This window comes from Chrysemys picta, chromosome 1, assembly GCF_011386835.1.
Source record: "Chrysemys picta bellii isolate R12L10 chromosome 1, ASM1138683v2, whole genome shotgun sequence".
In the NCBI taxonomy this organism is placed as follows: Eukaryota; Metazoa; Chordata; order Testudines; family Emydidae; genus Chrysemys; species Chrysemys picta.
In genome coordinates, this window is record NC_088791.1 from 199,207,971 (window position 1) to 199,268,918 (window position 60,948).

At 44.5% G+C, this 60,948-nt stretch overlaps 1 protein-coding gene and 1 long non-coding RNA gene across 5 annotated transcripts; one reads left to right on the plus strand and one right to left on the minus strand.

Annotated features, from left to right (window-relative positions):
- Window positions 1-8,604: 8,604 nt before the first annotated feature.
- On the minus strand, window positions 8,605-23,429 carry SIK1 (salt inducible kinase 1). 4 transcript variants are annotated; one of them, XM_065578218.1, is made up of 14 exons: window positions 23,336-23,429; window positions 21,892-22,115; window positions 20,912-21,028; window positions 18,221-18,284; window positions 17,830-17,991; window positions 17,227-17,351; window positions 16,987-17,110; window positions 15,795-16,018; window positions 15,314-15,463; window positions 14,436-14,558; window positions 13,926-14,148; window positions 12,953-13,228; window positions 12,157-12,388; window positions 8,605-11,461 (listed from the first exon to the last, which is right to left on the minus strand). In XM_065578218.1, exons 2-14 carry the CDS (start codon window positions 22,042-22,044, stop codon window positions 11,038-11,040), a joined length of 2,397 nt encoding a protein of 798 aa, XP_065434290.1. In that variant the 5' UTR covers window positions 22,045-22,115; window positions 23,336-23,429; the 3' UTR covers window positions 8,605-11,037. The 4 variants fall into 4 exon arrangements, with proteins under 4 accessions (XP_065434290.1, XP_005311021.2, XP_065434293.1 ...); XM_005310964.5 differs by lacking the exon at window positions 23,336-23,429 and adding an exon at window positions 23,185-23,325; XM_065578221.1 differs by lacking the exons at window positions 20,912-21,028; window positions 23,336-23,429 and adding an exon at window positions 23,185-23,325.
- Window positions 23,430-32,573: 9,144 nt separating this feature from the next.
- Window positions 32,574-46,780, plus strand: LOC135977407 (uncharacterized). Its single transcript, XR_010594888.1, has 4 exons — window positions 32,574-33,062; window positions 33,690-33,808; window positions 44,402-44,546; window positions 46,545-46,780. It is a non-coding gene; the product is annotated as an uncharacterized LOC135977407 (long non-coding RNA).
- The last annotated feature ends 14,168 nt before the right edge of the window (window positions 46,781-60,948 follow it).

Sequence of the window (60,948 nt, forward strand, 5' to 3'; positions counted from 1 at the left end):
TGTCTGGTGCTGCCTCTGTTAAGTGTTGCATTTTGCCTTTACAGATGCAACCTTGAGATCTCAGCCATCCATGTTATCACTGGCCGAAAGACACCAAAGAATTAGGAAGAGGCCACGTAGAAGCAAGGAAGACATGCTGCATGAAGTAATGCAGCAGTCCTTTAATGAGAATCTAAAAGCGCAGGAGTGGAGGGAGAGTGAAAGGAGGATCCGCCAACAGAATGCGGATCGCCAGCACAAAAGCGCAGAGCTCCGGCAGCAAAGCACAGATTGGCCGATAAGCATCATGGAGCGCCAAGCGGACTCGATCCAGGCGCTCATAGCCATGCCGTGCCCCCTCCCCCGCCCGTAGCCCTTGTCCCAAAACTCTGTCTTGTTCCCCCATGTCACCTCCAACCCACTTTCCCCAACATCCGGGTTCTTATCGCCATCAGCTGCCTCTAACACCTGTAGCTTCACCACCCAGCCCTGAAAACTACGACCCTTACCCACTGCACTCAACCCCCATCACCATGCACTATAGCCATCCTGAAGTGCAGCACTCATTGCACAGCACTCCAGACAGAAAGGCTGAGTATGATAACAGGACATAGGCAAATCTGTGATTGTACCATTCCCCAGCCACACCCCCTTGCCCTTTCCGTTTCCCAAGCAGTTGCGTTTCTTTTTACTAAATGAATTTTCTTTTCAATAAATGGATTTTTTGGTTTGAAAACATTCTTTATTATTGCATAAAGTAAAAGATACCTTAGCCGAGGAAAGCAACAGGCACTGCAAGTCAGTGTAGCAAACACAGATTCCTACTAACATTGGAACCACTGTACTTCACTCCCATGCAGGTGGCTTTCAGCCTCAAATTTCTCCCTCAAGGCATCCCTAATTCTTGCAGCCCTATGCTGGGCCCCTTATAGCCCTGCTCTCTGGCTGTGCAAATTCAGCCTCCAGGTGTTGAACCTCCAAGCTCCATGCCTGAATTAATCTTTCCCCCTTCCCTTCACAAATATTATGGAGAGTACAGCTCGCAGATATAACCGCGGGGATGTTGTCATCGGCCAGGTCCAGCTTCCCATACAGAGAGCGCCAGCAGCCCTTTAAATGAATAAAAGCACACTCCACAGTCATTCTGCACCAGCTCAGCCTATTGTTGAACCGCTCCTTTCTGCTGTCAAGGCTCCCTGTGTAGGGTTTCATGAGCCACGGCATTAAAGGTTAAGCGGGGTCTCCAAGGATCACAATGGGCATTTTAACTTCCCCTATGGTGATCTTCTTGTCTGGGAAAAAAGTCCCGGCTTGTACTTCCTGAACAGCCAAGTGTTCCGAAAGATACATGCGTCATTCACCTTTCCAGGCCAGCTTACGTTAATGTCAATGAAACGCCCACAGTGATCCACAAGCGCCTGGAGAACCATCGAGAAATACCCCTTCCAATTAATGTACTTGGAAGCTACGTGGGCTGGTGCCGGAACTGGAGTATGCGTCCCATCTATTGCCCCGCCGCAGTTAGGGAAACCCATTTGTGCAAAGCCATCCACTATTTCCTGCACGTTACCCAGAGTCACGGTTCTTCTGAGTAGGATGCGATTAATGGCCCTGCAAACTTGCATCAACACGATTCCAACGGTCGACTTTCCCACTCCAAACTGGTTTGTGACCGACCAGTAGCTGTCTGGAGTTGCCAGCTTCCAGATTGCAATAGCCACCTGCATCTCCACTGGCAGGGCAGCTCTCAATCTCGTGTCTTTGCGCCGCAGGGTGGGAGCGAGCTCCTCACACAGTCCCATGAAAGTGGCTTTTCTCATCTGAAAGTTCTGCAGCCACTGCTCGTCATCCCAGACTTGCGGGATGACGTGATCCCACCACTCGGTGCTTGTTTCCCAAGCCCAAAAGCGGCGTTCCACGGTGCTGAGCATGTCCGTGAATGCCACAAGCAATCTCATGTCGTATGCGTTACGCGACTTGCTATCATCGTTGGAATCCTCACTGTCAGTTTGGATCTTAAAGAGTAATTCGACTGCCAAATGTGACGTGCTGGCGAGACTCGTCAGCATATTCCTCAGCAGTTCAGATTCCATTCCCACAGATCGAAAGGGAAGACAGAGCGCGCAGTACAAAAAATGTTGAAAGATGGCGCCAAATGTGGACGGAAGCATAGGGATTGCTGGGATGCAAACTGATGCATCACGGGGCGTTGGGACAGGACCCAGAATGCCCCGCACTCTCCGCCCCCTTCCCACAAGCCACAGTGCCAGAATGGGAAGAGGTGCTCTGTGGGATAGCTGCCCATAGTGCACCACTCCCAATGCCGCTGAAAGTGCCACAAATGTGGCCAGGCCAGTGCGCTTGCAGCTGTCAGTGTGGACAGACTGCAGCACTTTCCCTACTGTGCTCTACGAAGGCTGGTTTAACTCAAAAAGTGCTCTACATTTGCAAGTGTAGCCATGCCCCCAGCTACCACTGACCAGAGGCAATAATCACTGAGTGCTTAGGACAAGGAAAGTGTATGGGTTTTGTCATTATTATTTCTGGGAAAATAATTATACTTAGTACTGCGAAATCTCTCCAATTTAGGCTCTAAATGCAGTATGTGAAGTTCAATGCTTGCAGCCCTCCTTAACATGGGGAAACAGCCAATGGAGACTACTTGACCTAACATGTATTATTCTATTTTGACAAGACTAGCCTCCCCTCTTTAGCGGCTGGTGCTATAATATATGATCTCTTGTTGTCTCACTGCCAGAAGCTGACAGGGAAGACAACACTGGTCCCCACTCAGACCATGACCCATTGAAAGCAATGGTACCTAATACCTCTGAGGATATGGGCCCATGATATTTAGAACAGCCTGATATGACAGCTCTCCTCTGGCTGCTGCAATGTTCAGCTCTAGCCACCATGACCCTCAAATTAATTTGCCCAGTCATCTCAACTGTGGCCCCTCCTGTCTTGGATTAAGACTCCAGAGGCAAGTTAGAGAAACAACAATTTGGCAATGAGTTCTTAATAACAACTTTTAGTCCAAACACTCAACCACTTGGTGATAAGGATAGGATTGATGGCACTTTAGAAAGGAAAAGAAAACACAGTAAAGTGTCTGAAGAAAAATAAAACTCCCTGCTTTAGAAATTAAACAGGATTACATTTTGATGATGCTACAGAGAGTTTTAGTATATTGGGAATGACTAAGAGTTTTTAGATACAGACAATACTGCGGAATGCTATCAAAAATTGTGTTCCTCTCATTTGCTCATCTAAAGGTCCATATGGCAGAGGGAACACCAGGTGAAATTAAATTTTTTTTATTAAAGAACTGAAATTTTTATTCAACTAAGAAAGCTAAACGAGATACTGTAGTCTCCAAGATCACAGATCACACACAGATGAAAGTTGCTTCATTTCATAGCAAGCTTTGTTTCCATGAGACCATTTGGGGCAATGTTAAAGTTAAGAGATTCATTTGTTCATAGACTTGTTAGCAGAGAGCTGTGGAGTAAGTAACTAAGTGCAATTTACAGGTAAAATTTGTCTTGGGGAAGAACTCTGTACATTGTAAAAAGTTTTGAAAGTACTGAACACTAATTGAAAATAATGTAACTGCCCTATACTGCCCACATGTAGTTACCCCCCATAGTGACCACATGGGCATATCAAGGATTTAATCACATGAAACGGGTTAACTCAAGCAGAGCATGAAATGTGCGAGCCAGCAAAACTAGTGAAAAGACTTCTTTTTGTTTGTGTTTACGGTTTGGGGACCAGCTATTTTGCCACATAAGTGCTGCAGGCTTCAGAAATTCCTCTACTGGAAAAGTTCACAATGGGGCATACATCAGGAAAGCATGAGAGAAGCCAGGATTGCCTTTTGACACAGGGAAGCAAGTTAACTGTGATGCCCATATCACCTGCTCAGAAGGCACATCCCTCTAGCTATTACCAAGCTCACATGGCCCAGCCCCAGCTGTTGAAAAACTCAATTCACTCTATTTAAATAAAGCAGCTCTAAGACAGCAATATACTCTGATCACCTGACTCTTATTACCTGGTTGCTATGATACTAGGATTACCCAGATTTAGTGCCACATTCTAGGCTGTGTAATCAGTTGCCATTCCCATTGCACCTGCTTACTCCAAATTGGCTGAATTTGGCCAATTACTTTATCATTCTAGTATTGAACTGGCACTGAATCACAACAGAGAATTCAGGCTGCTGGATCTCTGTACTTCTGGTATCACAAATGGATCTACCATTTCACCAAGAAGTTTGTAAGTTTGGAAATATTAATTTTAATTAAAAGATTTAGGACATTCTGTCACATACAATGGACCTGATGCTGCAATACATAAATTGGTGGTAGCCTAATGGACGTGGGATTGGTCCCACAGCAGTCCTAGTCAGATGGGCTAACAATTCTTCTGCTGAGCAAAATAAGTATTTTCCTTTAAAAGATGAACTGCAAAGTTGAAATCAAAACAGAGTTAAAGTCCAGAAATGCTAGCCAGCTTGCAGGAGTCCCATTCAATGTCTAAGTAACTGTAAATTATTTTACAAAAAACACTCTCCTCCATTGTAAAATCCCATGGAATTTCCTGGTTGCTAAGAAATCCCAGAATGCATCTGTCATTGACATCACTCATACCATTAATCTCATGCAGTTCATGATAGAGAGGACTGCAAATGATTAATTCGTTCTTAGAAATCGTGGCCTGGCACCTGTCTCCTGCACTAGCACAAAAACACACCAAGTGGAACTAGGGATCTCTCCATTCTTAATTTTCATCTCAGGCTTGAATTCCGCCCCACTTCCCTTTCTTCTTTTGGCAAAATGAGCGAAATAGTACCTGCATCCCTGTCGGCATGTCAGACACATTTAAAATAAACCACACTATTAGTAGATGCCAGTTTACATGAGCGAGCCCAATGGCTTGAGAAAATGGCATCTAATCCCATCAAGTAGGTTGTTTCTCACCCTCTGCTCTCACGTGAGCATTACTCATTAGTCCACATACCTTGGGTGCATCATAAACATCAGGAACATATCCAAATCATTCACAATAAAGATTGGGTAATTAAGAACTACAACTACAGACCACACCTCCCTGTGTCAAAGCCATTAGGAAGATGTTACTGAAACCCTCTAAAACCACTTGAGCATCAAGCCCAAAGAAGTGAGTTGGCAACTTTTTCTTCTCTGGGACAGTTAAAGATTTACCCGTTCACTTCCAGATTGAATTGAATTCATTCTGTTTAGTTCCCATTAAACCATTTCTAAAACTAAAGAAAGAATTGTAGGAAAGTACCCTACTGCATCACAGACACTTTCTCAAAAGGTAGAGTAAGGTGGATCATGCAAATAATTGTCTGAATGGTCATTCAGACTTCAGTTAATTTGGCTCACCCATGTTCTTGTGGTGTTCACTTTTCATGAACAGCAGAGGCCAAAAATGTTCATGGAAAATGAATTTTAAAGCCACATGTAGAGGCTTATACATTCATTCACTGGAATAGGAAAAATACCATGAGACCAAACTGATCAATCACAACGAGGCAACGAGGCTCAAATTTGGAATATTACCTCTCAATCCAGAGTAAAAAGTTCAAATACATTCCAATAAATACAAGAATAATGTTGTTTGCAGGGATTCTGCAGGCAGAAAAGGGAAGCTAAGATCAAACTGTTTCTTGCAATTTATACTTTTAGCTCTACCTGGTGCTTAATATTCTAATTTTTGCAAGATGTTGCTTACAAGTACGGGGCTTTTTTGCAAATATTGCAGGTATTTTGCAATAACAGAGACTGTAGATCTAAGCTCCCTTCCTCCCCTGGAGTAAGTAAATGATCTTACACAATGAGCTAGGTTATGTTTAGCTATTATAAAGGGGAATTTGAAAGAAGTCGTCAGCAGGATAGACAATAAGCACTTGGCTGGAATTTGTAAAATCCCTGCCAGCTCCTGACTGTGACAAATGTTCTCCTGAACACAAAATAAACACAGAAGTGGCAAAAACAATCGCAAGAGATCCATGGAAAGGGACATAAGATAAATGTAAAAAAATAAAGAGCCCAGTGCATGATAATAGCAAAGATCCATACATGTATCAAAATTCATTGACCCAAGGCTGAAGATGAAACAATCCACCTTTGGGAATCATTTCAAAGCAGGGTCTCAATGCACCGTAAATACTGCACATAAATTGCCAGATCCTCAATGGTCATAAAGCAGTGTCATTCCATTGATTAGAAATTCTCAGGACCAGTTCAAGTGATGAAATAGGCTTTTCCTCTTCACTACCATTAGATGCATACCAAGCTTAGGACCATTGGACCAGATCTCAATTGGTGTAAATTGGCGTTACTCTATCAAATCAATGCTAGATTGATGGCAATGAGAAATAGTGAATTTCTCTTTGCACTGACTAGATACAGCACAGAGAACAGCTTAAGCTAAGCTCCGCCTTTCACTGCCAACGTGTTATTAGCCGCGTTTTGGATCGAATCCCCACATGGATGAAAGGTAGTTTGATCCCCAAACCAATTCAATTCTTCTTCACTGGCAGCCTCAGCACAGTGAGTGATGCTTGTTAGTGCAATGAAGGTGGTTAGAGATAAGGCAGGACTTGTATATGAAGCTGTGCCAACAGAAGCCCTCTTCTGTGCACAGCTATGCCTACCCTAAGGGCTGCGTCAGCATAGTTATGTCTTTAGGGGTGTCATCCTCACACCCCTGACCGCCGTAGCTGCTGGTATAGATTTAAAGTGCAGGCCAGCCCTGAGAGTGAAATTTTATCTACATGGAAACTATGTCCAGGGAGCTAAGATTTTTTTTTTTTTTAAACTGTTATTTTACAGATATACCAAGTCATGGTGCTTTGGTCTCTACACACTCATGGACCAGATCCTCAGATGGCATAAATTGAAGTCAATGGAGCTACAGTGATTTATACCAGCTGAGGATCTAGTTCTCATGCTTTGCCGCATGTGAAGTATTCACCTGGATAATGTGACTATAAACATTGCATTCAGTTGCTGGACGATGACTCTTGGGATTTTTGTTTGACCAATTTACATTAAAAATACATTTAAAGGCCCAGTTTTTAAAAGGTTATATGGGGGCACAGGGCCTAAATTTGTATGCAGCCACATCAAAATTACAGCCAGGTGTACACATGAACAATATTTTTGGCAGTTTACTTATGCATGTGCACTGGACGAGGCAAATGCATATAGAAGGCTGCAGGTTTCCATTAAGTCCAAATGCATATGCAAATAAGCAACATATCAAGACTGGCAGCATCTCTCGCTGTCTGAAAACAGGAGACAAACCAAACTTTTCTCCAGCCGATATCCATCTTCTGGTCAATTTGGTAGTTGACCAGAAGATGGATCTCTGTAAGCTAAGCAGCTCTTCCTCCTCAGTTCCCAGGGCAGGAGAATAATCTTTTGCCAATCCAAGGCACGGTTTGTGGGACACCAAAAGCAAGATTCAATGCTGAGACCTTGCATTCCTGAAACAATCTCAAAACAAAACTTGAAACACCTGATGGACAGAACACCTCGATATGTAGCACAACTGGCAGTCTAGCCACTCCCTTCTTAACACCATTGTCTTGCCCCTCCCCAGCCCCACATTCCCTTGCCCTTCCTACTCCCTGCCCCCTAAAATTCCTGTCCTCCACATTCCTGTCTCCAGTCTGTTCCTGCACCCCCACATTCTCCAGCCTCTACTCCGTCCCATTTCCCATGTCTCCTACCTGGATCACACATGGCAAGTAGGTAAAGCCATCTTCACTAGCTTCAATCCCATTGGAAACAATGGTGGATGGTTGCACTATTTAGCGGGGGCAGTCTCATTTCCACCTGCGAATGCTGTCGGGAGAAGGCAGCCATCTCAGCGGAGAGGAGCCTGGCTTCAGTCCCACTACGAACTAAAGATGGTAGTTGCCTTTGCTAAGAAATGACCAGTTACAAGCAAAGGCCAGTTTTCTCCTGAACATCTTTAAATAAATAACTCCCAACTAGTCTTATTTATGACTTATTGTATTTAAAAACACTGCCTTAAAATTCAGAGGCAGCTGTTAAATTCTCTTACAACTGTTGGTGCCCTAGTTAAGCCTAAATCTTTTTGAAGATTATGATTTACATTCCTAAATTAATTTCTCAAATTAAAATTTAAAAAAAGTTAATATTGAAGGAAAAAATGGAACCTCTACAAATGCCAGAATCCTCTGTGCTCACTGTAGTGCCTTATTCGGCCTAGGGCCTCTCTTGGCTCAAGGAGACGTGGATGAAATTCTTGTCTACTAGGAACAGAACCAAGCTTAAACCATTTGCATTGCATAGACCACTGTACTGTCAGATACCATCACTCGATTACCACAGATGTGGGCTAGATTCTGACATTACCTACAGGTGAAAGGCTCAATGACCATCCCTCTAAGACAGCTATTCCTCTTCTTTAGTAATGTAATAAAAATGCCAGTAATATCCTATGGACTTAAGTTTTAAATGAAGTCTAAAATCCACAAATCATACAGAAATAAGTGAAGTTGATATGTCAGAGCTTCTCAGAAGAAAAAGCCCTGCAGAATCAAGTTACAATACACAAAAATATTTTAAAACAGTTTTATTTAAATATTAAATAACACATCAATCATTTTGGTGTCCATTTCTCATTTTAACATAAGAAATAAAATGATCTGTTCAGTCATGGTAAAAAATAAACTATACATCTTAATTAAACCAATCACATAGTGTCTTTAAATAGCCTATTGCATTGCAGTCTGCCGAACAGCACTGTCAAGATATCTACAAAACCCAAACATTAAAAGTGACCTCTTTCTGACCAGGAATAATTCCAAAGAGGCTCTACAGCAATTGGAAAAGGAAACACAAACAGAAAAACCTATGAAAGTAAAGTGCTTGTCATTGCTTAGAACAGGAAACAAAAGACTTTCTGTGGCCTTTGATCTATGGCATTAAAACAAATGTAGAAAAGAAAACAGTTCTGTGCATTAAGTATGTGTGCTAGCTCATGAGACAATGATGGCAAAGTTGCTGCTCTGTGATGAGCTAGCTTCTCCTCTCCCTCCTCCCTCTCCCCCTTTAAAAAAGAAAAACAAACACGTTGCAAATTAGCATGAGACTTTGGTGTTTTCTCTGCTGCAAGGCACCAGTCGAAGATTCAATCTAAGTAATTTCCCGACACCTTGAAGCTTCCAGACCACATAGCAGCAGCAAGCTAGGGATATATCAATACAGACACACAAATACTGTACACAGATAAAAAGGTAATTTATGAAAAGCCACAGACACTGAGCCACATAACACCTTTTCCCCTTCCCCCTCAAACCAAATTAACCTGGTTGATCTTTGGCTTTTTTTTTTTTTTTTTATATAAAGTAGGGTTTTTGTTTGTTTTTAAACGTATAATACTGCAGGTTGCACGAAGCCAAAGTAACTTGAAGGCACCCTGTGTCACACTAAAGAGCTGGGTCCTTTAAGCATTTAGATAGAATGAAACTATTTTTCTGACATTCGGATGGTAACTTTTGGCTAAGCTGGCTCACTGCTTGCTCACCTGCTACCACAGCTGAACCCTCACCCCACCAATTCTTGTAGGAGGCTGTGGTCTATTATCCCCTTTATACACACGAACTTCCATTGACACCAACATAAGTCACGCTCTGTGAGAGAGGGAGTTTACACCAGAAACACAATAAAAGAATATTACAAAGTATAAAAAAATAAGTAGTGTATATATTGTTTTCTGCTTCCTATTTATACACATATACAGTATTAAAAACCATACATAAACACCTAATCAAAAACCTCATTGATAATATGCCAAAAAAACCCAAACAAACCAAAAAACCAAAAACGAACACCTAAAGATTGTGCTGTTTCACTCAGTTTTGATAGTTTTGTTCAGAAATAGCTGTACTCCTTTAGAGTAGAATTCTGTTCTAGCCTATTCCTTTTGTCTTTGTACAATTATAACCTCGATATTGCACGTTTCCCAAGAGTCAGTTCTAGCTGGACCCTGATAATGAAATGCGTAAAAATGTAATTAGCAGCAGAAATAAAAATGTGCAGCACTAAGAAATATCCCTCAGGCAACTTCAAAGGCAACATCTGGGGGGCTTTTTGAAAGAAATAGTTCCACCCCACAGCCCAGTTTTACTAATTTCAATCCCAGTGCCTCTGCAGGAATACAGGGAAAACAACTTAGACAACATTATGAAAAGATTCCTAGAGATTTAGAACAAAAACAAAAAAGACATTACAATTTGGATCATGATATCAGGGGATAAAATTCCAAGAGAGATTAATTGCTTCTGTGCTAACAATTAGAACTTTTTTTTAAGCTGTTCTAGCTGATATATCAAGCAAGAAGTTCACAGTTTTCATTTAAAGCATAAGTGTTTTTAGGGAGGAGGTGTTGGTTCCTTTAAAGTGAGTATCAACTAAACAAAAACAAATGGCAATGCTTCCATTTTTAATTTTATCAATGCATAATGTTGCATGCCACTGGTTTTTTAAGAGGTAATCAGCTTCACAAGCCCATAAATGAATATTGTGAAAAAGGGAGGCTCTGGTCCCTTCTTTGAAAAGCCTCTCCCTGCTGTGTCACCACTACTGACAGCTGTTAAAAGTCTTGCGTAACAGCAGAGCTGTATTGGTCTGACTTGAGTACAGTACCAAAGTGTTCTACCCGGCCTCATCCATCCCTGCTCCCACCCCCTACCCACCCCTCATTTCACCCTTCATTATTTTTCTTCAAAAATGTTTTTCAGTTTCTATTCATATTTGTTCAGTGCAAGAATAATAGAAGCCAAAAGACATACATATTGCTTGTTTCAGTTCTATAAAGTTGTTAGCTTTCTGAACCAGACAGCCTCTTCACATACTTCAAAATTTATTGCTTCTGAGAGTCACTCATCCACACGCCACAAGCCATCCATGGAACTCTAATGCTGTGGAACGATGGTGGAAGTCCTTTGCAGAAATAAAAGAGGTGTGTGAACTACAACAGCAGGAGCTCTCATTTCACCAGGACAAATTTCCCTAGCTGGCTGGAAGTGAGGTCCTCCATTTCACAGTCCCCGTTCTGCAAAGTGACAGCATCGTAGCTCGGAGACTGCACAGAGAAATTCTGTTGCTGAGAGAAGTTGGTGTTGGTGATCGGAGAGACATTGCTACTGATGTACAGCTGGGTGTCTAGAAGATGAGCAGCTGAAGACGCTGGTGAGACACTGACTCCAAAGAGGTGAGGTTGGAGCAGCTGGGTGTTGCCACCAAATGCCAGCTCAAATGAGTTCTCCCTTCGTAGCTCTGACAGCAGAAGAGAGTTAGATGTTTTGTAAGTGTCTGTACTGTCAGGAGAGAGGATGCAGTGTGTTGCAGACACCCGAGAGGACTGGTGACATGTTGGCTGGATCAACTGGTGATGCTGTAACTGGAGCATTCTGAATAGGATTCAAGAGTGAAGGAAATTAATACTTCTTGATCACGCTGTTCTTCCCTGTAGCACTTCCCCAACAATTACTGACCTTAGTGGTGCATTTAAAGCAACAGTTTAGTAAAGCTAGATACAAATATGGTAATCTTTGGAAGTTACAACAGAATAATTAGGTCACAATTTGGTCTGCTATGAATATACATTTAAGTGACTAAGGACTGTGCTTCACTTGTGAGCTGTAACTCTACCAAATTACAAGGCCCTATATCCACGCCACAGGAAAGTTGCAGAAAGGGGAAAGAATCTTTCCCCCAAATTAAACAAAAATAAAGCTTTGACAGGCAGAAATAGTACGTATTGCCCTTCCAATACATATGGCTTTTGATGTGACTATCTTAAAATCTATGTGATGATCTTAAAACCTAATGACTGTGAAATATGTAGGTCAGCATCATACTCATTTCACAAATAACTTCTCTGTAACTCTGCTTATATAAGAGGCTTGTCTGCTGTCACATGACAAGAGCCAGGAAGAGAACCCAGTAGTCCTAACCCTCAACCTCGTTCCCTAACCAAAAACGAGGTATTATGAAAAAAGAACATCTCCTTGTAGAGGAAGCTCAACACAGAGTATAATGTCCTTACAAACAGATGGTATGTCCCTGCCTTGTTTGAGTCTCTATACTAAGCATGCTTTCTCACCTCTGCTGTTGCAGCACCTCCTCTAGCAGGCTTCGGCCCTCTCTGCTGCTTCCTCCATTGCTGTACATGCACGTGTTCTGCTGAGAATGCTGGAAAGGGCTCATGCCACTGCGTGCTGCCCGAGTGGATGAAGACTGGCACACCTGGCGAGCAAAGCCCTTGATTTTGTTCAGCCCAAGGAAACCTTTGGCTCTAGCATTCTTTCGTAACTGTTGTCTAAATGCCTTCAAGCCTAGAGGCAAGAAAAAAAAATTTTTTTTTTTTTAATTCATCATTAGCGTTTTGCCTGGATGCCCATCTGGGTGCTTCACTTCTTCATTGATCAGCAATTCCCAACCTCTCTGGGCAATTGCACTAGTTTACCAGAGTGAGACTTCAGGTGACCCAGACACTTCACATTCATCTGCATGCCCTATGGTCAGCAATGAAGCTTATGCACATGCAAGACTGTGGTTTGGGGCAGCTCAAGTGTGACTGTAGACTGGGGCATGTACAACTAAATTGAAAGTGGGCAGTAGTGGTGTACTGGACTCAATGTAAAAAAGAGTGGAATGCCTAGGATAGCAGTCAGAGAAATGGGAAATTCTATATTGGTACGTGGAGCCAGCATTTGGAAACCTCTGGTGTAGGTGACTTACATGAAGTCAAGTTATCCTTCATGTTCTATGGCACTATCATGATGGACACCACAGAAAGCCCTAAGATCGATAAGTCAGAGTAAGCTTCCCAAAATATTACTGTGTGTTGCTATTTAGAAAAAAGTGTACAACCAACTATACAGCAAGAAAGGAATTACCTTGAGTTAATGAGGTATCAGATGCACGTCTTCCTTCCTGGAAACTGACAGGCAGCAGAGAAGCACCTCCCATGCAGCCCTGGGCTTGCAGCCCTGGAGTGTCAGATTGGGAAGTCAGAAATGGTGATGTCATCCTGGCTGTGGCTGGGTTACCAGTCATTACTTGATCTGCCAAACAGCTGCTCAGAGCCACTGAGCTGGTGTTTGAAGATGAGGTGAGGCAGCTGTCTGAACTAGTTCCTTCTGTGGGGCTTGTTGAAGAGGAAATGACTATGCCTACAGATGAAGGGGAGAAGGAGAAGGTGAAGAGAGAACATTTCCAAAATGGAGTACAGAAAGAAAAAGTTGCCATCAGATTAGTCTGTCCACCTACACTGCAACTAAACATAACCTGCCAGCATCAAAAGTCTCAGACAACAACAGAACAGCAACTCATATTGTACTAGGACATGATTCCCTCAAGGGTTGCTGAGGTCAAAGAATCTGAATTCAGTGTTCACCTGCAACCTTGAGTGTGCACACTCAATATAGAATTTGGTTCCCTGAGATCAGCACTTACTATGTTCTATTTGGCGCTAGAGCCTTAACATAGATTTTTGGGTTTTTTTAATTGCACAAGGCTCTCTCCTGCTCCAGCTAAGTCAATGGCAACATTGCTATTGATTCCAATAGACAAGGGATCCTACTCACTTTAATCAGGTTTTACAGGGCTAGAGGGGTGCAGGAAGGAGTTTGGAGGGTATGATCTTAAGAACTTTTCTCTTTAAAAATATGTAGGTAACTATTGATAGCTGGGGTCTCTCCCGAGCAATACAACTGGGCAATATTATTTAATTTCTAGGAGAGTTTCAGAAACCATGTTATTTAAATTTAAAAAAATACCAATGAGTGAACATTGAAGACCATTTATTACTGACAGTAGTCCACCCCTCACAGCCCGTATTTCAGAGACCTTCCACCCTGCAGGACTTACATGGAGGGGTACACGGATAAAAATGAGTGGTGACTTCAGCCAGCGTATGCCTCCTGCTGGTGTTGCTGGGAAGGTGAAGAGGGTTGTAGGCCTTGATTTCCTCCTCCAGGTCTTTCTCCTGCCTCACCTCCTCGCTAATGGTGGTTTCTAGCAAACTGTTGGGAGAAATGGAGCGATTCCTGAAGAGACCATTGAAGTTGGGATCCACAGGAAAGAATACTGGCTGCAAAGACATTAGAATACAGGATATAAGTGAAAAGCTATTTATTTTTGCAAAAATATTCTCGTTTGTTAGGAGCTCTGCAAAGCCCTTAATTGTGCCTTTATTATGCACATTGTGATGAAAGGCACTGTGACACTGTATTTATATCTTAATGTTTAAATTTTGGGGAGGGAAGGGTGGAGAGGCAGAAGCAGGCAAGCACTATATATACACACTTTTAACCTTTGTCATGTCAAATTGACAGAACAATAAAAACCTGTGGGTGACATTTAGCTGAGAGCACCAACCTGTAATGGACTGTTCAGGTCACAATCCATTTCTGCTTGCAAGGATGACTGAATCAAGTTCTGAGGTTGATGGTAAAGCAGAGATGATCTCAGGGATTCACTTGAAAGGCTGTCTTGAGGCATCTGAAGGCAAAAATAGATTTAGAGAAGGCATCTTATAAACTGCCGTTCAAAACTTCAAATGTTTTTTGCATACTGAGTTTCTAAATCATCTTCCAGCCAAGCTTCTCAAAGCATTTGGCAAGAATTAACAAATTTACCCTCCTAACACACACATAAGTAGGAACCTATGAAACTCCCTTTCACAGATGGAAAAGCTGAAGTACAGAGAGGTTAAGACAACTGCCTGAGGTGACATAAGAAGTCTGTGGCGAACAGGGAATATAACCCAGATCTCCTGATGTCAGTTCTGTGTCTCAATCACCACCCCAACCATCTTTTCCTTTTAGTTAAAAAAAGAATGAAAGAAAAGAAAATCCAACTGACTCATGGAATCTCTCTGAGGTGGCTGTAACAAGGAATCAGAGGAAGTTTCATTGCTGGAAGGGTATATTTTAATGAGAAGTCTGATCACTTGGTGAATTACTGACCAGCACTGGAGAGAGAGTGTTCTTTGGACCACAAACTAGTGCCAGTTATTAGGAAATGGGCCATTAGTATTCAATCAAGCACCAAATTCAATCAGCAGCCTGCTGAAGAATGGAATATTGTACCCTCTAGCTTGAGGACAGAGATTAAGTTTGACTCAGAGGACCTCTCTATGGCTTTTCCAACATTATGGGCAGCAATGTCGGCTAAATAAAGTAAATGATACAGCAGAGGAACAAAATAAGAATACCAGCAGATGTGACTTTATATTAGATAATTCACCTTCTTACCTCAATGTTGCTGAGCTCAGAGCTCCTTGGTCTTTGCTGACGGCTGGTCACTGGACGATTGGACAACTGGTTGTTTCGGTACTCCTTGAGGCGCTCCAGGAGAAGATAATAAATTGCAGCAAAATGGTTGTAGCTGCTGTTTTGTAGAGACTAGAAGATATGAAAAGAATTAAGATACAGATGAATCAACTTAAAGAACTCAAAAAGCAGCAACAGGAGATCAGATTTTAACAGCTCTGTTCCAATAATTTGTGAATAAGTTTTACTGAACATTATACAGTTACACTGAATCAAAGTTAATTTTTGATCAGACACACACACATATATATATAAAAATAAAACTGAGTAGCTAACCTCTTGTTCTTTCCTAAGTAACTGATTTGCATGCAAGTGTTGTCTAACCATCGGCACTTTATTAGTCACTGAGCAAGTAACTAAGAAGTAAGCACCGCTCATACTAGCAGGGCAAGCCAGAGCTCACCTCAACTGTTCTCCGCCTATCAATGCCAAGAGTCTGCATGATCCCAAGGACTTGCTCATTGTAGTCACCCAGGTTAGAGTTGTAGTTCTGCATGGAGAAGGACAAAGATTGCTGCTGCTGGAGAGAAGGGTCTGCTTGCATCCACTTGTGCTGCTTTATCTGGGCAATGGTTATTCGTTTAGTTGGGTCCACAACTAGCATCCGTCGGATTAGTGTTTCACAGTCTAGACAAAACAGAAAATGCCTTTAACAAGTGGTAAAAATAAAAGCCAGCCACATACAAGAGACTAATTTGTTATTTTACTGCTGTATTTAGACAGCACTAGGAAGTCTCTTCAGCAACATTATAGCAGACCAGTTTTAGGTGGGTGCAATTCTACAGATGTTTCATCCACTTACAGTACATCTGAATTTGGCACATAGTTCGTTATTGACACACCCTGCTGTTCTGCGTACTAGCACTTACTTGTATGTAAGCAGCTTTGATTATTTTGTTAAGATTAAATTAGGTAAGGGATGCTATTAAGGCCTAGTCCTCAACACCAGGGAGAAATCAAGTTTACCTATTTTTAAACCCAAATGATCACAGTAGTAACAATATCCTTTAATTCCCCTTTTCACAAGGTTGTTCAAGAATGAGCTAGATTGCTAAACCTTATTGTTTTTACTGACCTTGATAGCATATTCTGAATTTTAAAATATATCACTTGTGTATAGTTAAAATATTTTAAAAGAACTACACCCACCTAAGAATTACAGCCTACTATCATTAAAATGTTATTTACCCCCCCCCCCCCAAAAAAAACCAACAAAAACAAAAAAACCCCACACTCTTGTTTCTCTAGCAAGGGCGTGAATTAGCCATTTTTAAAAAAAATCTATACTGAATTTAAGAAGGAAAAAGTGTAAACCCTTTAGATGTATTCAGATGTGTAACAGACCCCAGGAAAGAAAATGGGCTAGTTTATGCTGCAGGTACAACACTAAAGTAACTCTGCTGAAAACCTAAGAAAGGGAAAGCGCAATGTGTGATAGCAAAATATTCCCATCTGTCATTGCCCTGAAAAGATACAAAGGCAGAATCTAACAGATGGAGAGGCAGAAAACTGATTCCTTCACAAAAAGACCCAGATTACCAATCAGCCCCCTGTTGGTAGCCCCTTTTCTGGTGTTAAGGTTCCAGGAAACACACCTTGGGACATGAAGTAGGGGATGCGGAATCGTCCCTCCAGCACTCTTTGTCTCAGAGTTGGTAAATTGGGTCCATCAAAAGGCAGAGAGCCACAAACGAGGACATACAGCACCACACCAAGGCTCTGTCAACAGAAAATAGCACAGCATGTAAGGGACTGGAGTAGAGTTAGCAGTCATGAGAGCCCAGAAAGAGTTTGATGATGCATAAAATGTGAACACTACAGAACATAAAGCTTACCCATATATCAAGGTGAGGTCCTTCGTATTCCTTGCCTTCAAAAACCTCAGGGGCTGCATAAGGTGGGCTTCCGCACCAAGTGGAGAGGGGCTCCCCTGATTTGTAGAAATTTCCAAATCCAAAGTCTGAAGTAAAGAGAAAAGTTTGGAGTGAGACTTCATTAAATACCAGGTTAACATTTCAAAGTCAGAGAAAACGAAGGAAAAGCCGACTTGGGGCTTGTCTACATGGTGGGGTAATGCACAGTACAGTTCCCTAGTGCATTTATGGGAATTTTACCGTGCACCAGCAGAGTCTACATGGACCAATTAACGTGCAATACATTAGTGCACTTAAGAAATCACACTGCTGTAGTATGCCTTATCCACCATGTACACAAGCCCTTATTGCATAGAAGTTCTACACTTATTCATTTAGCCTAGGCTTTTTCAACAAGAGGATATATTCAGAAAAATAGTACTATCAGTATGTCCTATACAGCAGTTTTTAAAAGTTTTATTTTACCGTACATATTTATAGGAACACCTAGCTCTAAGACTGTGGAAATAGGATTTCATTTCCTGCTTTATATTTTAGCAAAAGTAACCATGTAAATATTCTCACCTGCTAACTTGATATTCATGCTAGCATCTAACAGAAGGTTCTCAGTTTTGAGATCCCTGTGCACTATGTGATGGCTGTGACAGTATTCCACTGCAGAAAGGATCTGCCAGAACTTCTTTCGAGCTTCACTCTCACTCAAGTGTCCATTGGAAGTTAAATGATCTGTAGCACACAAAAAATAAATATGAACAAGAATTAACACCTGGCAGTATGTTTTCATTATCCTGACGAAGCTGCATTCATCACTTGATATTTGTGACACCTGACTCTGACTTTTGGGAAACCTTCAACACTATGTCAAAAACATATCTTATTACCCTACATGAGTACTAACAATAAAGTAGGGTTTTCTAAATCCAGATAAGTGTTAGTTATTTCAGTGAGAACTTACCAAACATTTCTCCATTTTTTGCAAACTCAGTAACAATGTAAAGCATATCCTTTGTCTCCATAACCTGTCAAGACAAAAAATTAGGACACATTACAAATGTAGATCTCTGAAATTGTTTTTACGAAAAAAATGCATGTCCTAAATCTAGAACCTCTTAGTGCAATTATTTACAGTAACTGTAGGCAGCAAAGGCCTTCATTCCTGCACCGCAGTATTCCTTTCACATACAGAGCTATTCAGAAAGATAATGAATTAATGCTTGCATATCTAAAATACACAATTGCTTGCTTCCTCCATACTCTTTTCCCCTCCCGCCCATGCCCTCAAATGTCTATGAAATAGGCTTATAGAGTATTTCAGCAAGCTTTACTTCAATTGCAATACATTTTTTAATGAAAACAGAGTTCAGTAATCACTTTTGATCACTCAAGGACATTTTAAATTAAAAAAACAGGTTATCGAAATTCAAGGACTTTCTGCTAAAAAGGCTAGCAGATACTGAGATGATCAGAGCAGATATTTACAGCAAGAACACAGTGAAGAAGTGATACCATATACCCCAGTCCGACTTGGTATCAGATACGATACATTAGCCTGCAAGGTGACAGCTCTGCCGGGCAAGCAGCAAAAGCGTGCTGTTCGAGCAAACTCTATTGCTCCATGTCCGTCAACAGCAAGTGTCAATCCTAGCCAAAAGTTCGTTTATTAAGCTAGTACTGATTTATTTTTAAACATTTGTTACTGACTTCTATAAAATAGGTTATAAACTAGCCAATATACTTTCTTTTTTGGAAGAAAACAAAAAAAACCAAAACAACCCCGTACAGCATTTCACATATTTATTTTTAGTCACTGGGACATATTTTTCCTTTTTGTTTCAAATGTTAACGTGAGCCATTTACCGAGAAGGGCTCTTCAATGAGAACTGTATTTTTTGCTCCTAAGGCAGAGGCTTACAACAGGTTAACAACCAAACAGGTGTCAATGCTACTTCAGAGGCCATAATTTTCAACTTTCTTTGAAAAAGGATATATGTCAAAGAGAGAGAAGGGAGCGCTCTCACCTCCCCTGCCTTCTCCCTGCCATGCCATGCACAAATGAAAACAAATAAAAAAGAGAGGTTTCCAATTTTAAAAAATTGAAGGGAAGGAGTTTAAGTGTTCTGGGAAAGGTGCCAGCTGGATGAAAGTTAGATGCTGGTGTTGAAACTAAAACACAAAAAACCCAACATCAACACTGGTATGTCATCTAATTCCACCCCTACTTCTCAGTGGCCAACAAATAGGTACAGTATCAGTTACAACAACAAAGAAGAGAAAATTCAATTGGAAAGTTAAACTGTGATCTATTACCTGTGTCATTTGTTCAGTTAAATAATCTGGTTCAATAAGGTGGGATTTAAACTACTTTTTTAGAGCCTTTAAATACAATTTTCACCTGCATCATTCCACTGAAGTGCAATCAACAGAACTGTTACAATGTCTTTATGTATCCTATGTAGCCTTACAGGGAAGAGTGATGTCAATCAAACATTAATGCCAAATAATTTTTTCATGATTAATAATATAAATATCAAGTACTCAATGGATGTTAAGCGCTTTAATAATCAATGTCTTCACTTAAGCACTAGCTCTTCTACTCTACTTTGTGTTAACTGACCTCCACAACATAAAAACAAACAGCTAAAGCTCCAAACTGATGATAGTATTTACTACTTCACACTGCATTTCAGACCTGCGGCTAGATTTCTAAATCCATCTTTTACCCTTCCCCCTCTCACAGACAAATCGTGATACCACATCTTCTAAAATCCATATGGTACTGTTTAAGACGATTAGGGGGAACTTACACCAAATGCCAATTAGATCAAATATTTAGCATTTTCAAAGCAGGCCTTGCTCATCAGGCAGCAGTGATCCTATTTTCTGCACAGCACACTAGTCTGCCCTTACACTTAATACTTATTGGAACAAGAACTGAACTAAATTAAAATACCCACTCAAAAATAAAATGTGGAAGATGTTGGGTTGTTTTTTTGTTCGTTTTTTTTTTTTTTTTTTTTTTTTGTTAGTTTTGGAAACTAAAACATGATTAGTGTAAGGAGCAAACAAACACAAAATGGCCCATAGCTGTAAAGTCTTTACATAATGTAAAAATGAATTTTTTTTTAATTCATAAATTTTAAAACAGCTCAGTTTGACCTTGATTCATTATTTGAGAGGTTTCAACAAAAGTGACCTTCAAGTTTGGTTCTGTTTTATTTTACAAGAGCTTAAATTTTGCTAGTATAATTTGTAAGTAGGATATTTCTATAGCTCTTAAAAACTGAAAAAGCAGAAGCATCAGGGGAAAAATGAGTTCCTTAGAAATACAAATAGCCAATTCCATCAATTGCAAGATCAATTCCACTTGATCAAAAATTAACTTGAGTCAATTTTGACTCTTTCCACTAAAATTAAAAACACCCCACACACAGGTTAATCAAAAGGATAAACCTGCTAAAAGAGAACAATGAAAAAAAATCTTAAATACAATGCTTATTGTATTTGTTTAAATACTTCAAAAAGTACAATGTGAGTTCTCTCCCTGCACGTGTGATTTAAAACCATGTGCAAGATAAGATCATTAGCAACCAAACCCATGGGATGTAAGTACATCTAACATGAATGCAGTCATCAGAACAGATCTTACCTGATACAGCTTGATAATGTGGGGGTGGTTCAAAAGCTTCATTATCTGGACCTCTCTATAAATTTTCTCCAGGTTGCTTGGATCTAATCTTGTTTTGTCTATAATCTTTATTGCAACCTATAAATTTAAAACACAAACCCAGACATTTATAAAATATGTACTTATGCTGCTGAAATTCTGAATAGTTCAAAACAAAAACAACTCTAAAGTGTCTGAGTTCTGCCAAACTGATTCTTGTTTCCATTATTAAATGCAGGCTAAACAATATATTTTAAATTTCTCTATTTCACATAAAAAGGTTACACAAAGTAATGAATTGAACTATAGTTCTGATTTCTGCAAAAGACCTATTAAGTCACCTAATCCATACCCCCTTAATGCAGGATCATCCCCGATAAACTATTTTCTATTGCATTGCCTAGTCTGGTTTTAACACGCAGATTGCAAATTTACTTATTTTAATTTATAAACCAACCAATAAGAAAAAACTCTTTACTCGCATAGATTTAAAAATGCAAAATTCTTAGGTTTTTTTTCTGAATAACTTCCTCATTTAATGAAAAACAAATTAAGGAACTCTAAAGTCTAAATAACAAGATTTTATGCTTTCTTTCTACACAAATTACTTTAAATTTGCACAACCCTAGCTACTCTCTAAGAATCCACATAGCGCTAATTAAATTGCAGTGTTAAAACTGTTGGCAATATTTTCTTAAATCTATTTTTGTGTTTTTGTTTTACATCAGCTGTGTTTATTATACCATTAAGAAACAAACAAAAAAACCCTCACCTATAGTTTTATCAATTATTACTATCACACTTAATCTATAGCCATGATTATATTTTGTACAGTACCACAATCTTAGCGTATGTTAGTTTATTTCACCACATTTGTGGGGGGGCAGAATTTACCCAGAAAGTTTCATGCCCTTTAAAATTTGGTTTCCTATATGAAACTATAGAGTAGATTTCACACCCACCTGCGTTTTGGTTACTCTGTGCCTGGCCAGCTTTACCACTGCAAAATTTCCTTTTCCCAAGGTCCTCTCAATATCATAAAATCCAACCCGGAGAGGCCTTCGCTGGGCTTGATTTGGAGTGGGAACAGAGGTATAATCTGACATGATCACCATGGCTTAGATTTTGGTGGGCAACAAGCAATATTTAGAAGGTATGCATAAGCGCTCCTCTTTCAGCCTAGAACCTGCATGAAGATAAGACAGACACTGATAAATCAAAGGGAGCTTTTGCTTTCGCCTCCAGATGAAAACACTCAAATAACACTAATCAGATTTTAAAGGTTTCACCAAATCTTTAAATTGTGCAGGGTGGAAAGCTTTGAACTAGCCAGGCAGACTGCACAACCCAACTTCTTGGAGACATAGACCAACTTTCCCCTGTGCTTCGCTCAGAGCCCGAGATTAGTTATGAAACAGCCTGGGAGTCTCTTCCTAGCAAAAGCCTGGTATTAGCAATACACCGCAAAGAGCAGCTAATAGAGACATCCCACTCCCATTCATAGCCATGCACTTTTCAGATACCTGGGATCCAGCCCTATCCCTGGTTCCACTTGGAAGAGCTTCCCAATTATCAGAGTGGTAGCCCTGTTAGTCTGTATCAGCAAAAACAAGGAGGCGTCCTTGTGGCACCTTAGAGACTAACAAATTGATTTGAGCATAAGCTTTAGTGGGCTAAAAACCACTTCATCAGATGCATGCAAGTGGGTTCTAGCCCACAAAAGCTTATGCCCAAATCAATCTGTTAGTCTCTAAGGTGCCACAAGGACTCCTCCTTGTTGTTCCAAATTATAGCGACCAGATGCCCTGATATAGGAACACTCCCAATATTGGGGCTTTGTCTTATATGGGCGCCTATTACCCCGCACCTCCTCTCCTGATTTTTCACACTTGCTATCTGGTCACCAAGCCACTGCCAACCTAGTCCCCCAGCCCGAAGAGGCATCGCTAATAGCAGCCACCCCCCACCCTGCCGCAGCCCCGAGCACCCAGCAGGGACCGCAGCTCTCCCCGCGGAGCCCCCGCGACAGGCTTCCCTGCCGGGCGCGCTCTGGGCTGCGGCTCCCCGCCTGCGGAGAGGAGCCCGGCGCCCGAAGACGGAGGGCAGGGGAGATAAGACACTTCGGGGCGCTTCGCGCCTGTCCCCGCAGCGCCGCCTGCCCGCGGCTCTCCCCGGGCGCCCCCCGCGCCCCGCCCGGGCGCTCCCCAGCAGCTGCCCCGCGCGCTCCTCAGGCAGCGCCGCGCGGCTCCGGGTACCTGCGCGCGGGGCTCCCCAGTCCCCGGCTCTCGCCGCGCTACTGCTCCAGCGGCTGCCTCCGCGCGCTCTGGCGTGCTGCTGGGGGCAGAGGAGCACGCGGGATCCCCCTACTCCCGCCCACTGCCCCCCCCTCCGAAAACCGAGACAGACCCATTGACGTCACTTTGACGCCAGAGAGACGCGCGCCCAAGCGCGAGGCTGAATGAGAGCGAGACATCGGGCCGTTGCCAAGAGACGAGCTGTTCTGACGCGCGGGCTGATGGAGCCGTCGTCCCGGAGACCAATGGGCGGTGACGTCAGGGCAAAAGGGGGGGCAACCGGGCACCTGTCCCGGCGTCACGTGACCCGTTTGTTATCATTGCGGGGTCGCCCCCTGCCGGAGCCGCCGCGGCAGCCCGGATTAACCCCCAGCGGGCTGGAACCGGGCCCTGAATTAACCCCCCGCGCGCCAGAGCCGAAGTGACTAAGGAAGCCGCCCCAGACCAAATTAGCCCCTGACTACTAGGACCACCCAGGAGCCCTTAACCCCTGCGGTGCCGGGGCCCAGACAGGGACGTTAACCCCCGGATCGCCTGTCTGCACTAGGGGAAAAATGTGTTTTTACCATGGTGTTTCCTAGCCTGGGAGCACCGTGGCTGTGGTGTAGTGTAGCTGTCGCGCTTCGTGTGCACCAACTCCCTACAAACTAGAGCCAACATGGCCTGGGTGGATTAACCCTTTGTCTGGTGGAGCAGCAGTGGCACAGATTAGAAACTGGATGTTTAGAAGAGAACGAGGATGACGTGGGGATTAAACCCTGCAGGCAGGGAGTGAAGAGGGGATGGCACTTGTTGCCAGCTCTCACTATTATATTGCATGTTATGCAGTATTTGGTGTTTTTCTTAAAGCTCTAGCTCCCCGGGGTCATTTTAAGAAGTGGGCTGTAGTCCACGAAAGCTTATGCTCTAATAAATTTGTTAGTCTCTAAGGTGCCACAAGTCCTCCTGTTCTTCTTTTTGCGGATACAGACTAACACGGCTGCTACTCTGAAACTTTTTATTACAGGAGAATCTCAGCTTTCATTTAAAAGAAAAGTATGCGTCTAGCTTGCATAGTCATGGGGGGGGGGGGGAGAGAATGGGAAACCATGAATCCCACAGTCTCAAAAACCCATAAAACAAATAAGAACCATAAAATTATTATTTTTGAAAGTCCTATGGTTTTTAAGTCTATCTCATGATATGTTAGGGCCTGACTCATGATTTTTGAATATTTGGAGTTGGCGAGACTATTAACCCTATGCATGCAAGAGATGAGGCGCAAGAGATTAACCCCTTATATGTTAAAGGAAAAGGCATATCATTTGGGTTAAGCTCCAGCATGCTGGAAGCATTCAAAAGGTTGTTCTTAGGGCATATTTTCAAAGAGACATTGAAAGGTGCATTGGGACATGTATATATATTCAACTTTAACATAGTATGTGAACCAATAATCCACCTAGTGTCTAGGTCTAAACATCTGATTTAACCTTGAAAGTTTGTCCCGAATTCTGTGTCACCCTACCATGACTCCTGCCATGTCTGCTATTTAAATTGATCTGCTGCTGCCAGGGTCATGCACAGACTTTGCTCAGATGAATAGCTGGCACTTTGGCCACATGCCAGGATCCCAAAGGCTTAACCTAATTTGCATAAAATGGAACAATGCAGCAACCCTCATCTTTAATACAGAGCTTATTAGAAGACAGGTCCTAGCATGTAATGTTCAGCCTGACTGTTTGGATTAAGATGATGCCTTGGATGCAGGAGCTTTAGCCTTTGAGGTTTACTCTGTATAACTCAGTCAATTACACGGTTCATGAGCTGCACGCTGTCTACATAATTCTATGCCATATATACCTGTTTGTTCCATTGGGATGTTCAATAAATTGGATGGGATTTTTCTAATTTCTGGCTACAGCAAAATCATTCTTATAATTAAAAAATACATTACTGGGATCAGAGGTGAGACTTACATACAACACAGGAGAACTTTCAAGGCATATGTCTTTTCGTATGTTTAAATAACTTTGACACTGTCCCATTAAAAGAACAATGACATTTCAGATATTTTGCCCCCAATAATAGCGGATGGGTCACTGTTCAACCTTCAGACTTAAAATGAAGCTCTCAAGTTTTGTTTTGCTTTACGAATGTAGGCAGTTCGGTCATGCATATCACACTGGCCCTTCCACTCAGTTACTGTGAGCAGGCATGGTACAGAGATATCTGAGGATGAAATATAGGGGAGAGAACATAGTCTTGTAGCGCTGGGAATTGGGAGTCTGGAGTCAGATTCAATACAAGGGTATAACACTGACTTGCTGTGTGACCTTGATTTCTGTACCATTCTGTAAGATGGGGATGATAAAGCTCACAGAGTGGTGTGAGGATCAGTTAATGCTTGCAAAGTGCTCTGAGAACTTCACATGATAAACATTCTATTATTAATTATTATTATTATTAAGCTAACTCTCTTTTCTCAGTGGCGCTCATGAGGATGAGATGAAGCATAAACAGCATTTACAAAGCAACTATATGTGAACAGTGCCCCAGATATTAGAAAGAAAACATTACATTAACAACGGGTCGTTTGCTAGAGTGGATCTTTCCCTTCTTTATCTATATAGTTATTATAGTTGCTGTTTTCTTTCAATATTTTGAAGTTTCCAGACAGCAAACAGAACTGATATTTCCAAGGAACACTTTAGACTGATAAGCCCAAAGTTTAACATACCACAAAAATAACTTTTTTTAAAAGTACTTGTGAGTTATGATTTCCAAACAGAAGCAGAGAGCTGGAATTTACAAGAATTTGGTGCTATTGGTGCAAGGATCTGATTCATTTCTGCCTTGCATCTTGTGCAGACATTTACACCCATGGTAAGTGATTATGAAATGCTGCACAGAGTGCAAGGCACGGGAGAGTCAGGTCCTACATATCATGAAACTGCCTACGTTGGAGGAGGCAAGGAGAATGAGAGAGTGGTGGAGAGGTGAACATCTGCATCTGCCATCCCTAGCACAGCCAGCCAGACATGCCGAGCTCCTGCAACTGCAATGAAGGCATGTGGTTTGTAAGGGTCAGGTTGTTGTTTTTAATTGTATGGTAGGTTAAATAAATGAGTCCATACTGTGGCTGTCACTTGCAGCGTCCCTTTGAAAATTCTGTTCTGTTTGCAAATCTGTGGGTCATGATTGCTCCAGGCACAGCAATTTAGAGCTGGCCTACACACAGTTTTTGTACCACCATATCAGTTTACGGACAGATAGAGTGAAAGTGGTACAATGCCCTAGTGTGGATGCAGCTAAACTAGCTTATTCCTGTGCATTTACTGTTTTAACTGCTGCTGAGGAAGCCTCCAGGAGGAGGAATCCTAAGAAACAGCACTGGCCCTGTGAAGCATGGTTCCAGTGCAGGCTTGCTATCAGAGATTTGGGGAACAGGGCAGAGAGTCCGAGAATCAGTGCTGGGGCACAGGGTCTTAACAAGGATGCGCCTTCTGAGTTCCTTGAGGGCAGAACTATTAGCTCTTCTGCATTTGGGGGCACACACACTCTCCCCCTCCTTGGATGGAGAGAGATTTGGAGAATGCGCATAGAGTAGTCTTCCTTCCGGAGCTCACCCTGCAGGTATTTCCACAGGAAGGAAAGATTCAGTCCCTAGTTATTTATTTAAATGGTTCCAAGACAATTGCAATGATACTAACCATTCCCGCACAGAAAAAGGAAAAAAACTAAATCTATTTCCTCATTGTCATTTTGCCCTCCCTGGTTGGTGGAAGCCTAGTTTGTTATTGTAGGACTACTCAGTCACCGTTGGTATTCATAACTGCACTCCTTTAAAAAAAAAAAAAAAAAAGGACGCACCGGTGTGTTTGTGTTGGAAATAAGTAAGTTTGTTGGACCAGTTTCAGAGGTGGTGCAAGCGGGTGCAACCTTATTTAAGTCAACAGAGTTGTGCTCGCAAACATCAAGTCTGAAACTGGCCAGGGCAGTGTACAAATGATATGTATTTTGTCCCTAGACATGTAGATAACTTAATCATGTTAAAAGTAAAGTAAAACGAAGATGTCAGTTTTAAAGACCAAAACCTACTTTTGATTAGATCACTGAATAAGTATTGGTAACACAATGCAAGGGTAGATTTGACATCACACTGTAAAAGTTAGGGTCACCATCCCAACGTTTGAAAAAGCTTCCTGATTTCAGAGGGGGTCAGCTGCATACTGGTGCACCACACGGGTGTACTGAAACATAGGTCAGATGAGTGGCATGTCATTCAATCACAATGCTGCATCGCAGTTGCATAATTATCATCACCACAAAGATCTTTTGTTCCTGTTGCTTAATGATGTTTCATCAACATGTGAGGTCATTTCATTGGGATGTGCTGGTACAATGAAATGAATTTGTCTTGCAGGATAAACTGTTAAAATGGGCAACTCAGGGAGGCGCAGCAAGGGAGGCACACTGAACTGCTCTGCAAGCACTGGCTCAGCCCTTTGTACCTTCCTGTGCCTGCGCCTCTCTGTGCAGGACCTCTGCAACTGCAGGCTCTGCAGCTGGTCAGAACCAGCCCTACAAGGAAGGTTGGGAATCCAGTCAACATTCAACAAATTTCAGCAGCATGCAGCAAATCAGAGAGGAAACCTCCCCAGGGCAGGCCAGAAGGTGGAAGAGAATCTGAGCCACTGCAATATTTTATTTAGTAATGTTTAACATTTTCATGTGATTTTCATGCCCATGGGAGGCTTTGTCCTGGCCTCCCTGGAGACTGCGGTCCTCCATTTATCCCCAGATCAGTGACAGCACATACAGAACCAGAGCCCATTTTCCTCACTCCCAGCCATAACTATGCCTCAACCCTGAGGTGGAAGGATGGGAGAATAATTCAGGCTGCGTCCTCATTCAGACGTTGGCCTTCTGCTGGGACTGCCACTTACAACATGAGCCTGAAAAGGCTCCCATCGACTTCAGCGGGAGTTGGATTAAGCACTTTGTGCCGTTGTGGTGGAGTTCTTAGTGACGTGGCACATGGATGGGAAATGAACTGAGGCTACTTAGTTAATTGCAGCTATTTGTTATCTATAAGCCCCCCAAAGAGCCTTTAGATGGTAACAACTTTGGGTCCCTTTTGATCTGGATCTGAATTTGTGACCTACAGGTGACAGGTTTTATGTCCGACTATCTGAGCCATCCCCCTTTCTATAATTATGGTAGGTCACTTTTCATCCCTCCCTAGTAAAAATGAATGTGACACCCCTGCTTTATAATGTGTTTGGTTTTGAGATTTGTTTTGCTTTCCTGTTGTTAGAAACTCAATGGTTATTATTTCCTTGGTGTCCCAAGTAATCACTTAATCTGCTTGTGCCTGTCTGTACCTCTGCCTGGCAGGTTGGTATGTACAGCCTGTTTTGAACAGGGTATTAACAGCACTATTGTATACTGTATACTGAATTGCTAGTTTGGAAGAAAACAGAAACAAAATAAAAGTCACAAGTGCAGCAAGATGCCAGTAGTACTGGTAGCCCATGGGAAAACCAGATATATCCTCTTATTGTCTGAGCCGCTAATAAGAGACCTTAGCAAGTGAACAAGTTACGAAAACAGGTATCCTTCCTTAGAGAGTAATAGGATATTTGCATCTGATGTTTCCTGTAGCATAGCACAGATTGTTTTTGCTGATGGACAAGTGAGAAATATGGCATTTTTACAGAAAGTGGAGGTACTGTTAGAGCATGTCTTATTGTCCTTCTCTGGCAGAACATATTAAATTCATTTTCCATCCATCCCTGTAAATAATTTTCCTATAACTGCTACTATTTCAGATACACTGTAATCTGTCCTCTCCTACGTCAGCTGCATTGTTGTAATCCCCCTCCTCCTATGGCAGGAAAACTGTAATCCTCCTCTTACGTTAGATATGAGCTGCATCTCTGACCTTTTCAATTGCATTCACCCTAAGTCAAAGAGAGACAAAGGCATACACAGAGAGTGAGTACTAATTTCAAGACAGGGATTGTGTGGAATCGGTTGGGGGGGGGGGTTGTTTTGTTATTTTTGTTTTGTATTTTTAAGATAACTAATGAAAAAAGGTCAGATGTACTTTACCCTGTCAGCAGTCAGCTCTCTTCATTCACGGATTGGATGAATTGATTCACTACATCTGCAGAACACGAGGAGCTCAGCATAATTTCCTCATGGCATTGAGTCCTGCATCACGCATTATTACACACATTTTCAGCACATAGCCTGTGATCTCAGGAGGAGAAAATAACTCTTTAAAAAACAAGTCTCTACAGTCTCGCTCACCTAGGACCCAATCCTGCAATCCCATTGGTGTCAATGGCAGTACTCATGTAAGTAAGGCATTGCAAGATCAGGCCCATAATTTGTGACTGCAGGACTTTAATAATAATTTTTATTTTTTTGAATATGTATACGTGCATTGCATTACAATTCAAAGGCTTGATCCTGCCCACAGTTACACAGAGGAGTAAAACTACTCATGGGTATAAATGTTAGTATGATCAGACCCGAACTTTCTGAGAAAGCAAAGAATACAGTCATTGTGGTATTGTGATGGGGTATACATACGTATGGTGCGCAAGAGGTCACATTGTGAGGAGGATGCTATTTTGTAGAGCAAAATGATGTCTTCTGTGCATCGTGACCTCTCACATGCAATACATGCAAAGTGATGCTGTGAGAAGCAAAATGGCATCCTCTGCATGCTAGGGTATGGCTGCGGCCCCATCTGCTGATGGCATGGGGTTGTGACCCACCATTTGGGAACTGCTGCACGAGGTGCATCTACTGATTGCGGATTTGAGCCGCAAGGTACTACCACCAACCCAGAGACTTGAGCACAAGGGGTTATAGTGAGCTAGTGCTCTGACCATTAGGGGACCCCCCCCTTCCTCATCACACAAGCAACTAAATACAGTTATACACCAATGGGTGATCCAAGAAATATAAAGCTTCTTGCTCTGGCGATTTGGTAACATGTCTGAGACTGCTGTACCGCTACACACTGAAAAGGATACAAAACAGGCAGTGATTTTTTTTAAAAACAGGTGTTACTTTGGGTGAGGTAGAGGAGGGGGTATGCAGTGTTGTTGTAACAGTGTCAGTCCCAGGATATTAGAGAGAAAAGGGAGATGAGGTAATGTCTTGTTTTGGACCAGCTTCTGTTGGTGAGAGACAAGCTTTCAAGCTTACACAGAGCCTAACTGAAAAAATTGCATTTTACTTCTGAAGTGAGAGACCAGCCTTTTGTACTCCATTTAGCAATGCCCATACCATTGTTCCACAATGGAAATTTCCATGGATCACACAGCCTTGTGCAAACATCAAACAGGCCTTATTTCTTTCATGGGGTCTTCATTTTTCAGGGTACTACAAGTCAGAAGAAGGTTCAAAGTTGGTTCCTAATTTGTTTTTGTCATTGTTGGTAGTCAGAGCCTTTTAGATGATCAAAATTATGGTTTTATTTCCTTACTGGTTTTGCCCTTTTCCATTTGGCCATTGTAGCTAACCTTACTGTCCCTACTTGGGCCCATAGAAAGAAATGAGTAAGGGCCTAAATTTTCAAAAGTGACTAGTGATTTTGGATGGCCAAGTTTGAGACCACTTTCAGAGGGCAGGTGTCGATGCTTCTGAAAATCAGACCCCTTTAACAAGTCTCAAGTTGAGCCCCTCCAAAATCACTAGTCACTTTTGAAAATGTAAGCCCAGGATACCAGAGTTTGATCCATTGATTCTTTCCCCTCCCCACCAATGGTTGAAATGAAATTGAAATTATATAGCACAGCTTTTGTCTAACAAACCCCAGCTTCATCCTGTCTGATGTCTTATTCTGAGACATCTCAGTTTGTGAGCCAGTCCAGCATCATCCATTGAGAAATTGTATTGGTTAATCTTCAGGACTGCAAATATGAGCCAGAAGGGGGAGCACAGATTGTCTGTTGTGGTCCACACAAAAATAGCGGACCTTGCTTTGTATTTCAATTCAGCAGCAGCAAAGTGAGAGATTTAAAAAAAAGAAATCTCTCACAGAAGGGGGGGGGGGGGTTGTTTTGTATTTTGAGGGATATTCCCTCTCAAATTAAGACAATTTAAAGGTAGATCTTTTTTTTTTTTTTTTTTGGTTTGGGTTGGGTTGAGGTTTTTTTGGCCTAACTAGCCTGGTAGCTACCCTTAAGAGGGTTACCTTCCATTATGAAATACCATTAGGTGTGTTACAAAGCAGGTATCCATGAAAGTTATCTATTTCAGGAGCATTTTCACTCTTGGTGTCCTTGATGTTATTAATTTAACCAGGTCATTCCTTTAAGAGGTATTCATTTTAAGGGATTTCTCTGATGCACCTGGGTCAGATTTTCAAAGGAGCTCAGTACACAGCAGCCCCTGTTGAGAACAATGATGAGAACATTAGGAGTTGTTGGCTGCTGAGCTCTTTCGAAACTCTGGCCCCTTTTTCAGATGCCTAAATGGAAGATGAACTCGGGAAAATCTGGCTCATAGTTTTTTAACAGATGCAATCTCCCTTGTATAGGGCATTCTGAAAGAAATGCTTTAGTTCAAACAAGAATTAATTCAGGGAAGTCCTATGGCCTGTGTTATGCAGGAGGTCAGACTAGAAAATCAAAATGGTGCCTTCTGGCCTTAGAATCTATTCATTTCAGTGGGGCTCTGGTATGCCAAAAGACTTTGTGTTCTGCCTTTCAGAAAGGAAGAGAGAAGCATAAGAAAAAAAAAAAGGTATTGATTCACTTGAGTCTCCAGCACAGAACCACTTCTGGTGAAACTGTGTGTGAGCACATATGTGCATTAGCCTGTAACTGCAGATGGCACTCCTAAGTCTCTTTGATGGTAATGAACTGAGATTGAAAGAATTGGTTGTAATACAGCGTGTAATCTGGAAGGCCTGGCCCCGCCCTACAATAAATTCCTCTTGCTTCACTGTTTGCGGCTAAAGAGCAGCCTGACGGCAAAACCTTCCTACAATCTTATTTTGTTAATGACTATGAGATTCCAGATAAGAAAATCAATACATGTTATGGTGAATTCTTTGACAGCACTAATGTTTATGGTTGTTTGTAATGCGAAGTCAAACTTAACCTGGGAATCAAGACGTTATCACTTGAGCAGTACTGGTAAATAATCTCTTCAGCCAACTGAGCAATTAATTACTTATGATAGCAAGCTGACGCACCACAAGGTATGTGTGCCGCATTTGTTTATGCTAATCGGTGCTTTCCCTCATGGGCTCTTTAGCAGGTGTTGGAACATGATGTCATGTAGGGCAGGCTGTGAAACATGTAACCACAGAACTATTTGGTGTTGTAAATAAAGTAAAGTAGCTCAGGAGAGCAGGCTGGATGGTAGGATGGGCAACCTCCTATTGCTGCAGGTTTGCATGGTTCAGAAACGGGAGAGCAGCCTACAGGATGTGTGATAGGCAGCCAGAAATTATCTGACAGGCTAGTTCACACCTCAGGCCTGTCATAGGAAGGGCAACAACAGGAGGGTATTCTTTCAAAGATTCTTTGTTAGGATAGGTTCTGCAAACCTGTGTCAGATATTATGTGTTTGCACACTACGTTTGTTTAGCAAATAGAGGGTGCGGTATCTCATCTTGTATGCTCAGTGTGACAGCTATAGCAATTTCCTGCAATATCTTTGAAAAACCTTATTGAATTAACTTAAGTAGCTTTGGAGTCCAGGGTATTAAAAACGCAAAGTGTATGTCTGCGTGTGGGCCTGGCTGGTCAAAGGGCTATTTTAAACAATGCATCAGACAAAAATGAATTAGACCCTTGGTAGAGCCTTTGCTGGAGCTGGGGTGATCTCTGGTAAGCTTATTATCATGCATGAATGTTCATTTATTGTTTTAATGTGTTTCCTCTGTAATGTGTTCACCTTAAGAATAAAAGTGCTTGCTTAGAAAGGGCTAGGTGGTAATTTACACCTGTGGGCAATTATAATCTCAGAAGAGAAAGCAAAGTATAGACACAGGGCTGCTTAAGCAGTTTGACTTGCTGGCGAACTCACAGCGTAGGCAGGGAACTGTGGAGCCTGGAAAAATCCCAGACAGGAGAGAGAGAGAGAGAGAGAGAGACATGAATCTCCACCCAAGAAACGGGATGCCTGAGGAGTCAGGAGCTGAGAGTGGGTGTCTTTGCTGGACTATGAGAGGGAAATACAGGTGCACTTGTCCTGAACTGTGACACACATATGCTACAATGGAGTCCACTGGGTAGCTATGTTTTTATTGGCTAGCAGTATCTGGGACCGGATACAGATGTCAGGAGAGCTTGGGTGGTGCTTTTAACTCATATCTTGCAGGAAAGGTCTCCAAAATCATAAAACCATCTATGCTAATTTACTAACCAGGGCAGGCAATGAAGCTGGTGATATACAATGTGGTCAAATGTGCAAAAGAAACATACAGATATATTGTTTTCCCCTTGCCCTTCCAGTTCTAGTGTCCTCTGGTGTCACCCATTTGCTGAAAAATTCTTCAGCTCCTGCTGCTGGGCATGCATGAAGTACTGCTGTTGTCTCTCCAGCAAGAAGAAAAGCCCTGTTGATACCTATGGTACGTAGACTAGGAGGATAGTGAAAATCAGTACTGACAAATTCGGGAGGGGGAGGTGAGGGGAGAGTGTTTTCTCCATATTTCTGTGTGTATGTTTGGTGAACGATGGGAAAATCACATTTTAGTATTGTACAGAAAATGCAGGCATAGGTGCTGGAACTAGGGGTGTTGATACACCCCCTGTCTTGAAGTGGTTTCCATTATATACAGGGTTTACAGTTTGATTAAATGGAGCATAGCACCCCTATTATACAAATTGTTCTAGCACCCTTGAATGCAGGTGCAAGATGCCTTTTGCCTGTTCCTGGCTCTGCTACTGACCTGCTGTATGATGTAATTTCTCTTCTCTTTACTTTGGTTTCCCCGTTTATACACATTTTACAATCATTCTGACCTTTCTCACGGGGCTACTATTTGTATAGCACTTTGAGACCCTGGCACACATGTAAGGTATTCCACCATGTGACAGCGTATTCCCCTGCTGTGTAAATGGGCAGAAAGGTACGGTGACTGTTCAGATTTGTCAGGTGGCAGAGACACTGGCAGAAGTTGTTAAAATTGTATTTTACTGTTTGCCCTTAAGCCAGCTCTGCTGCTTGACAAGGACATACTGAAAGAAACATGCAGCTGAACAGGCTTCTGCTTCATAGGGACTCTCTTCTGGGAACTTTGACTGAACTCTTTACTGTCTGGGTTCCCAACATAGCCCCAGCCAAGGACAAGCTCAGGAAGGTCTAGCTTTACTACTGATCATGCCAGATCTTTCCCTGAGGGCAAATCCTGTCCCCTCCTCCTCAGCTGCCGAAGTCCCTGACAGCGGTGGAACTGGTGTAGTTGCACTGTGTGAGTCAGAGGCAGAATGCCAGAAGCCCACGCACCCTCTGTGCCAATGAAGCCAGCTGTGCAGCAGGTCATTCTGCGCTACTGGTGGGGGGCGGAAAGGGGGCAGGGGAGAGAGGCAGGGCAGTCATTCTAGAATGACATGGCTCAACCAGCAATTCTTGCCTCCCTTATAAGAGAGAAGCACCACCAAGAGCACAAGCTACATCAGCAGTAGTGGCCAGGCCACAGAGCAGCCTGAGGGACAGGAGTCTTCCTCCCCCTCCTTCCCCCCCCCCGCCCCCCACTACTCCTAGGTAATGGAGATGCGTGTTGACCCCTGTGGTTTCCTTCCTGATCCAGCACATTCTCCTTGAAAACCTTCACAGCAGGTCTTGAGTCATTCAGTAGCCCTGGAACCAGGATAATTGGTGCACATCAGCTCCAGAAAGTAGTTTTGATTAACTGCATTCTGTCTACCTAAGAGTTACCCTGCAGTTTCTAGTGGATATAATATTCTTTCTGACCCAAACACCTGCCTTGTGTTTATGCACACTGTACAACAGCTGCATTGCACTGGTGGGGAACATAGTTCCTCGAACTTGTAACTTGGTTTGGAGGCCTTTGGGATGAAAGGCCATATTGTCAAACCTTGACTAGTCAAAAATGCCCCCACTACATATTAATTGTGCTGAAAATTCCCTTAGTGATCCAGAGTAGGGTGACCCAGCAACATCCCAATTTTATAGAATCATAGAATATCAGGGTTGGAAGGGACCTCAGGAGGTCATCTAGTCCAACCCCCTGCTCAAAAAGCAGGACCAATCCCCCAATTTTCTCTATAACAACACTATTGTAATTAGATGCATCCCAGGAAAGTGATACAACTTGAAAGAAAGATGGCTAGAAATGTCAAGATAAATTATATACTGTACCTCTTTAGCAACAGTGTGCCAGTGCAGGTGAGTTTCACATATATCCATCCTTTCCTGGTGGAGGAACTTGCACTTATCTGGCACCAGAAGGGCATCACTCACAAACTCACCAACTGGAAGAAAACAATATGAAGTCTTCATTTCACTCATGATTTCAGTCTCCGAATTTTTGTTGTTAAAACTTAACAGTTATAGGGACAGTCCCAATATTCAGGGCTTTGTCTTACATAGATACCTATTACCCCACACCCCCTGTCCTGATTTTTCATACTTACTATCTGGTCATCCTAATCCAGAGTCAGTGTCCTTCATTACACTTGGATAATCGAGATCTGACTTTAGGGCAGACAGGTTTATTAGCATTTCTTCTGTGACTAGGATGCTCTTTCTAGTTGCTCCTGCGATCTCCATTTTTAGGGTATATGAACACAGGGCAAAGACAACAGAAACTACAGCATAATTACTTGGTAAACAGGGGCGACAGAGGCCCTGTACTCCTAATACTTTAATCTTCATGAGCTTTTGGCTCCAGTGTGCCATACAGGGAGTTCACCAGAGGTAACTGCAGAAGTTAGAAGAAACTGCACACAGTGTCATAAATTGTGTGGTTTTGAGCTTTAGCTTCAAAGGCTGGACTGTATTTCTGCTTAAGCAACACCACATAGTCAGTGGGGTCAATGCAGCTGCATTACTGATCCTGAAATAAATATGAAGTGTCTGCAAAATTTGGCAGAGCCTTGTTCAGAGGATTTGGATAAGACCTGGTAGTACTCTAGGTTTCCCTAGCAGTGGACGTAGTGAGGCTGGCAGGCTGGAGTGCCCACCCACTAGGTTAGATTTTCTGCTTAGTGATCAGCAGTAAGATCTAACTTTAATTAATTTAATGCAGAAGTGTATTTGAATCATGGAGATCTTCTCTTAACACTGTGATCCCTGCTCCAGAGTGGGGAGTCACCTTTCCCCGCTCCCAACTCCTGCTGAAAGAACTCTTAAATCAACTAAGCATGAACCCACAAAACATTTATTTAACAGTTCAGTAAACAGCAACAAACTTAAAGCCTGAAAACATGCCGAAGTTCTGTTTTTTTTTTTAAATAGAGAATTCAGACAAACAGGGAAGAAAAAAAGCTCCTACTGTCCCCTACAATAGCCAGGACCCAGCCAGGATCCAAGAGAGTGACACTAAACTTTAAGGAAAGGAAAACCCATTCTGCTCCTATGCATGTGAGACTATGTGATCGTGGCTTTTTCTGAAACACAGTCTTTACAATGGGAACAAGTCTCTAATCTCAAAGCTTTGCACTCAGTGGGACTGAGAATTCTGCCAGAGGTTCTCAGAGTGCACTGTGTGGATCACTGAGGACCTGATGACTCCCATGAATTTCAAGGAGCTTTAGATCAGGCCCATAATGAGGGAGGGAAGAAAGAAAGAAAGACACATTGAATATTTTCCTATTACTTTTCCATGAAACCAATTGCCTTAGTCAGGACATCATCAAGAATGGGAGGGGAAGTGGTTCGTGCAATAGCTGAGCTACCAGATTGCCTGAAGCTGGCCCCAGCCCCAGAGTGATGCTCACATTTGAATTCCAGCGTCCTTTGTTTCCCTTCCAAAACATTCCTGCACCAGGCCCCACATCATTCTGATTTTATCACCCACATTCCTAGAGGTGGCGGTACTGTTTGGATGCACTGCTTGCTCCATTAATCACAGATTTAGTTCCGTCCAGCTCCTGTTTCACTCATAGCAAAAGCACAGTATTTTGCTTTCATGCAGCATTCTGCAGAGGTTGTTTCCCTTTCCTTTCTATTACATTGTAGCTGTACCATTCATTTGTGATAATTCAGTAAAAAATCCAGTTAATTGAATGCACCCAGAGATGCCAGACACATTGAGACAGATATGTGTTTGATAACCTTCACATGCTACTGGGCACCAAAATACATCTGGGCGGGGTATAATGCAGCAACCCAGAGAACCTGGGAGGTAGCCTACATTAACCTGACATTTTGGTAATCAAGATTGCACACGCTTTCAGGAATGACCAGTCCTAATCACCGCAGTACCTTCCATCTCATATTGGCATACCAGGACTGTGTGTAACATGTTTTATCGGTGTCACATTTACAGAAGAAGTTCCCTGTAGCAGGAGCCACGTCTTTTAGGTACAGAGCCAAGCACACCATTGGTGAGCAATAAATAATACCATTTAACCAACTGGCATATTTAATGTCTAGAACACCAAAGTCTTGAATCAGGGAAGTGAAATGCACCAGGTGTGAGGGTGGAGTGGTGGTGTCAGAGTTGGAATCATAATAGGAATAAGCCCCAGGAATGGAAGAAGTAGCCCTGAGACTGAATGAAAGGCTGCTCCTGAGTGCTAACTTACCATATCCCAACTCGCTATTTGTTGTTGATAACTGAGGGAGAGAATCCAGAACCCCAAAGGGTGGATTATGTTATTACCCCCTTTAACTCAAGCATCTAATCAAAGTTTGGAGCTCTGTAGGGGGTTCCAGCTAGAAGGAGATATTTAAAGATGGAGTCTGGTACTTTTGATGCAATTTTCTTTATTTGCAAAGAACGTATTAAGTTCCGTTACCACAAGGGGAACCAACCAGCAAACAGCCTCCTTGCTCACAGCTCCGAAACTCATTCAGTCAGCACCCTCCAAAAGCTCTCTCTCACTTCTCCCTTCCCACACACCCTTATCCAAAGACAATACCTGTGAAGCCCTCTGCCTACATGGCCAATGTTTCTGGGTGAGCTCATATACCCTTTTTATCTCAGGGTGGACTACTTAGCTGTCTCTCTTAAATGAGGGGTGCAGGTCACAACAGTTTAGAAGTGGCTTGCCCAACCCACAACGTTTGGACACTGGCCTGCATTGGCAGTGACAAGGAGTCGCTCTGCCTCGAAGGGAGCATCAGAGCTCCTTAGGAACACAGCACACCTACTGCTACAGCGAGGTGAAAATTCTCAGCCAAAGCTTGTTTTTTGGGTGGAGGGGAGGGGGTTGTTTTGCTTTGGGTTTTTTTGAGCCAAAAAGTGCAGATTTGGTTCAACAAACATTTTGCGTTTCAGTGTTGACTTCAGTAAATTGTTTTGGTAAAAAAAAAAAGATATTGTAGAAATGTCGATAGTCTGACACTTCTGAACCATGTCGATCTTTTAGACTAGATTCACAAGGAGATTAGGCACCATTCATCAAACAGAAGGTGGAGGTGGTGCTCCACCCTTTACTGCCAATGGTTAGCATACTGACATTGGATGTGGGAAACATGTTCACATCCCCACTCTGGAGCAGGGACTTGAAGCCAGGTCAGGTCTTCCATACCTCATGTGACTGCCCGAACCAAACAATGGGATGTTCTAGGGTGGGTCTTAATCCCTCCTGGTGGAGCTGTTCCGCTTTGTATAAGTATTCATTGGAGCAGGGACCAGAACCCAGGGGTCTCTCCCATCCCTCCAGGTGAGTGCCCGGCCACTCGGCTGTAGAGTCAGTCTCACTTTCTGGCTGCACGCTATGAAGGGGTTTAAGAGCACACATGTTGCCTCTATACTAGGAACTCCCAAGCACAGGGGCTGAAGTTCTGCCTGAGTCTTACATGAGGCAAGCAGGAACAGGGAAAGGCTCTTTACCCTTTCTCCCCTCCATTGTGCTCCACTGTAAGGACCAGACGGCATCAGGCCAAAGCTCATTAGAAGCAAATATTTGTCAGGTGAAAGAGAGGAGACCTGTCAATGCCCAGGGAAGAGCACACAAGCTGCAGGCTCAAAGCACACCTCACCAGAGAGCAAACAGGAGAGACACATTAACAATATGTATGACTTCGATCCTTGAAGCTTTTGGCACTTATTTGGGACAGTGGGTGCTTTTCATTGAATGAATTGCAACATTATAGCAACCTCTAATGTCAATGTGAGAGTGGGCGGGGGAAAGGGGACAATCAAGAGTATACTAAAGAGAATTTAAAGAGGAAAAAAAAAGGAAAGAAGCAGCAACATGTGAACCAAGCACAAGAATTTTCACAGGAATCAGCGTTTGGCTATTTTCTGTTTTCCTTTGGGGAAACTTATTTGCCCAGCAAATAAACAGACTGCTCACAAGGAAGTCTGATCATTAGTTTTGTTAGGCAGGGGGGTTATTTTTGTCTTGTTTGGGCATGAGAGGGGAACAGATAGCACTGGAGTAGAGGTCACCGATGAAAAACAAGTTGAACAGAGTGAGTTTTGAGGCGGCATCTGGAAGACACTAGGATTGCTTGGTTTCAGAGTAGCAGCCGTGTTAGTCTGTATCCGCAAAAAGAAGAACAGGAGTACTTGTGGCACCTTAGAGACTAACAAATTTATTAGAGCATAAGCTTTCGTGGACTACAGCCCACTTCTTCGGATGCATCCGAAGAAGTGGGCTGTAGTCCACGAAAGCTTATGCTCTAATAAATTTGTTAGTCTCTAAGGTGCCACAAGTACTCTTGTTCTTCTTTTTTTAGGATTGCTTGGTGTACAAAAGTAAAAAGGCTGTTCTAGTCACAGGGAGCAGCATGAAAAAAAGTGTCATGGAGGCATGAGTGTGAGAATGTGATGGAGAGAAGGTAAGGAGAGAGGAGTGTGCAGAGGACTGGATGAGAGAGGATGAGTAGGAGGAAAGTCAGAGCTCAGATGTAGGCAGGGGCATGTGGAAGGAAACAGAACAGGATGCCAGTGGCGGGGATGGGGTTGACTAGAGCAGCAAGAGGGAAGTATGACTTCAGCTGAACCAGTTTCAATAATCTGGAGATGGGAGGCCAGAAAGGATGTGGTTACCCGTCTAAGGCTGGGTCTACACTACCCGCCTGAATCGGCGGGTAGAAATCAACCTCTCGGGACGCGACAATCGATCCCCGAATCGACGCTCTTACTCCACCAGCGGAGGTGGGAGTAAGCGCTGTCGACGGGAAACCGCAGAGGTCGATTTTGCCGCCGTCCCTACAGCGGGGTAAGTCGGCTGCGATACGTCAAATTCGTATCTTAAATCGACCCCCCCCCCTGTAGTGAAGATGTAGCCTAAGTGATGACTCACAGTTTTAGCAGATAGGACAGAAAACTTGGCATGGCTTATGGAAAAGTTATGGAAGCAACATGACTGGCTGCAGAGGGAGAAGGACAGAGGAATCAAAGATGATCCCAAGAGTATAAGCCTGAGTGACAGGACAGAGGAAGCAATTATCAATCAGAGAGAAAGAAAGGCAAGTTCAGTTTTTGACATGTGTAGCTTTGAGAAACCTATGGGACATCCAGGAAGAGATATTGGAGAGGCAGGACCATGGATGTTTGGGCACAGCTCAGGGGTAGAGAAGTGAACTTCTGAATCACCAACATAATGGTAGCAGAACTTGTGGGTGTGGATGAGGTCACCTAAGGGATATATGCAGAGGGAGAGGAAGGAACAGCACTGAGGAGCACTAAGAGAGCGTAGGAGGGGAGCCAGGAAAGCGAGATGCCAAAGAAACACAGGAAGACGGCCAGAAGCATAAGGGAGGTGGTAGTGTTCAAGGAGACAGGGAGCAAGGACAACTAATACAGAAAGAGTAAGCTTTTTTGGCCTGAGTAGGAGGTGGTCCTAGGGTGACCTTTGTGAGAAGAAGGTGGAACACAGACCAAAGTCCCATGAGGAGAATGCTGGACACTGTAGTGATGGGAACAAACAACTCACTCAAGGAGCTTGGTAGCAAACCAGAGGGAGATACAACAGTAATTGGAGAGGCTGGTTGGGCCAAGAGAGGATTTTTTCAGGATCAAAAAGACAAAAGCATGCTTGAAAGATGAGAGAAAGGAGCCAAAGGAAAGAAGCAGAGGATAAGAGAGGAAGCAGTTGAGGACAAAAAGTAAGTAGGAAGTGTGGGCAACAGATTAAGTAGAGGATTTAAAGATGTAAAGCAGGGAGATCTCTATCTCAGAGACCAAGCTAAGGAAAGGGAAGGTGAGAGGAGGAAGGGGCAAGGATTAAGAGTCTTGCCAAAATATTCTTAACTTCAGAGTAATAGCCAAGATTCAGGGAAGAGTAAGGGAGGAGAAATTTTTGGAGAGGGGAAAGTGGGAGAGTTGCCAGGGCTGGCAATGTGGGAGCTGTGCATAAGGGAAGAATTAGGATTAATAAATAAAGAATAGATTGGAACTGTTTATAGATTTATAATGTTTGAAGTTGCCATAAGAACAGGTCTTCCTTTAAATCTACTCAGACTGGAAACAGGAGTGGAGACAGCAAACCTAGATTTGGGGTTGGTAGGGCAGATAGAGAGGCAGTGAAAGAGGACAATAGAGTCAAAGAAGGGAATAGGGCAGAGGTAACAGATGGGATCATGGTTTTGACTGAGGGGAGGGGTATGAGAGAGAAGTAAGGGGCTGAGCAGCAGAGAAGTCATACAGGCGGATAATCTGGGGGTTTGGAGAGGCGTGACTGACGGGTCTGACAACAGGTGAGCACTGACAAGCGAGCAGCATGGAAAGAGCTACGCTGGCGTCTGAAGAATGGGAACTCAGACAGAAGAACCAGAGAACACGCCACTGAAGAATGTAGGCAGCCTAATGCTGCTCCACAGCACCCTCATTTATTCTTTTCCACACCCCTACGTTTTCCCTCCCACCAGGGCCTTCTGCTATTTACGACATAGCAGACAATTGTCCCAGCCTTCAGGAAAGAGCAGAGAAAAGCTCCCCCAACCCAGCACAGCAGGAATTCCCAAAGGCATCTGGCATGAAACAGAGCAGGGGAGTGAAACTGCTACTCCACTTCCTGAAAGGTTGGCTCCAGCTCTGCACTGGTGTGCTTGGGGCGGGGGGGAGCATATGCCCACCCTTGTCCTTCCCTAACCCCTTTGATAGTATTAGCATCGCTGTGGATGCTAGCCTTGCACCGGCCTGAGCACAAGGGCTGTGCTTGTGTGTCTGATTTCTCAGCATGGGGATGGGAAGTGGCTCCTGGTGTCCCCAGTTCTTCCCTCTGCAGTCTGGCTTTTCATGAGCAGTTGCATAAACCCGAGGATGGCTGAGAACTGATCCTTTGAAGTCTGTTAGTTAGCCAGAGACTTTATTGGCGGGGAGGGGTCCCCCTGAGTTGTGGCCATTTTGCACTGGCTATGGCAGTGACAAGGGACTGCAAACCAGCCCTAAAGCCTCCAGTGAAACACTGTGGAGAAGGGGCTCACATGTCGAGCCAGCTCCATGACACCCCCACAATACTCCTCCAGCACAGGGGGCGTGATGTAGGCTGTGGGACAGAGGAAGGATGGAGTGCAGCCAGGGTGCTTCTGTGCACCAGCTCTATGACACTGCCGGAGCAGCCCTTGAGGCAGTGAAACTAGAACATAACTTATGCAGCCCTCAGGGCAACTCTAACCTTCTCCATGGGCTGATCTAGCCCCTGTCCTGGCTGCTTTGGGATTGGGAAGGCAAATTGCCTCCGCTATTGGTCCCAGTGCTGGGCTCAACAACAGCACCAGGATGAATCAGTCTCTCTATGGATTGATAGCTCGATGCTACTTGTGGTAAGTATTGGGCTTCCAAAGGACATTAGCCACCTCACAAGTGATGCTCAGTCTCCGCTCCTTTAATGTTATCAGCCAGTTCTCCTGCAAGTTAGATAGGAGTGTGAAGATAAGATGAGAACTCTCTGTCGAAGAGCTCATAATTAAGGCTAAGATTTTGTCACACATATTTTTAGTAAAAGTCCAGGACAGGTCATGGGCTTCTGTGAATTTTTCTTTATTGCCCGTGACCTGTCCATGATTTTTACTAAAAATATCCATGATAAAATGGGAAGGAACTAGGCAGCTGCAGGGTGGCTGGGAGCTCTGGGGCCTCCACCACTCATGGGAGCTCAGAGCTCCAGGTTCCCCCTGCCATCGCGGGGAGCACTGTGGGAATCCCCCTGCCATCACCACAATAGGGAGCCGCAGAGGTCCCCCTTCCCATCCCGGCAGCAGGAGGTGGCTAGGGAGCTGTGGGAATCTCCCTGCCCCATGGCAGAGGCTGGGGAGCTGCTGGGGTCCCCCTGCCTGCAGCGGCTGTGAGCTGTGGGATACCTCTGCTGCCCATGGCAGCTGAGAGCTTGGGGGCCGCTGCCTCAGGCGGCAGGGTACCTTACAGCTGCCACTGTGGGAGGCGGCGGGAGCCTGCAGCACCCAGCCACCAGGGCTGAAGTCACAGAGGTCTTTGGAAGTCAGGGATTCAGTTACTTCCGCAACCTCCATGACAAAACCGTAGCCTTACTCATAATCCAGCCTGTTTCTCCCCAATCCCCACCAGAGAACTCATTACACAGTGAGAAGCCCCCTCCACATTTTGAGAGTTGCCCTGCCAAACCCTCTGCCAGCCATAGTAAAGGTTTCCCTCCACAGAGCTCTAGGTAGCCGCCATTTGGAACTGGTGTCTCAGCTCATGAGGAAACTCATTGTCTCTGGCAAGCAACAGAGCATTGTGCACTAGTTGGACACGGTTCCTGCTCTCATCCAGTCCATCACAGCAGCGCAGGAAGTACTTGGGATAGGAGCGGCAGCCACACAAAGAGCCAAGTGTACAAAAGCAGCAGCTAGAAAAATGAAATGCAGGAAAATACAGAGAGAGACCAACCAAGACAGTGTCAGAAGGACTGCCTGCGCAACTGGATCAGGAGACCTGCTTAAAGCACAGCTGAACCCTGGCCCACATAGAACAAGCTTCCATTTGGTAGCAACTGTGTCATTAGCACAGTTTATGGACACAATTAATGTCTTACCTGTGCTACATAAAGATGCCTTGCTTTGATCATCTTAGGGAAGAAGTGTCGTCGCTAATTCCCTTTGATCTTGTCTACTCTAGACTTGTTTTCTGGAAGTTCCCAATTTTTCCTACCATCAGTGCATCTCTACCAGTGATAGCAATGGAAAGAGAACAAGTGCAGACCAGGTGCTGCTGGCTGCAGCTCTTTAACCTCTGCAGGTGATCTAGGCTTGTTCAGAGCAAGGTAAGTGAAACACAATCATTAAAACGCCAGCAGCCTCCTGGAGCCTCATCCACGCTATTGCTCTCTCCACTACTATCAGCCCTGGCTCTGAAGCAGTGGTGATAACAGTGGGGAAGCCTTAGGAAAATAATCCTTGTCTAGAGGGTGAAATCCTGACCCCACCAAAGTCAGTGACAAAACTTCCATCAACCTCAATTGGGCCAGGATTTCCCCCTATATAGTCATTAAAAAAAAAAAAAGTATGCATTAGTGAGGTGAGATAGACCCTCACCAAGTCGGTTAAAAGAAAAACAGCATTTGTCTTATTTGTTACAAACTGATTGTGATTAATGTGGAAATAATTCTAATTGTAATAAAGTTAATGGGCCGAATTTTCAAGGGGGTAAATCAGCATTACTCCCTTGGCTTCAATAGAGCTCTGCCCATTTACCCCAGCCGAGGTTCTAACCCTAGATTTAATTAATAAGCGTGATCAGACATTTTTGTCCATGAGAAGCAGTTGAATTTGGATTAATATGCTAATGAGATTATGAACATAGATATTAGTTATTGTATTTGATAAACACAGGCTTGATCCTACAATGAGCATCACACAAACTGTACTGGGGGAACACTGATCAAGATTCAAGGCGTATCACAATTTAGCAGTCTAAAATGACTCTCTCTAATTCTTTCAAGATTCTTACATTTTAACATTGTGAAATGCTTACATCTGACATTTAATCAAAACAAGTCAAAATATTCATGAACAAACAGCTATTAAGGAAACAAGCAAAAGTGTTCACTTTTTTTTAAAAAATGAAGAATATAGTGTGCATATTAAGTACTTGTGGGTGGTTATTAAACTGCTTTGAAATCAGAGTCCTAGGGAGGGGAGAAGCTACATTTGGCTGCAAAAATCCATTTTCCTGTAAAGAAGAGTGCTTTTATGTCTTTTGTTTTCCTGGAAAAAAAAATTATTCAGATTGGAGCACTCAGAACATTTGCACAAGAGTATTTGCAAAACACGACAGTGTTGTGTGTTGTACATTGTAAATATTGATGTTGATTTTTTTGGAGGAAAGATTGGAAAATCAGGGCCCAATCCTGCTCTTCTGAATGTCTATGGGAGATTTGCTAATTACTTTTATTGAGTTGCAAACAGAGAATTTTAAGTCTTGAAAGTTCTTATAAATTCCAAGTTCTAAAGAAAGCTGTAAACTAGTTTTAAGGTTAAATTGTCTTAGAGGGAAGAAATGAGGAATGCTTCCTCACTGCTTCCCAAGTGTTATGAGCTAGCTCCTCAGTGCACCTGCACTCCGTGTGCGTAGTGGGAGGAAAGTGACTTTAATCCACCTTTGTGCTCCCTCATCACCTTTGGCCCTTGATGGAATTTAGAGCAGACTGAGGGCTGCTTTTAACTCTGCTGATGGAGCTATGCAGGATGGCAGGAGACTTCTACACGGGGGGATTCTTGGGATTAGGAATGTTTCCTGGCCTCTGTACTGCTGTGGAAGTGCAGAGTGGCCAGAACAAGGGCCAAGATCTGGCTCTACATAACTCAGAAGAGTTTGTCAGAAAGACCGTAAGAAATGGTTCCTATCCGGAAGGCAGAGGAACATCGACCACCTCAACAAGGTGAAAGATACACAGCGCCTTTTGAAATTGCCCCTCATCACTGAGGGAAGCTAACTCGTTAATTATGTATCTTGAGAGTTTGTTTCCATTATTTTATATCAGGTTCAACTTTTCATCTGAATGTTAAAAACATGAACGTGGTACCATATTTAAAATACTTGATCAACCTTACCTAACCAGTTTTGATAAAGATAGAACAGAAATGTTATCAGTTTCCCTTTCAAACAGATGAGACTGCTGATTTTGTAAAAAACCCCATCAGCAGAACCCTTTCCCACCACAACCTCCCCCGTCCCCCGCAAGTCCATATGTGGGTGTGGATCTCTTTTCCCTAGTGATGCATAACGTTCATTGGGGTTTATTCATTTTCATACTGACCAGACTACCTGGACACCACAAGTAGAGGAGAGGCTGTGCGGTCTGGTGATGACTGCAGCATACTTCAAGACATCTGCTTTTGGTTTTGCATAGACAGCTTGGGCAAAAATCACTGACCTTCTCTCTGCCTCGTATTACCCATCAGATCAATGGGAGGTAATCGCTACCTCATGAGGGAGTTGTGAAGCTTACTTAATGTTTGTACATTGCTTTGAAATCTTTGATTAAAGTGCGCAATATAATTGTGAAGTGTCATGTGTTAATTCCAACAGTGAACAGTTCACCAACAAACCAACCTACGTCAAATTTAATAAATTCAGGCTTAATCCATCTGTCAGAGCAGTCTAAATATTTGTGATGGTGAGTCATTAGGCGTGTGGCCTAATGATTTATTAATCTGATCTTTTTACACCCCATCAAAATGAGCATTTCCATTCAGCTTGAGACTGACAAGGTATAAGCGCAGCACAGACAACCAAAGACGGACATTGCACTAGTAAAATGAAGCAGGTTCACTTGCAGTCTGGGGCCCTTCTCAAGGGGAATAGGTAATAGATTCTTCTCTAATGCTGGAAACTGTAAAGCAAGACTTATCAGACTTCGCTGACCTTATCACAGACAGAAAAATCAGTAGAGTTCACTATCAAATTAAAAGCCCCACTGCACTTCATAGCCTGGTACATCTGCAATGATCAGCGATATACGGAGCCTGAGGCAAAAGACAACTCTACTGTTGTCCGTTGCATGTGTTTCTCCTGGTCTCAGATCGAGAAAGTAGCATATAAACAATCACGAGGAATGAGCCTGTCTCTCTGGTTCCCAGCCACTCCCAGTATACCCACCCTACCTGCTTAAAGCCTGAGACTGGGGTTCGAGATGAGAGGAGTGAGAGGAGCTTGGGGATGTGAATGCCACTCTCTACCCCCAGGGTGCAGGGACACTGTGCAGCCCCTTTGTCTTCCCCACCCTCTCCCATTCTAGCCTCTGGACTGGCACAGGGACTGCAGCCCCTTCAGGCCAGCTGTGGGGGGAGGGAGGGGAGAGATTTTTGACTGAAAGTTTTCCTGCCTCACTACATCAGTCAGAAAATATTTGATGTTTTGAAACACCCCATTTCATTTTGATCAAACCCACCAACTTTATTTATGCCAATATTTCCAAACTGAAGTAGGAATTTTTTTTATTTTTTTGGTCAAAGTTCCTGCTATTTTGACTTTTTGCCCTGTTCCAGGATGAAAACAAGTGTTGAAATATCAGAGTTTTCTGCAGGACAGAAATGCCATTTCCGGAACAGCTCTAGTGGGGGGTATTGGGTCCTCTGGATCCCCACAGGTGTAGATCTGCAATTCCTTTCCCGGCCACTCACCACCCACTGCCATTGTGGTCCTCTGCCTTAGCCAATGGGGACCCAGCACAGAGACAGTTTCGCTGGCATGTAAGGGGTATGGAGACATCCCTGCTCAGCCAGTGGTCTCCCCAGATCAGCCCCCTGGCAGGACTTAAGTTGTGTGGAGGGCCTGAGCCAGCCTGGTGATGTTTACTGGAGGGTGTCAAGTATCAGGGGGTAGGCGTGTTAGTCTGTATCCACAAAAACAACAAGGAGTCCGGTGGCACCTTAAAGACTAACAGATTTAAAGCTTTCATGGGTAAGTGAGGTTTTTTTACCCATGAAAGCTTTAAATCTGTTAGTCTTTAAGGTGCCACCGGACTCCTTGTTGTTTTTACTGGAGGGTTCACTAATGATATCAATAGCGCACATTTATATTTAAAGTTACACATAGTGGTGCAATCAAGGGGAACAAGAAGAGTTGGTTAAGTGTGTGGAAGAGTGCCCTCCCCAGCTCCCTGAACTGGTTTTCAGGTCCATCCTAAAATGTTTGGTTTGGCTCAGCTGGCGTTCTTTGCATCAAGACTATCCCAGCTTCGGAGGGAGTTTCAGGTAGGTAAGGAGTGCAGAACCAAGCCCTAGCAGAGCTCTGCTAAGTTTTCAGTCCTCTTTTGTCTCCTCCCCTGGCCTTTCACATTCCAGATTTGAAAAGAAATGCTTTCTTTATGGCGCTTGCATTCAGCTTCAGTTCCCTACTCAAAAGCAACCACTAACATAAGAACGAACGGAACACGTAACCTGGAGGTGCAGAATGATCCCAGTAGAATCCTTAGGGATAGCAGTTTCCTCCTTTGTCCAAGGTCAGGTGTAGTCAATAAGCTTGTCCTGTTCAATGAGGGAACGGGTCCAATACTACACACTCCCCATTACCAACACAGCATCATACTTTGCACAGGCCACACCTAAGATGATCCATTTACTCGTTTCATCAAGGTCCTGCATGGTATTTTGGCACCACTGCTGTATCCAATTCAAGTGCTGGTGCTCAGAGCCTGCTCCAATGACTCACTCGGCCTACCTTGGTGTGACAAAGTGGGTGAAGCACCAGCTACACTGATGAATCAGAGCAGGACTCAAAACAACTAGGAGTTGATCTTGTGCCAGAACTGCCCAAACCAGGTAACTCTGATACAGAATCAAGTACAGTACAGTACAGTAACCTTCCAGGCTAAGTGCAAAATGGTCTGTTTTCAAAAGCTATCAAAATTGGAGAAAATCATGTGCCAAAGTTGTATGGATCAGGCCTCACTTCTTGCAGAAGAGTCAAAGTAGTGCAGCAGAAGTCTAGGAAAATGAACGCTCTGAAGTTATTGACAGTTTTATAATGGCAGCAATTCTTACACTGTTAGATGTTGTCTAAACTACGTTTGCCTCTCTTCGCAGCCCAGTGTCCAGGGTATTTCAATCTCCACCTTTGCCTGGTAATATCTGTTAATGCAACAGCTTCCAGTATAGCACCTGTGTCCCTCAGACTGACTCCTGTCCCTGCTGACCTCTGACAACAGGCTTATCTGATAACCTCTGGGGTTGGCATGAGGTTTACTTGATCCTCCCTCAGTGCAGGCAGCTGGACTTGATGACTTTGAGATCCCTTCTAGCCCTACATTTCTATGAGGGCAGGGGAGAAACAGCAAATCCATCTGCTGCTTGGTCACTTGATTGCCACTGTCCTAGGCACTGGAAGTATGGAGAGAAGTTAGCAGTCCCAGGTTTTACAGAAAGCAGCAGTGGCTACCTGATCAGGGAGACAACAGGGAAACAGATCTGAGCTTGTTTTACACTGAAACAGCATGTGCCACCTGCTGATTGTACTCTGCCACTTCTGCTTTCCATTCCTCTCACATTCCTGCCTCTGCATTTCCTCTTCCCCCTCACGCTCCAATTTCTCCCCGGTTCCTCTTTATAGAATCCTTTATTTCTTTCTCCACTATTTCCTTTTACTTGGCCACTGGTCTTGGTCTCTTGTTATAGGAATTATTCTTTCAGGAAGCCATTGTCCTTGTTTCCTAATGATTTCATGTCCTGTCCTCCATGTGAGAGTTCTTTTACTGGCCCATACAAGTTATTGAAGAGCTCAGTGCCCAATTGCCGTCCCATATGTAATGCCCTCTCATCTGACAGACACGTGTGAGAGCAAGCAATCTGCTTGTGCCAGATTGATAACATCCTGAATGAACTTGACTGAATTGAGTTAAACCTTATTGAATTAGGTTTAATTAGGGGTGAAAGTAACTTAAGGGACTTACCAGTACGCAGGGCTGAGGTCCTGTGCAGGTGGGGAAGGTGTGTCCGTCCCCTGTCCTCCCCCCCCCCCCCCCGGGGCAGAAGGAGCGGGGCCTCAGGCAGAAGGGGTGTGGCCTTTAAATCCCCAGGCCCTTTAAAATCGTTGCCACTAGCCCAGGGCTCTGGCAGCGGGGCTCTGGCAGCGCCCATGGCTCCGGCCGCTGCCAGGAGCCCTGGGCCCTTTTAAATTGCCCGCCTGGGGAAGATGTCCTCTGCTGGTATGGTCGGCTGTGTACTGTGCGACAGTGTTGATTTCGCTGCTCTAAGCCAGATCGTGTCTGATGCACTAGCCCCAGACGGCCCACCCCACACCGTGACAACAACCCCAGGGGAGCTGGAAGGAGGAACACCGGCCGCCGTTTCGACCCGGCAGCGGCGTCAGGGATCCAGAAGCTGTACCGTACGAAGCGCCTCAAGGCCGTAAGAGAGATCCTCGACGGGCCCCCGTCGTACTGCACAATCCCGCCCGAGCGCCTCTACAACTACTTCCTCGGAGTGTTTGGCGGCGTGCCCAGGAACGACGCACAGCGCCCGGAGTGCCTCCGTCCCCTGCCCCGCATTCCCGATGCGGCTGGTCTGGAGGCCGACTTCACCCCTAAAGAGGTGACGGCCAGGCTCTCCAGAACCAAGAACACTGCACCTGGAAAAGACAGCATCCCTTACAGCCTCCTCAAGAAGCGGGACCCCGGCTGCCTCCTGCTCTCCAACATCTTTAACTTGTGCAAGCGATTCGGCCGATCCCCCACCTCCTGGAAGAAGGCCGTGACCGTCTTGATTCACAAGAAGGGCGAGCGGGATGACCCCAGCAACTGGAGACCCATCTCCCTCTGCTCCACTATGTACAAACTGTACGCCAGCTGCCTGGCAGCCAGGATCACGGAATGGGCAACGACCGGGGGAGCCATCAGCCCTGCCCAGAAGGGCTTCATGCCGTCGGAGGGGTGTTACGAGCACAACTTCCTGCTCCAGACCGTCATCCAGACGACCAGGAGAACGTGGAAGGAGTGCTCGATAGCGTGGCTCGACCTGGCCAACGCCTTCGGGTCCATCCCCCACCATCACATCTTTGACACCCTACAGGAGTTTGGGATGCCAGAGACCTTTCTCCACCTGATCCGGGAGCTATATGAGGGCTGCAGCACCACCATCCGCTCGGTAGAAGGGGAGACCGCAGAGATACCGATCCACAGCGGCGTGAAGCGGGGTTGCCCCCTCAGCCCCATCGTCTTCAACCTCGCCATGGAGCCGCTCCTGCGGGCGATCTCCGACGGCGCCGACGGCTTTGACCTGCATGGCGAGAGGGGAGCGTCTTGGCCTACGCGGATGACCTGGTCCTGATCGCGGACGACCCCGAGAGGCTCCAGGGCATGCTCGACACCATCGGGAGAGCCGCGGACTGGACGGGACTCCGCTTCAGTGCCAAGAAGTGTGCGTCTCTCCATGTTGACGGGAGCAAGAGGGACTCGGTACTGATGACGGAGTTCCTCATCCAGGGCGAGTCCGTCGTTCCCCTGGCGGAGGGGCAGGCATACCAGCACCTCGGCACGCCGACAGGCTTCCGCGTCCGGCAGACCCCCGAGGACACCATCAGGGAGATCCTGCAGGACGCCACCAAAATCGACACATCCCTGCTGGCGCCGTGGCAGAAGATCAACGCCCTCAACACCTTCCTGATCCTCCGCATCGCCTTCGTCCTGAGGGGATCCGCCGTGGCAAAGGTGCCCCTCAACAAGGCGGACAACGCCATCCGGAAGCTGGTCAAAAACTGGCTGTCCCTGCCCCGGTGAGCCAGCAACGAACTCGTATACATCAAGCACAGGCACGGTGGTGCCGGCGTCCCCCGTATGGGAGACCTCTGTGACATCGCGGTCCTCACGCACGCCTTCCGCCTCCTGACGTGCCCGGACGCCAAAGTGAAGAACGTTGCAACGACCGCCCTACACGCCGCCACCGAGAAACAAATCGGCAGACCTCCCTCCGACCGAGATGTGGCCACCTTCTCGAGCGGCTCCCTGGACGGCGACTTCGCCCGGGACAGGGGCAATTTCGCCTCGCTGTGGACCCGTGCCCGCAATGCCACGCGCCGGCTGGGAAAGCGCCTGGGCTGCCGCTGGGAATGGAACGAGGAACAGCAGGAGCTGAGAGTCCTGATACCGCAGATCGGAATGGAGGACAACATCATCGTCACCCCCGGAGCCAGAGGCGTGCTGGAGAGATCCCTGAAGGCCGCCGTCCACGCGCTCTACGTGGACGCCCTGAAGAAAAAGCCGGACCAGGGAAAAGTCTTCGAAGTAACCAGCAAGTGGGACTCCAGCAACCACTTCCTCCCCACAGGCAGCTTCATCTGGTTCGCCGACTGGCGGTTCATTCACCGCGCCCGGCTGAATTGCGTCCCGCTCAACGGTGCCATCCGCCACGGGAACCGGGACAAACGCTGCAGGAAGTGCGGGTACGTCAACGAAACCCTGCCCCACGTCCTATGTTGCTGCAAGCCCTACGCCAGAGCCTGGCAGCTACGCCACAACGCCGTCCAGGACCGTCTAGTGAAGGCCATCAACCCGCGTCTGGGAGAGATCACTGTCAACCGCGCCGTCCCCGGCACCGACAGCCCGCTGTGCCCAGACATCGTCGTCACGGACGAGGTGGGAAAAAAGATCATCCTGGTCGACGTAGCGATTCCGTTCGAGAACAGGACCCCGGCTTTCCGCGAAGCCCGAGCCCGCAAGCTCGAAAAATACTGCCCCCTTGCTGACACCCTGCGGACTAAGGGCTACGAGGTGCACGTCGACGCTCTGCTCGTTGGGGCCCTGGGTGCCTGGGACCCGTGTAACGAACGCGTGCTGAGGACCTGTGGGGTGGGCCATCATTACGCAAGGCTCATGAGACGCCTAATGGTCTCGGACACTATCCGTTGGTCCCAGGACATCTACATCGAGCACATCACCGGCCACCGCCAATACCGAGAGTGAGCCGGGGAGACCTCATGCACCCACACACACCCCCTGCTGGACTTTATCCCCTGAGCCCTGAACCCACCAAACCTAGCTGAATCCTGCCACATGAGGGTCACCCCATCCCCATTACCCAGCCCGCTTACTTATACCCATGACTGTCTCTACTTCCCGTATGGGTGATAGACCCTCACCGTTTATCAACTGTTTCCTGATCCCGCCCACCGGTTACCCACCCCTCATTGGGGATATTGCAGTCTGTATATACTATGTGTGCTGCCCAGCCCCAAAACACCAACATACCCCTATACTCTGTATGTTACCCCCAATGACCAATAACTAACGCTTCAAATTTTCTGTATCGTTTATTTTTTTCTAAATATTCTCTAATAAAATTTAAATTGGCTCTTGCCGGTATGCCGTACCAACTTACTTTCACCTCTGGGTTTAATACCTTTCGGGCGTAGGTCCAATGTTAGAGTTGGGGTGATCTCTGGTAAGCTTAGTAGCATGCAGGTAGGCTCCTTTTTGTTTTGAATATGTTTTGTCTGTAGTGTTTTCATCTTAAGAATAAAATAGGCTTGCATAAAAAAGTTGTGTGTTAACTATAATTGTGGGCAGTCACCTTATCAACCATCTCTGAAGGGAAAAACAAGTAGGCCTGCTTGGGGGGCCTGTCTCTGCTGGGAACAACACAGTGAGGGCAGAAAACAGCAGCTTGGAAATATCCCAGTCTGAAGGGAGCAAGATGTGGATTTCCACCTAAGAAAAGCAACAGCTGGAAGGCTGAAAAGGGGGTGTCCTTGTTGGAACAGGGAGGGGAAATACAGGTGCAGTTGCCCTTAACTGTTACTCCACTCTAATGCCAACACCAATGCTAATCCCTGAATCTACCAGAGACTGCATGTGTGAACAGCCACCTGTTTGAGAAACTTCCCCTTTGCTCAAGTACATCTCTGTAATGAGTTATGTTTCACAGAGCCATAGAGCAAGGCACCACTGGTTGCTCTGGTGCAAGGGGATCCTGTACTATACCAGAAGATGCAACTCCAAGGCCTGAACAGGAGGTTTGAAATACCTTGATTCCCTGGAACCACATGTGCAAGTCCCACCAAGTGCTGACTATTCCCCTTCATTCCTCCCAAAATAAAGAGCATCCCATGCAGTAGAGTGGGGCAGGCCTTGCAAATAAGATGTTTAAAACTGGTTCTTCTTGCTGAGCCTGTAGCCTACTCTTATGACCAATGCTATGTGCTCCAGTTTTCTTGGCCACCATTTCAGCTCTCCCTTGCCACCATCTGAATGGCAGCTTTCAGGGGTTCTGTATACACACAGGGTGTAAAGCACTTTCAGCTCAAAGGTGCCATGTAAAGATAGAGAATATTATAATACCACATAGTGCACAACAAGACAGAGCCATCAAGGCAGTTTTCTCCCCATATTCATTCCAACACCCCTGTGGGACAGAGCTAAATGACACTCCTTCAGAATGGAATGTCATTCTAAAGCACATTTCAGCTAAATTTACATCTTGCATCAATTACAGCATCTCAACGGGTCTCAAAGTGGCCAAGCCATTATTAATAGTAAAAAGCACCTGTTTCAAGTGACAGATTCTGGGGTGCTTTAGACATGTTAAAAGCAGCTTAGAATTGGCATCTGAACATGGGCCCCAAGTCACCAGTCCTGAGATCTTCATTGATGCCCGCTGCTTTGGGCTTCCACAGAAAGTCTCCACTTCACAACCCGGCTTTTTCTGACATATTGCTGCCCCTTTTTAAAGTCTCTAAGACAGTTCAAACCATCTGTGGACTTTTGAGCAGCCCCTGCAAGACCCCAAAGGGTCCTAGATATGGCCCACACAAAGGGATAATGCAAACGGACCGTATCCAGGCTCATCTTCTGAGCAAGACTGGGTGGGGACGCTCCGTTGCACAGAGCAGCTCATGGGCAAGAGAGTCCCATGGATCATAGTCCTGAACTGCTCTCTACTCCTCCTCCCCCTGCCCCCTGTAACAGCAGCATGCCTCTTCCAAGAGCGGAGAGACAGCTGCTGCCTCAGTTTCCTCCTCTTCCAACTGATGAGTCACAGGTTCTCCCACTAGATGGGAGATTTTGAAGGTTTAACTCTCTAGAAGAGTCCGTCCTCTTCCACACATCAGCCATTCCCAGCCTTGGTAGTTTTTTCTACTCTATTAACACAGGGCTCCCCCCTTTAGCAGCCCCCTTCCAAGTCCTCCCCACAGGCTCAGATTCAGTAAGTTCTTTTCCCCTTCATGTTACAGGATGTCATCTCCTGGTGGCACAGCTAAAATGGAGGAGAACCCACTCCCTCTCTCAGCTCCAGATTCCAGCCCAGAGATTCAAAACAAGGCAGCAGCATATCTCCTTCACTTACGAGTTACACAGCCCTTTGAACTGTTTCCTGGTGCATTTACCCTGCAGACTGTCTCCTCGGGAAGAACCTCAGTATCTGTCCCAACTCACTCCCTATACAAAATTTCTGATTCCTAGGAGTCCCCCAACCCCTAGCTCAAAACTCTATTACTAAATAATTTCCCCACGTTTCCTATTTTCTGAAGGTCTCTTCTCATACTGAGCACAGGCTGACCTATTAACTCCCCTGCAGGCCTGGTTCTCAGTCGCATGCTCTGGGAGATAAATCAGACACAGGTGAGACTGATCCCAAAAGCTTTTCAAGAGGTCAGATCAGCTTATAACATACCTATTATGGCATCACACCCTGTAGATATAACTGAACCCTAGGCCTGGATTGTAACCCTCGGTGAAGTGACAACAGAGAGACCAATACCAGATTGCCCATTTGAAAAAACCTGGTCATAAGCTAAATTACTTTTCAGCTAGGAAATAGAGCTCCCACCCCAATTGCTGGAAAGGACCCACTGCCCACCAGCATTGTTATGAAGTGGCCATTCCCAATCAGTGTAAGAAATTCACTTCCTCTTTCTCTGATCCCCATTGTGGGGGGAATCTTTATTCTGATGGGATTGCCTAGCCCCCTTGTCCTAGGAGACAGTCTGTGACTGCCTCTGGGAAAGAGGCAGAATAGTGTAATGCCAATGTTAGTGTCATAAAGGCACTGCCAAAGAGGAAGCATCATTTAAGTTGCAGCCTCCGTAGCTCCATAACTTGGGACACTCATCAAGTCTCCATAGGCCACTGGTAACTGAGACTAAACTAGAATCTTGGGTTTCTGCTCAAAGCGGACAATGCATTGGATTGAAAAGGCAGAATCCCGATAACCCTAATGCCATATAAAAATGAAAACCAGTCCTGTCGGCTTGCTGTTTTAGGCAAAGGAGTAACAATGTACATTAAGATTCAGAGGAGCATTGCTGTAGAATGTGACAAATGGAATTCAGCACAGGACACAGAGATACATACTTAGAGAAGATGGAGTGAAACCAGCTCACTCTCCTAGCAGTTTGACACAGTGCATGCACCTCCCCTTTCAGGGGAAATCAAACAATAATACAAAACAATCCAAAATAACTGCATCTATAGTCAGAGCATTTAACTGAATACCAGGGTTAAAAATATCAGTGTGGACAATTTTGAAGATGGGACCCGTGGTTTCCAAACTTTTTACTAAGTTGACTCACCAGTTGCATTTTGTCTTTTGTGGTGGTCCACACTGGCACTGCAACCCTAACCCCAGCCCAGTGAGGAGGGGAAGCCTTGTGGGGGGTTGGAGAGTGATCCTGTCCCACATTTCCCCCACAGCAGTGGTTCCTGTCCCATGGCACTGGGCCAAGTTCCCCATTCCTGGGGCTGTGAGCTGGCACATGGAGTCATGTCAGAGGCAGTTGGGACAAATTTGAGTGAGAGGTGGAGTGACCCCATGTGCCAGGTTTCAACACCTTGCTTTCCAAGCCCCACCCCAGAGGGTGTCCCCTCCTGCACTGAGCCAAGAGAAGTGTATGTTTGCCTACGCAAGGCCCAGTAATGGGTTAATCCAGCCCTGGATGTGGGGACCCATCTAGAGTCTTCCCATGACCCACTGCTGTGTGGTGACCCACTGTTTGGGAAACACGGGTCTAAAGGAAAGTTAAGAATGCTGTACATTTTCTGTTAGCCTAGGTGCTATGAACTAAGGAAAGGACACAGGGAACTGGAAACAGTCAAGTCACCATAAGGGGAATCATTTATTAAAAGTCGAAAGCTTAGCCTCTCATTTCAGTCAACAGAAAAGTTTCTTTCCCAAGGCTGATATCACTGCTTGTCAAATCTCAGCCACCTTCCAGCAGTTTTGTCCTGTCAGTGAGTCAGATTATTTACGTTTTTGGAGAGGATCCCTACAATTAACATCTAAAAGGGAACATGGCAAACGCCTACAATGAACAACAGCCCAGGCTTTGGATCCGGCCTTACAGATACAATTCTGCTCTAATTGAAGGGAATAGGATTTTGCCATTGATTTCAACAAGAGTAGGAATAGACCCTAAGTGGGAGATTTGTTTTCAGATTCAGTCTTGGTCTCGCTTCCCCAGCCTGGTGCTCAAAAAATGAATTTGCTAGGCAGCCAGGAGCATCAGGAATGGGACTCTGGCAGGGCCGGCTCCAGCATTTCTGCCGCCCCAAGCAAAAAGAAAAAAAAGCCGCGATCGGCGGCAGCAGGTCCTTCACTCCTAGAGGGAGTGAGGGACCTGCCGCCCCCGAATTGCCGCAGGTGCCGCCCCTCTCCCTTGGCCGCCCCAAGCACCTGTCTCCCTTGGCCGCCCCAAGCACTTGCTTGTTAAGCTGGTGTCTGGAGCCGGCCCTGGACTCTGGTCAGCACTCTTGGCTGAAACGGGAATGGATGTGTCTAACTGTGGGAGGAATGACAGAAAGATCTTTGTAAAGACACTGGTTCAACTTGCTCCACCCTTGGATTTAATAGCCCCAAAAGATTACCCCCCAACCCTCACAGGAAGTTCTTTATCTATGTGTGTGTATGCATTATATCGTGTGACTGTGTAGACTTGGAGGACTCGATAGCTAAAGGAAATAGAAGGGGAAAGCAACCAGAGCTGAAACCCTTTAACTTTTTCCCTGCTTAACAGGTGCATCTCTAAGGTGGCTTGAAGTACCTGGTCTGCCTTGGTATTCTACCCAGACATATCTATGGGAATTATAAGGAAAACACACCCTTAAATCAATATCATGCTAGGTTATTATCCTAGTCCTGAATGGACTTTTTTCATGTTCATATAATTAGGCATTATTAGCAGTCTTTGCTCAAGAGAAGCCCAATCGTGGAATAGCAAGAGGCATTGCAGGTCAGGATTGGGTTACACTTGTAAGCCTGTGCAAAGAGGCTCTCATACAAAGAGGCTTTCATACAAATGTATGAGAATGTACCATTTTCCTCAGCAATCAGAAAGGGAAAACTGGGTGGGAAACATATTAGGTAAGAGAGAGAAGGATACAACCAGCAGCAGCTGGTAGCAAAATTGACACTTTAGGACTGTAGCTACTTGGTGTTCCTAAATTTAAAGGGGCAGTCCCAAAAAGACATAATGGGGAGGGGAGAGGTAAATTTTATAAGAGGGCAACCCTGCAGTCAGGAGAGTTAGTAGGGTGCAGGAAGTCACCATGTAAGATGTTCCTGGAGAAGAGGCTTCTTTAGTATTGTGCGCATCAGACTGCACTGCATGTGGGTCAAGCCAGTGTATTAGTCTCTCACTTTCACTACATTCATAGTATAAAATTTCATTTGTATTGCATTTAGGACACTTTTCAATGCACAAACAAGATCAAGTCCCAATTCCTACCCATGTTACAACATCCAGAACAGAGCTGGGTGAACCTTAACATTTTCCCTTACCTGGGGTTCCTCATGCCACTGTTTTGGTTTGCATGGGCTGTAGGCTCCCATCCCCCTCTACCTTTTGCTTTGGGTCTCAAGGTCAAATATCCCCTATATTTCAAAGAAAATCTCTATAGTAATATTTATGTTTCGCTCAGTTTTGTATCAAAACTATGTACAACTAGAAAATCCTAGTGGCTGTAATGAAAAACTAAAAGCAGGTCCATTTTTGGTCCAAAAATTGGTGAACCTTTTGATCAGCATCTGAGTTGCTAATGAGACTCAAAATGAGATACACTTGCCATGTTTAAAATAGAGATGAATCTGACTCAAAACTCCCCAGAAATTCAGTATTAAGATTTGTTGTTCTTCTCCAGAATCATCAAATGGTTTCTGGGCTTTCTGAACAAATTTCACCTGGCTGCATTCCAAACTCATTCTCACTGTTATAGATAGAGTGCATTCATTTTAAAAACAGGAAGTAAACAATAGGTGAGATAAGAACTGCTACATGCGAATCACAAAACAACAGTGAAAGCAAACCTTAAAAGCTAAATGGCCCGTTTTTTTATAATGCCATATAAGTGAGGTCAATGCTGTTTGTCAATATATGTATCCTTGAATATTCACTGGCACTGAGGGAGAACTCTGAAAAGCTTTAGGCAATGTATCGAATTGTTTGTAAGGTGAATATTTGCACATAGTGGAACATTTTTTTAAGTCAACAGAAAAGAGCATGACTTCTCACTAAAACCATCACAGGGTTTACGTGAGTCTGACAGAATCAATAGATTCCAGTAAAGCCTTTGATGTGGAGACGTGTTAGTGAAGAGAACTTGCTGCTGTCTATTTTTAATGCTTCCAGCATGTGCATACTCACTGGAGACAAAGAGTGGGAGTTAAATGCAAGAGAGGCAGATAAATCAAAAAACAAATAACACATTTTACATGGCACCTTATCCCACCCAGAAGCAGAAGAGCACTTAGATCTCCCAGTTCAAGTATGAACTGGCTTCTGTCAACAGTTTAGATTAACTGTGGCTAAAGTGGCATTTATCTTTGGGGCTATCAATCAGATTCCTTTCTAATTTTGCTGCTTACGTGTCCTTTGCTGTTTACACCATACATGGTTAAATGGAATCTTTGTTGCTCCTGAATGGGTTACTGAAAGGTCAGAACTACAGCACGGTATGCCCCTTCTCCTCCTAAATATTGTACATCTAATCCCTAAAGGATATGGCACGTAGGTGAAAATGCACCTACAAGGATATTGTCTCTCCATTCAGCATACAAGGTTATTTGATGTACACACATTGACTTAGCACATTAGGAGGATACCTTCCTATTAACTCTATTTTTTGGTCCTTAGTATTAATTTGAATTCTTTGATGCATAATTCATGGCAGAAATTGGACGGTAATATACTACATTAGGCTTACACGTAAAGCATGGCTGGCATAGTTATTTTTGTGCTGACCCTCAGCTAAGGCTCACTGAGACCAATGGGAGAGGCAGAAACCCACAGTATATAGGGCACTGGACTGGAACTCAAGAGACTGGGCACTACCCCTGACCTTTGGCTTGCTGGATGACCCTGAGAAAATCACATCACCTGTTTGTGCCTCAGTTTCCCCACTGTTAAAAATGGGGTGGTACTGACCTCCTTTGCAAAGCACTTTGAGATCTACAGATGAAAAAAGCTACACAGGCCTAATCCAAAGCACACCACAGCCCATGGATGTCTTTCCACTGACTACAATGACTTTGGATCACCTAAGTTTTATTATGAGAGTGTTCAGCAGTGCCCAGGATCAGGCCCATAGGATAAAGATGAGGGTCATGGTGAGTAAAAGCTCAACCCTAGCCTATTAAAAATGTATTTGTGTCAAGCACGTTATGCCCCCTCCCCTGCCCCCAGCCCTGACTCCTATCTCTTTTCCAGTGAGAAGACCCATTCAATATTGGGAGTCATTCATG

What these genes read in the sequence shown, in the direction of transcription:
- SIK1 (XM_065578218.1), bottom strand. Translation starts at nt 22,044, where the DNA reads ATGGTGATCATGTCAGATTATACCTCTGTTCCCACTCCAAATCAAGCC. An exon ending in AAAAAATGGAGAAATGTTTG is followed by an intron (nt 17,992 to 18,220) that starts GTAAGTTCTCAC and finishes TGTGTGCTACAG; the next exon opens with ATCATTTAACTTCCAATGGA. An exon ending in TGATACCTCATTAACTCAAG is followed by an intron (nt 12,389 to 12,952) that starts GTAATTCCTTTC and finishes TCTTGCCTCTAG; the next exon opens with GCTTGAAGGCATTTAGACAA.